The following is a 72,089-nucleotide window of genomic DNA, read 5'->3' on the forward strand; positions in this document are numbered from 1 at the left end:
GTCATTCATGACTTACTACATTTTTCTTCAGCTTAACTAACAGGTTTTGTAAATTGATGTACTACAAATACTAGTGTTTTCAGCTCTGGAGTGAATCCCAGAATAAGAACCAGAATTTTTCCATAAAAAAAGCACAAGTAAACCCCAACTTTCAAAGATGAACAAAGATTTAGAAAACATAGTAATCTACTAGAATAAAATGCTAATTTTTGTTTCATGTTTTATGGCATGTTTTCGTTGTTTCAGTTCTATGGTCAATGATCAAAAATAGGTCAGTTCCCAAACCACATAGGACTGAAATGTATAAGATCAAGAAAGAGAAAAACAAAAGGAAAAAAGAGGGGAAGGAAGTTCTCATTTTTTGTCTTTCTTTGTAAGTCTGATTTGGCTAAACTCGGACTAAAAGTTTCGATCTTTCCTAATGTCCAATAAGTAGTAAAAAACCATAAAAAATAAGACAGGTTGAGCTTTCATGCAGTTACCAGATTGTGGAATCAGAAGAAAAGGATTTTATCCTTTGGCTGATCTGCAGGGAGGAAAACAACGTTACCCCATTTTATAGACGAGAAACAGAAAATAAAAGCCTAAACTCTTCCTGTCCCTCTTTTGACCTTCTAACCGGGCAAGCTGCATTAGGAACAGCAGTGTTCCCTTTGTCATTGATGGAGAGAAATAGACACCTCCAGAAAACAGTTTCCTAATGCAGCAATCATGCTACCTATGTGAATATGCTCGATACTGACAACTCAGAATTTTCAGAGTCACATATAAGAATCCCAAAGCACAATCTGGCTAGAATCAGAAGATTTAGGAAAACGCATTTCAGTGTTGTTGCATTTTCTGCGGCTGTTGTGTAAACGTGGGTCACAACTCTTTCCTTAACCATATGACTCCAAAAGACTTGAGTAATTCCACATCTATTGATACTAAGGTTTTAGGGAAAAATGGTGCAGTTCTCACAAGGTTCAGATTGAAGATGGGACGCTGGCAACCTTCTATCTCTCGTCTCCAAATGATACATTTAAAATGTCATTTTTTCAGCAGGGCTTCCCTTGACTGACTGAAAACTATTCTGCTGTTGTTTCATGTAGCCAACCTGACCAACGAAGTGGTAATTCACGGCTGGCTGGCTGGTATCAGATGTTCATCCTGCTATGTGTCCCTGCCAAGGTTCTGCACACAATTCACCATTGAAAAGCCAGCTCATTTCCACTTGCAGCCAGCTCCATTCATATTCCTCTCAGAGTTAGTGACAATAAATATTATAAAATCACACAAATCCAGATGGTATGGGTCGGAGTTGCCAGCTGTTCTACCACTTCTGAATTGCTTCTCTTGTCCTGCAGCTTGGCTTCCACGGAAAGCATCTCATCAGTTTCCTATGGTCTCATTGCATTTCTTCACAAGCCACCCATCACCCACACATCCCGAGGTATTTTCAACTTCCACTGTAGATATATAAGAAAGATAGAGGCAAAGCAAATTGCAGGCAGAAAATCAAAGAAAAATCCTCAGTTTTCTTCACCTCAGAAACTAAGGATTATTTTTCAAGTAGTGACCTTAACTTCTCAACAGTGACCCACAAAAGGAGACAACTTTGGGGGTTCAGCTGACTTTTACTAATTCTCTTTCATAGTAGACTTACAGCTAAAAGAGAAGCAAAGGCTTTCTAATTTTCCTGATAGTTATCATTGCAAAATCAGGAGGAAAACAGTGCCAAATTAACACAGAAAATGAAATACTTTCATGACCTGTGCAAATAGCATTGTGCAAATCATCGGCATTCTGACAATTACGTGGTTTTAGCTTTGAGTGTTTGCTCTTAGTTTTGACTCTGCGCTTGGAGTGTTATCTGCAGGCTGAAGGCAGTCTCCAGTCCAGTGAAGTTACAAATTGCCACCAGGATTAGGAGAAAGGCTGCAACACATCTATGGTTAGCAGTGTTGTCATTAACACAGACTTGAACACTGATATGATTAACAAATGTGTGACTGCCATTAGTTTTGTCCTCATATTGGCCGCCTTCAGAGTCTTTTGTTGAAAACAGATGCAGAAAAGAGTGAGTGGGAGGCAGAGGAGGTGGGAGCAGCCAGGGCAGCAAGAGTGGAAAAAGAGAAAGCCTGAACCCTGAAGAACAAACAAAAGGCTCCAGGGCTATGATGCTGGAAGGGAGCAGGTCCCTGCAGCAGTGATGCTCTCACTGGTGCCACCATTTGAGACTGTGGTGGTGGCATGAGTGTGTTTAAGGAAGAATAAGACCCTCAGGGGCGCCCCAGGCAGGTGTTTGTGGAATTAAATTGTCTTAGCAGCAGTCTGTCTCATTACATTTGCAGCAAAGAATATTCAATTACATTTTTTAATCTACTCTTTCCGTTGTCTAGCTACAACATTGAAAAATAACATTAATGATAAGGCAGGTCCAGCCAAGCCATGAGTTGAGTCACCCGTCCGGGTTCAGTGAGGGGCATGGCTGGGTGCAGGCGAAGCCCAGGGATCAGGGGCTGGGCTTAATCCCAGCTTCCTGGCAAAACAGATGCCCCAAAAATGCATCTTAGCTTTTTTCTCCCACCACTCTTTTCACAGCAGCCTGTTCCCACTTTACAGGGCTGCACTGGATCAGCAAGCCCAGGGAGCCAAACCTCTCCTGGGGTATTGCAGAGCCTGTTCGTGCACTCAAGACTAAAAAAAATTGCCAGCTCGTCTCCAGCTTTTCAGCCACCAGCAGCCCCAAATCCTTCTCAGCAGGGCTGTTCTCAGTCACTTCGTCCCTCAGCCTATATTGATACTGGGGGTTGCCCTGAACCAGCTGCCTTTTCTCACAACATCCCTCCATGCAGATCTGCGTAATATTTCATTAATTCCCATTAAGTCCTGAAAGTGGAATTTTGCCATTGGAGCCTGCACAGAAACCAGACTTCAGGCATCTAGGAAACATATGACTCAATAGGTAAGAACTGAGAGTTAGACAGTCACAGCACTGGAGTTATCTGGATCACAAATTTTGTATTTGTTCTGTTATTTTTTAATTTGATATTTTTATTTCATACTAAGGGATTCAATCACCAAAGTCCTACCTTCCCCTTTCCTTTTAGACCACTCACGCCAGGGATTTATATAATTTCCCAACCTATTTCTGACAAAGTGGATGATGCTTGCTGGGATTTCATTAGGTGCAAATGGAAGAAGTCTCTGGCACGGCTTTTCCCACCACTTCTAATCTCAACAAACAGGTCCCAGAGGAGTCAAATTCTCTCCAGCAGAGATCCTTGAACTACAATGTGACTCTTTATTATGTAAGTTTATCATCATTCTGAGTCTGCATGAAAACATCTTTAAAAAGTCCTGGCAAAACTCTGCCTTGAATTCACCTGGTAGGACTCCTGTTATCTCAGCAGCAGTGCAGCAAATGAGTCAGCAGAGAATGAGCCACTGGATATGTTACTTAATCATTCACATCTGCTGCATTTGGGGACACATCTGAAATGGGTCCTCTGTTCCCAGCAGTGCCCCAAGGAGGCACTTACCCTATGCGAGTGTGACTCAGCAACATTTCTTAATTATCTGATGATTGCAGGAGATTTCAAGACAGAAGTTTTGTTAGCAGCATTTTATCCAAAGTGGTGAAAAGCTCCTAAAAAGCACAATTGGGACACATTCTTGCTAGCTTTATGACATTGGGCCTTCATTACCATAAACAAACTCTGATATCTGAGTGCAGCCTTTTGGGAAACTTCATTTAAAGCTACAGGAAGGCTCACTGCAATCACCTATGCGTGTGTCCTTAAAAGCGATGGTACTCCTGCTGTAAGCTGGACTGAGTCAGGCTCTGTTTCCCGAGGGTTGGGGGCCTTTTGTCACTGCTTCTCACTGTCAGAGAGGCTGTGCTGCCTTAGCACAGGGGTCACGGATTGGCTGTCACCTCTCTGGGAGAAGGGAGCTTGGCACCAGGTGTCTGCACTGTTTAAGGGTAGGATAACAGCAAAGGCCTTGAAAATACGGGCAATGGTTGAGGAAAGAGTCCCCAGAAGAAGTAACGAGGCACCAACGGGCATTACCTATCACTGAAAAAGTGCAGCCTGGGAAGCTGGGAAAAGCCTGCTTCCCCTTTAGGAAAGGGAGTAGCAGCTCAGTGAGGGAAGAATCATCCGTGCAGCAGGGTGAAGCACCTGTTGCAGCCTGGAAAGTAGTGTCCCCACCAAAATCAGGCAGCGCACAGCCTGGGGTGGAGGCCAAGGGCTGGGAATTGCCTCAAAATTCATCTGCCTTTCAAAAGGACAAATTCAGAGAGGGGAAGGAGAAAGCAGGTGCCCACTTCAGATCCAGCTTTACTGACCAAATGGCTGAACGTGTTCATCTCCACCACAGTGACTGAGGCCACAAAGGACCATGGCCACCAGTGCAAGTTAAAGAAGTCAGTTCTGCGGTATTTGGCACTCACAGCTCACGTCAGGCACAATTGCTGGGCAGTGATGGCTTTGAGTATGCGATAGCGGTGACTGGAGGTGATTAAGAAACAACCACCAGCACTGGAGGAGGTGTGTTGATGCATGTCAGCATAAGAAAGGTTTGGTTTACAATTTAAACTGTAAAAAAAAAAAAAAGGTGCCATTGTCACTTTGTCCATACCATAAAAGAAAAAAAAAAAGGAGGGGAAAAAAAAAAACCAGAAAAGGAAAGAAGTCTTATTTTTAAGTGGAGAGTTAAAATGTGGGGTTTCTTATAACCCTTTCAAAACTGACTGAAGAACCAGACTGCTCCTGAGCTTCCTCTAGGTGCAGAGAAATCCTTCATAGACTTCCTGAGAGCAGTCGTTAATTGAGGATTAGCATTAAGTGCTTTGCAGTTTTGAAAAATTCTACTATATTTCTGGATTTTCAGTTAACTAAATACTGCAGATTTGCCTCCAAGCCACTGAGGGTTCCATGCAGGGCTGAAGGTCCCAAGTCCTAGTTCTCAGAAGTTAATTTAGAGGTTCTAATTTCAGCTGCCAGTTTGGAAGCAGAAAATTTGAAGCTTCCTTGTTTAAGCTTTCAAATGGAATTGGAGAAGTGAAAATGTGATGTTTCTTTTTTTTTTTTCCTGTTTCTATTCTGAAATTTGAAACAGCTGCCACCAAATGTTTATAGCCATACATAGTGCTCAATAAATGTCTAAACCTGGAAGGAACTATGCATGAATTATGTCTGATTTATACATTAAATAAAAATAGAAAGAGCCAGTTGAATTTTAAATGTTCTTCTTGCATTCAGTAAGCCTCAAAATTACGATGCCTATAGAATACTGCCTGCAAAAATATCTAATACATTGCACATACTATACCAAAACATTTTAAAGGTGTTCCAATAGTTTATCAGATAAGGCAAATACTTGGGCATAATTAAACCTTCATAAATCGGCTTTTCATTGGGAGAATTCTTGGAAAATAATTTTATTTTTAAGCTCACTCTATATTGCGCAGGCTGTAGGGAAAGGTCTGAGCTGGAAGTAATTGCTGTAATTGCACTCAGGCAGGTCAATAAACTTACCGGGCACATAAATTAGTCTGCAGGTATCGGACCTCAGCAGCGGGGCAGAACAAGCTGCTGCCCAGCCCTGGACCCCAGCCTGGACCGAATTTGAACGGCAAATCCCAGGATAGCTCTGAGAAGGCCAAATCTTCAGCTATTCTTCTCATGGAGAAACAAAGTGTGAATGATGACAGCATCTTTGGAGAGGTGGGAGCAGAGCCATGTTATTATATAACCCAGACTTGGCTTGAAGGGTGATTGCTCCCAGCCAGGACTGATGGCCTCCCAACACAGGGACAAAACTGGGGACTAGAGTATTTCTAAACACCCACTATTCCTGCCACTTTAAAGAACAGGCTTCTTGGAACTAAAGGGCAATTTCCATGTTGGATACCAGTACGTCAACAAAGTCATGCTACAGTTTTGCCTACGATGTGATCCAGCTCAGAAAATACAAAAAGCAACATCATTATATAGCTTTATTTAGTCACAAAATACTTTTGCAGATACTTCTGCTGCTTCTTTGGAGCCTTAATTTTAAACTGCAGATACTCTCCAGTCACACTTGCTGATTTAACTTTGCAGTGGTAATGCTTGGCCTGTTTGACCCCAGGGAGTGAAGATATTTTATAATTTGTCTTCCAGTTTATTACTGAGCCCAGACAAACAAAGCAAAATAAATCCATTAAAATGTAATTTAAGAAGAGTATTCCCAGGTTTTGTTAGATAAATCACATTTTTGCAATTAATGTGATTGTTGTAAACATTTCATACCTTGCTCAAGATCATCCACATATATCAAAATAAAATATTCTCATCCCAATTTTAAGGCACAGCTCTGTTAGAAAAATATTTCAGCGAAACAACAAAATCAAAACAAAACCTTGCAGTTTAAGTCCCTGAACAACAGAGGTAGTTTAGATTTATTTCAGCCGTCTCCACCGCCATTCTATGCATAATAAAAGTGCTTTCCAACTCTCCGTGCACAAATGCAAGTGCTCTCATTTTGGTCCTTCCTTGCTGTGTGCAGGAGTGTGGTTTGCTTGCCCATCACCCTGGCAGCTGAAAATCTCCTAAATTTCAGCCCCACAAAACACAGCAAAGTAAGAGTATGCATGCCCCGAGAGCACGCATGTATTTCCAGCCGTTGATGTATTTTCATGGATGTGGGAACAGAGTGGTGAGCTCCAAAGGCACAGACGCTGTGCTGTCACAATCCCAAGTGGGTGCCTGCCCCTTTGGCTGGGGGAGGCAGCAGGCAAGGTGTAGTAGGCAAGGTGGTGGTTCCCACCACCCTCTTGGTCAATCTCCTCCAGAAGCCGACTTGCCTCCATTTAACTAGGGTCACCTGGCTTTGGGATATCAGTTTACATTCTTAGCCTCGTAGTGAGCTTTAACAAAACTTTTCAAAGAGGCTCTGGTGGCCACAAGGGTCAGTGCTCACACAGGAAGGATCTTTTGATTGCAGTCATGCTTAAAGCCCGGAGTTGCTGGTGCAAGAGCTAGCAACATATCTAAGTGTCTGCATCTAGGACATGGTCCTTTAGTTGTGAAGTTTATGCTCCATGGGTAGCAGAGTGTTTAACAACGAGAACAAACATTGGAACAAGCTGCCCAGAGTGGTAATGGAGTCTCCATCCCTGGAGGTGTTCAAAAAACTTGTAGGCACGGCACTTCGGAACATGGTTTAATAGGCTTGGTGGTGTTGGGCTGATGGTTGGACTTTATGTTAGAGAACGTTTCCAACCTTAATGATTCTATAAGAAGATGAACCATCCCAATCATCACAGGGAGCTGTAACTGAATTTTCTGGGAAAACCAATGCAGTGACACATCCTGTTATTGCCTACCCTTTTGCTCCTGTCCCTGAGTGGTGACCTGACAACATGAAAGTAATGTAATATAAGCTTCATTTGAGACACGGACAACACACGAAGCTCTCCTCCAGCATAAGGAATAACCTGGTTCTCCTCTCTTAGAAAATAAACGTGTGAGAACAGTAAATCCTCTCCAGATCTGTTGGACCCTTCATAGAGCTCCACAAATCTGCAGCCCACTATGTGAATAACAGCTTACTACAAAACTGGGGGAAAACAAGCTGAAGGTGTCCAATTCTAAAGCTTCAGCAGAGGTTAAATACAAAGAGCAGGTTAAATGTTTCCCTCTTAAGTTTAAGTAGCAGTAGTCACTTGCTGGCACTGCTCCAGAGGGGTTCTGCCTGCACTATCACAACAGATATTTTACCCTTTAATGCTAATAGTGTTTTCATAGTATATATTTTTCTTAAACAAAAAATGAAAAAAACTCAAACTTTTAGTGAAGTTCACTCTGGACATCCCCTTATTCCTTTGCCATCCACGTGGGTATTGTCATTGACAACAAAAAAGGAGGACCAGAGCCTTTAATGCCCTACTTTTAAGTGTTAATACATTTACAGAAGACTATACAAACAAGTGCCAAACAGCAATTACACATTTTTAGAGCTACACAATATTTGTACTGTTGCTAAAACAATGCTGCTAAATGAAGAAGCTTTATTAGTTTAGAGTTTTTGTCCGCTGTTATTAAAAATATATTTACCTGAAAGAAAATCCAAGTATTTCATTTTACAAACGATTCAAAATATAGCAGTAAGCAACATAAACTATTGCTTTTTATGTTTATACAATTTTTTTTGGCATAACACTGCCATACAGTTACAGAATTATAAAATATATCTTTATAGTGCATTACAAATCCAGAAACTGGTTACCACTCCTACCACATACATATGGTATTGGTACTACCAAACATGCACAGCATTCTGTAATTAAACACTGCAAAAGAATACAGAGAAGAGAGCAGGACCATTCATAAAAACTGACATGTAGTTGTTTCAGTATGCAAGTGAAAATTGTTCGGGTTTGGGGTTTTTTTTCATTTTTTTACTGCACTTTTTTCTTGGATACATTAAACAATGAAGTCTATGATATTTCCAGATTTTATCAGTGCAAAACTATACCTAATCATCTGCTGCTTAACTCAAATGGCATAAAGGGCAAACAACCATGGAATAGGTTAAAACACAGAAAAAAAAGAGCAACCGATGATCAGCAAACATGCTTCAGCAGATCCCGAAAACATAAGTGCCATAATATTTTTTACTGCAAAACAATAATTTTCACAGTTAGCCACAGCAGTAATTACATTCAGTACATGTCACAATAAACTTTAACTGATGAATACACCACTAGACTTATAAGCACGGCAGAATTTAAAAGTGCTGAGTTTTTGAGAAGTAAGAGACTTCTTTCAGAAAAATCTGCCAGTCCTCACATTTGTTATTTTATAGCAAACAGGTTAATGCTTTTGAAAAAAGGGGGATGAGAATTGTAAAGCTGCAGGAGGTCTCTATTTAAATGATCTCAAGAGCTTTTGAACTATATTTTAGTACGGCATGTATTAAATATATTCCTGCCTTTCTCAATGGACTTTAGTCAGCACACTTAAGGACGTGGGCTGCAAAAGGAACACAGCTTACAGGAAAAGAAATAGTTCATAGGCAATACAGAGCACACAATTAGAGACACAATTTACTTTCCATTCGCAGGACTGCATTTAAATGCCTGTTCATAGTGAATCTACAGAGTGCCCAAGCGCAGATCTTCTTGATCCATCTTTCATTTTCAGGCTCTGATGGCCATCAAAACCACATTTTGAGCAGTTACTCCAATAGCAGTAGGAAATGGGGACATGTATCAAAATACGTTATTAAAATGTGGAATGGGGAGTATGGTTCTCAGCAAACCTCAGATACTATTTCTGTCTTCTACACGCTCACATTTCACCCATTGATGCCAGTGCCTCCAAATCCAGAGGCACCTCACTCAGAAGTGGGCTAGAAATAGATTTTGTCTTTGACTGATCTTGCTTTTACACCAACAGGAAAAAACCCACATCTGTTCTGCTGTTGGAATCTGACTTTTAATATTTTATACAAAAGGATTTATGTGTAAAAAATTATTCAGAAGAGACAAGTAAGATAATATTGTCATCAACATCGGAAAAGTTTTCTGCCTAAGGGCTGTCTTCTGCCCAAGGACAGAAACACAGGACATCTTCTGCCTAATCAGAAGTTTTTTATCATCAATATCTCCCATGTCTTTCAAAAACTGACTTGAAGTGGTTTTACAGTTTGTCTTATAGAACTTCTAGTAACTGTTCAAATGCACTGGCAATTCTTGAATAAACTGATCTGAGACAAACAAGAGATCACTTTTTTCCCCACAAAACATAATTAAGCCACGGAACGAAGTCACAGCCCCAATGAATTATGGAGGCTGAAAGAAACCATGAGTTCGAAAACAGAAAAAAAACCTGGAGAAAAATGGGGTCATCTTATCTGCTCTTTGTTTCACATCATCTGTTGGCAGCCACTGCTGGAGGCAGGATACAAGGTTAGAAACAACTTTGGTTCTGATGCACACTGGTAGTTTTTAGACAATGTACATCATTAGCATGATCTTGTCACAATTTTATTAATGACAAAACTTACTTCACATACTTGTACCTTATTCATAAATACAGCTTTTGCCAAGCAAATTCAATATGATACGTCACCTATAGAAATATGGTGTAACAAGAGTTATATTTTCACTTAAACATATATATCTTACTATAATTTGTGATCGGTACCACCACAAATGTCAGGAAAAGAAAAATGCAAAAATATAATTCAGTTAAACAGATACACATAAATTTAATTAAAAAAAAACAAACAAGAGCGGTTTTCCATTTAAATCTAGTGAATCTCCCTTGACTTATCTTATTGAATTATCCATCAAAATATACAAAGCTTCTAAGATCTGTAAACTTTCTGATTATAGAATAGGTATATGCAACTGCAGATCATTAGAATTACCCTGGAATAGTTCAAGGCTTACACTAAGTTACATAAAATATCAACCATAGTTATACAAATATCTAATATATCACTGCTGCAATCTTGGAGCAGGAAACTGACAAACTCACCAAACCAGGGAACTGCTCTCAAAGGCTTATTGCAAAGATTTTTAGCATCCTTCAGGATTATGCCTTAAAATACGAACCATACGGACAAAAAGAGCTCAGTTCTGCTCCGAGATATGTGCACATGCAAAACTGTTCTTCTTATCTGAATGGTCTATGGTGCACACCCTGTGTACCCAAGAGTTCAGTCTCTAAGCCAACACAGTATCCGGTACCGAGGCATGTTTACGTCCTGGATAGGAGGGCACAGAGCTGTAACCAATCTTAAAGTGCTGCATGTTTGCATGACTTCTACGATCACCTTCACTTGCGTGTCTGTACTTAGTAACATTTTGTCAAGTTGTGCATTCATATCCCCTCACCATAGGAAACTTGTGCATATACACGCTACTCCCACTTAGCAGTACCAGAGGCTACTGGGATGTACTTATTAGGAAAGAACCCCTGTACAGGAAGTTCTGTTCAACTGATGTATGAATAGCTCGAGTAAAACTGTGCCAAAAATACATTTTTGTAGTAACTACACAGAAATCCCTGAATACATATGCATATAAGGAGACAAAACCAAGTTTAACAGGGAGCAAGCATTCTGACTTTGTTTGCACAACCATTACTTCCAAAACAGAGGTTAAATAAGTAAGCATTGGAATTTATGAGGATACAATCATTTCAATATATATCGTACTGTAAACCTGAAAGCCAATACTTAGAAACTTCAAATATGGAGTGCTTCTGGTTGCTAAGGCCATGATTCTATAATGAAATGCATAGAGCATCCACTTGATCCTCACAAATCTCAATGGGATGCCACACTGTGTGATTGCCCTGCAATGAATTCTTCTTCAAAGCACTTGTGAAATCAGAAGAAACAACTCCTCCATGAAAAGAATGAGAAATCATCAAATTTTACATAGAACAGAATTTGTTAGTTAAAGCTGAAGTGTCCCATTAGACTAATTCTGTTGATAAAACTATAAGACAAAGATTAGAGAGTGCAGGAGCCCACCTGATGCAAAAAACTTCAATTCTCTAGTCCCCATAGCTCTTTGTAGGCAATTGGTATGCCACTAGTCTTCCCACTTCTATGAAAACTGATAAAAATATACAGAGTTGTGGATTTTTTAAATAATTTTTAAAATAATTGCAGAGTTAACAGTGATATGGGTCCCAAAGTTCTTGACTGTATTTTCAGATATGCTGGGCTCTTAACGCAGAAAGCCCTGCCAGATTAAAAGTACATTAAGCACTTTATTAATGAGAGGACAACCAGCAAGCGTGTATAGATGAAAGCTGCGTCACAATAACAGAATATTGTACCGCAGAGAAATCTTTAGGATGCACGTCCCGAGAACTTTCTGGTTTAAAATTAAAGCAAGATTTCTGTTTGTTTTTCTGTTGGCTTTTTTTGTTGTTGTTCAGTAGACAAAAGAGAAAAGATCTCCTGAGGTCATCAACGTTCAGGCAAATTACAGTATAAATATAATAACAGCCCCAGCATCCCTCATTTCACTTGAACACTATGCATTTTTTAAAGTGTTTAATCTTAATACCAAAGTCTATAAATTGAAGGCTCTGTATAACTACCTATAGTTATATTCCTCATATACAGGGTATGCATTTTCCCTATGCTATTCAAGAAATACCTGTGTAAAAACAACGCTATTAAGTTGGCATGGTTAGGCACTCAAGATTTAAAAAGTCAGAGGCAGAACATAGAATTGTCCTCCCTGTGCATACGCATGGGGTCAGAGTCCTTATCTACATGGACCAATTTTATCTCAGCTTTTCCTGTCCCCTTCTGCTCTGAAGAACAGAGGCAAACATGAACACGGAGAGACTAGTTCAAGTCCAGGGTATAGTGAAAGGCTTCTCAGCACCTTTCCAACTTTAAAGAGGCAGTGGCTATGGGAGGAATTCTGTGGGGGGCATTTCTGTTCAGACAGACTTAATAACTCCTTGAGCAATCTGGGTTACCCTAAAAAAATTCACATACATATATTCTGTTCTTTCCTTACAAGTTAGCATAGGAGAAAGAGGGATAGGTCTTCCTTCTTCTCTGCTTCTTTAGGATGGAAAGAGCCTAATCTTCGTCCATGGGTACCAAAATTTATAAGTGCCACACTATTTGATCCCAAGAAACTACATAGGGAAAACAATGAATGATGCATTGCCATGATGGGAATTAGTGAAAACAGAAAAATACTAGACATTTGTCTATGCTTTGGAACCCCTGAAGACTCTGTAATTTTGAGTTAAAAGACTTGAATAAAGTCTAACAGCACTCTGACATTCAAACAGTAGTCAGTTACTTGCCTCATAAGATTTCATCAAAAATACATTAAAGGCAGTGGATAATATATACACTTATAAATAGAAAATAAATACAGAAGTTTTAGACTATTTTAGGACTGTAGAAAGTGTGAGTTCTACCTGCTTTTTTTTTTTTAATTCATATTCTACAGAATTAACTCGCTGAGTACTATCTTGTTTGACCGGATAGCATGAAGTCAGAAGAGGCTGCTCAGGGAAAGCAGACAGTCCTTCAGCAAAGAAAGCTGGGAAAGATCTTAATTGGGAAATTCTGACCTGCTGGGCTCCAGCCAGGCCAGCAGACCAGCCTGCCTCAAGTTTCAGCCTATGATCAAAGTAACATTAAACTGTGAAAGACCTGTGATAGACAGCAAAGGAAGGAAACAGACAGCTGGAAGAAAGTATCAGGACTGCCTTGTTCTCCCAGACCAGCAACACGGGGTTCAGCATTGTGCAAACTCTACCCAAAACTGGCCAAGAAACATCACAGTTCAGGTAAGATCCAGCTGCACAGGCCTGGTGACAATTTCTCGGAGGCTTTGATAATCAAGCAGTGCCTTGTGGTGAAGACTGTGCTTTTCAGCTATCCAGAGGCTTTCCAGGTGCTGAACCCAGCTGGGGGAGTTATTTTACTATAGTTGATCAACAGAGAGCTTTCCCACTGAGATCAAATCTGAGTGATCAAAGAAAGCCGATGATTCTATGATCCCTCCTCACAAATTAGTAGTAGTGACAAATGAGTCAAGAGAAAAGAGAACTTAAACAGAGACTAGAAGAAGTCTAAAGTGCAACTTCCCCTGTACCCAAAATCTGTGGATACAGTTCCATTGTAAGTTAAACTTTTATTCAATCTACAACGATACCCAGCTGCATAGGACATTTTGATATCCGTTACTAAGTGTCTCCAACAAGGATGCTAATCTAAGGTAAAAGAGGCTGTGCAAATACTGCGGTTAAACATGAACATAGTTCCTAAAAAAGCATCCAGTAGGGAAAAAACTGTGCTCTTGAAATAATTTCTAGTCATTTCATAAAAGGAAATCAACACTGAAAGCATATTAAAAGAAACTTTAAAATTCTGATATTTCAAGGCTTTCTAGCAAGTTATGCTTCTTTTGTAAAAAAAAATAAAATATTCAATTAATTTAATGGCAAAAAATAATTAGCTTTTCTATTCAATCTGTCTGGAAAAGATAATTAAATTTTTAGCTTTGAATATACATGATTGTTTTAAAGAGTCATACCTGGCTGACTCCTGATAAACTGAGGTTGAAAAAAGTGAAATTCATTAACCTCTCAGAAGCATAATCTGATGCATTAACAACAACCATAGTCTCATGAACATTGTATACTACGCTTGAAAGAAATTTCACCCCAAATGAAGGAGCAATGAATAATTTGCTTCATTCAATACAAAACATAATCATTTTTAACCTCAGGCTCACGATGTGAGCTCATCCTTGGGTTTTGTGGTGGTCCCTCCTGAAAGAGTATCCTTGTCAAGATCATCTTGTAGATCTACTGACGTGTTATTTGAAGAATTCTCAGTGTCACATAAATCCTTCTCTATAGTGCCTGGGTGATTTCCACAGTCACTGCTCAGATTTTCATCATCTTTTTTTGAATGAGAAGCGTCCTCCTTTCTGTCTGAAGTATCACTAATTTCTTCTGATTTTGAAAGCTGACCAGTATCAGCATCACTGTTCTTTTCGCTGTTGTTCTGCCTAGCAGCATCACAGTTCATTTTTTGTTCATCCTGTTCATTGTCTTCCACATTTTTTGTGGGTTCTACCTTTCTTTCTTCCACTGTTTTACCAGCTGTGCTTCCACTTGCTGATGCATTCTTAGGCTCTTTTGGTTTCTTATGCTTGGAAGTATAACTATTGTGAATAGAAGTTGGAGATGCTGGCTTTTTATTTGTTTTGCTTCCCTCGGACTTCTGTTTTCTTGGGGGTCCCCAGATGAAATGTTCTGAGGGCGTATAATGTTGCTGAGCAAATCTCAGGAGTTTCCTCCTTTCTCTTCGGTCTCTAATAGTATACACAAAATATTCTAGAGCACTTTGCTTAATGTTGGGAATGGTATCTTCCACGAGGGCTTCATGGAGAATAAATTTCACTAGGGGAGATTTGAAACTCTCATATCCAAGCTCACCAAGACTTTTCAGAATTCGAGTGATTCTCAGGTAGTTGTGCTGAGACCTTTGGAAGAAAAGGGTGAAAAAAATCCGTTGAATCAGAAAAAAGAAATATCTCAGAGATACAGAAGTGGAACTGCAAATTCTCACTCATTTTTATCACTATAGGTGTGTACTTCAGGCTTCCTGTACTTTCATTTCTCACAGCTGCTGAAGCTTCCTAACACCTCTTTTGCTAGGATGTTGTGAATGAAAATTAATGTCTGTAAAATGCATTGAGGCAATAGGTGGGAAAATATCAAACTGTGTACTAATGTTGATTCCTTTTGTTGTATATTTTCTTTCTGAGGAGAACACCCAGTCATTTTCTAAAATACGGGGTTTGCGGTGCATTGCAGTAATGCAGCTACAGAACAGGATTCATTGCACTTCACTTAAGCTATTTAAAAGCTGGGTCTCCAACAACCTATGCTTCTGATACAGTCAGCACTGGGAGAAAAAGAGGCACCTCTGGAGAGCAAGTCCCACAGTCACAGGAAGTATCTAAGTCAAATGGGACAAACTATCTTCCTCCGAAGAGCTCTTTCTCTCATGAAGTAGGACAAACTATTTGCTTCTGAAGAGCTCTTTCTCTCATAAAGTACACGTAAGTGAACAGTAAAACTTAAATGGCTAAATTTTACATGGCTAAAATTAGGTAAAGAGAGTTCCAATTCCTCATTTAAAACTGTGTAGCTACTCACTAGTGAGAATGTAGGAATTACAACGTGATTATAGGCAGTGAGTAATCTTGGGCTTCCTGTTCTATCTGTGGCCTGAGTCCAAATCCATGAATCGGTTCATATAATATTTGAATAAATAATAACTTCTTCCATTATTCACTCAAAATTATCCACCAGCAATCCTACCTGCAAGCTTTTGTTTGGATGGGAGTACAAAATAGTGGAAGAAAACTTTCTTCAGCTCTAAGGTAAGAGGTATTACAAAAGCGACCAAATGATTTTAAAAGAGATTTTGACAAAATTAATCCCCACGGGACAAAATTATGCAAACATGCTCCTCCCAATGCCAATGAGAGGTGACAGCTGTAGTTTGCTGGAAGCTGGTCTAAAGTTTGACTGAATGCATATCTAAACCCCTCCATTTAAACCCTGCAATTAAAAAAGGTATTAAATATGAACTATTTAATGTTTTGAGGAGAGAGGGAGATCTTGTTATTTAGCTTCCATGTTACAGGTGTGGAGAATTTGATTTTTCTGAAAAAGAAAAGTGAACCCAAGGATAAGCCATTTGCTCTTTCCAGCTAGAAGCAGCACCTGGAATCAGGTGAAAATGAGTTCAGTAACATGACAAACTCATTAATTTGAAACTGTGACCTTCTTCAGCATCACCTGAAGTTGTGTTTTCAGGGAATTCACTGATGTTGGTTAGACCAGTAATGGGTGAGAAACACAATCAGAAAGAAGGGGAAGGAGAAACGTACACATACAGACACAAACCAGGCAGTGACCATTTCGTTTTCACTTTTTCCTGGCAATCTTTGGAAAATAAATCTTCCCTTTCTCTAGAAAACAAAAGACTAAAGATATTCTATGGCAATTCTGGAGAGTGGAGTGCATGTCATTACTCACTCATTCAAATGCTGAAATCTTTCCTGCCAGTTAGCAGCTCGTGCTACGTTTCCAGTTTTATCAATTAGTTTTATTCCAAAAAACTCCAACATCATTTTGTAAGCCAAAAGGAATCTTCTAATTGCTTCTTTTGTTTTCTTGAATTCCTAATAAACAAAGAATACATCAAAAATTCTAAATGGCACCAAAGCAAGTACTTCTGCATTGTATAAAACAACTCTACATAACAAAAAGCAGTTATGTATCAAAATTGATGTGATGGTTTCTATTGAGTTCAATTTGTATTACCTCAATTTCATATGTAGTTAATTCTTTAGCATAGAAGTTCAGACCTTGTTCCCTCAGTGGGAAAAGCCTGTTAAAAGAAAAAGCGCATTACAGCTTACAGCATATGAACACTTAATCAAATTAACGCTTCAAAATAGAAATAGGTAATAAGTGACCAACCACTGTATGTAAGTGTGATTATGTTCCAGTTTTTCATAGTCTCCTTTCCATTTATTTAGGACTTCTTCAATATAAACCCCTGCATAAAAATAATTTGAAAATTGTTAGGTGACCATGAAAACCAGCATTCAGCTACATAAAGTACGTGCCAGGTTTACATAATGATGGAATACATAATTCTCTTTCACATACTATGTGAAATAAGGTATATAACAGCCATAAAAAAAATTGAAATGTAAAATAAATTCACTTACTAAAAATTAATTAAAAATGAGAGATTTATCAAATTTTAATATAAACAAAACCAACTGACAGTGTTATTTATAGGCAGAGGGTATGTGACAGTAACCTCTATAAAATATATTTCCTGAGAAGTTCTCATGTCCTAGATCTCTTCATCCCACTAACTGGCAATTAACAAACCACTTACATGTAACATTGCATCACAAATCACCTGCCATTGCTTCACCCTGACAAAATTCTGCATATATGTGTGTGTGTGTGTGCACAATCTTAGTCGAACAAAGCCTCAACTCTGTAAGAAATCTCCCATTCCAGGAATCTCTCCAGCCACACATCAACATTTCTCAGTCTTTCTCATTTAGCTGTGGCCAAGAGTCTTGACGCCATCACCATGAGTTTGACCTTGGGGCCTCAGGTCATGCTCAATAAATGAGAATTTCAGCTTTTAGTGTTCTCAAAACAGTTGTGGAGCTCAGCCAGCTCCTCTTGGAAAGACACAGTGACGGAAAAGGGGGACGTATAAAAGGAAATTAATCACACTTTGTAGTGAGACCAAGCCCATGAAGTTCAGTCATGGGCCAAGGCACCTCTTTTCCATGCACTGCACAAATACACAAAGTACATAAAAGGATGCTCCTGCTCCAAAACCAGCACAGGCCCTTTCCATGAATTAGGAAAGGGCTCATTGTTAGCTTATTTCTACTCTGAAACCAACAGCAGTTTTCCACTGCAGCATGGCTTCTCCCAAAGTCAAACAGCACAGGAGTGGCCTAAAAAGGCCAAAGTTCCATGTAAAGTCTCCTACTATATATCTATGAATCTATATATCTATATATCACTATATACATCTACATATCACTATATACATCTACATATCACTATATACATCTACATATCACTATATACATCTATATATCTATATATACATCTATAGATATATGAGATCTCTCTCCCTTCTCAGTGAAAATTTCCACTTGGGTTCCCATTACAAGGGAGAGTTATTTGGCATTTTTCTGCAAGAAACAGAGAAGGGAGGCAGTCAAAGGGGCTGCTAAGAAGATAGGGTTTCCAGCGCAGGCATGGCCAGAAAAGGACCTCACCAAGAGGACCTTCTGCCATCACCAACCTGAATCCAGCTTTCAAAATAACTGCATTTCAGGTACTGGAAAACTTGCTTTTCAATTCCAGGGCAGAGAGACAGGCCAGCTCTGAGTCAGAACCACAAGCTAAATCTGCAGTCATGGAATTAAACTTCAGATCTAGTATTGCACTAGAAATGTCTCCTTTCTTTTTTTTTTTTTTAGTAACATTCCTCAGTACTTCAGTTCTGAACATGGTAGCTTAGGCTCCCTCTAAACACTCTCACAGACCCACAGACTTAGGTCAAGGTGGTGGCTGCTCTTTCCTATTCTCAATAAAGCCTTTAGCACAACCACAGCTTACAGACATCAACAATTCAGCCTCCATGGCCCATCAGCTATTTTTGACACCACCAACTGTAGTTTTGGCCTAAAATTTTTCATTTGTTTTCTTTACTAATTGTAGGAAGGATACATCCTCCTCTAGCTGCTTCTTTTCTCATGGCTAATCCTCTTGAATTACTCCTTCATTTTGCCCTTTAAAGGATCACTCCTCCAGCCTTTTCTGGCTTTCAGTTTCCGATTCTCTGTGTAATGTCTCTTGAATTTGCTACTTCTGTACCGGAATTCATAGATCTAACTCTTCTTGCACTCAAGCTAAGAAGTCTCCAGCATCTGCCTGTGGATATCTAGATACAGCTCAAGGTTATTAAAACAAAGGCCGTATCTTTCTTTCACATAACCCGGTTTTCTTACTTGCTGAGGATATTATCACAATCTTGCCTATAAACAGCCTATAATCTTGCCTATAATCTTGCCTTCAACCTTCCTATATGTCCAACTTTGCATCTTTCTATATAACATTCCTTCCCATCCAGCTCCTAACAGAACTTTGACATTTTGCATCTCAATATCCCTTCTCCTAACCTTGAAGACTGCCTTCTTGTCACGCTAACATCTGCTGCTGCTAAGATCATGTTTCTAGACCGCGGCTTTTTCAGATTGCCTCTTTTTTTTTTTTTTTGCTTTGCATTCTTCCATTGTGAAGCCCTTTTCTGTAACATCAGACAAAAACCATACACCTTCACTTCCAAAGCATTTTGTGACCTGTCCCTTCACCTTCACACCTCATCAGAATCCATTTGTTGCTTTGAGACTGATTCTGCCTCTGACAGGATCCTGCCTCAATGGAAGCCTCCACATCTCAGTTCTTCCATAATGCAATGTGCACTTCAGTGTTTCCTCCCAACCTGCTCTGATGCTGAGAGCAAACACCTTCAAAGTAGCCTCCTCATTGTTCTTTTAAAACTCTCAAAAGCTTATTTTTGGCTTGCAAAATTTTTTTGGCCAATGGCTAAGCTTTCATGGGCCGAGACTCCTGTCTACTATTCTAACCAAGACTGGTTTATTGCCTCTTTCTGCTTCCCCATCTGTCTCCTTCCTCCTACCTCTCATAAACTCATAGAGACTGTAAACTCTCTAAAGCAGAGTTTACCATCTTTCAGCCCATCCTGTGTTTGTGCAGAACTTCGCATATGAGGTTCCACTACCAGAACCACTAGGGACTCTGAGAAATGATTTTATTATTGTTATCATAGTAACCACACATGAGGCAGTTACAACACATTCTATTTTTCTTATGCAACACCCATATCCCTGCCACTCCTTTCCAAGCATCAGGGAGCAACTTTATCTTTGTTTAATAAAAGGTAGGGCCACTACTGTAAACTGTACTACGTCATGCTGAAAACACATAAGAAAAACACCACCTCCCTAGAGCGAAAGCTAACTCTGGTTTAAGCACAACCTGCCTCCTTGTTATCAACATGCCACTCTAGCACAAGAGGTTCATTTCATGCAATAAATCGTTATACACCTCCAATTTGTTAGCACCACAATTATCACTACAATTTCACTTTGTTACTATTATTAGTGAGCACTCTTTTGTTATCACCATTAATGCCACGGATTACTCACCATCAGGTTTAAAAGGGATTTTATTTTTGTAAAAGCGAAGATTGCACAAGTCATTTTGATACCGAAGATCTTTAAAGTTCTGCTGAAAGAGAGGAAATAAGATATTATCAGCCTACAATAACCTCTCAAAGAGTACTCAGGAAGTGATATTGTGAGCTTTGAATAATTTGAGGACTAAAAAATTCCAGAGTTTTAGGAACCGGAGTTTCACTCATGCACTTAAAGACTCAGTTTATGCAAGTTCCTTCTGGCTGGTACCTTCTCTTACCAAGGCAGAGGTGCAGCACCAAGCACAGCAGCACCTTGGCTTTTGTCTCAAGGAGTTTGAGAGACAAATGATAAGAAGTCTCAACTCTATCATTTACCCTTTGGCATGTCCAAGGCACAAGCCTTTTTCTGGGCTCCTAGCAGTGTTCCCAGGTTTGCCCATCTCACATATTTGCATGTTCACCTGGGATGAAAAGACACTGCACTAAAATTTCAGTCCTCTCTCACGGCTTTTGTAACATCTTTTTGATTCTTCTCTTATCTATTAGGCACCACAAAGATTTAGGAATGTTTGGGTTGTGTGCTGTCATCTATTAAAAAGGGAATTTTAAACCATAAAATATTCTTACTGGATACTGGTGTCGGTACTTGTATAAATCTCTTGCTGCGTAGAAGCTTCTCTTTGGCTTGGCTGTCAGCTCAGTTCCATCACCACTCTGAAACAGTTAGAAAGTAGATAATAACCATGCACAAACTCAGTAGATACTGAATTTGTGTAATACTAACGTAATTATTTTTCATTATGGATTTCAACAAAGTAAATATACCTCAGTGCGTGTAGTTGCCCACTGTTTGACCAAACACTGAAAATGTCCCTGCTGAATACTTAACACCTCACACTTTAAACCTAAATTAATAAATAAAATCAATCACAAAAGCAGGACTCTGAAATGTCCTTCCAATGAGACTGGATTTGATTAAAATCAAGAGGCTGGCTGTTACTTCCAAATGCAAGACTTTGAAGTAGCCCAGGAAGTTCTAACACAAGGTGAAATAAGAAACTGAACATGAAAATGCAGAGGGACTACTAATTTCAAACAGGAAATCATATTGTTTGCAAAAGCTATTTGTCATATGTACATTGACTTAATCGCTACTATCGCACCCTGTGGAAGAAAATGAATAGTTATGGACAAGCCAATTTGCAGTTCTAACATCTTCTTGAATCACCTTTTTATTATTTGTTTCTCAGAACTTAAATTTAAGCCTAGTGAGAAGAACCACTAAACCTCAAGACAAAAACATGCCTCAAGAAAATACACCCATATAAGAGCTTGTACTGGATGCCAGCTGTTTGGTAGCTGTGACCTGAAACAACCAGAGTCCATCAAGGTCAATGGAAATAATCCCAGGGACTTCAGAGAATACTCAAAAAAGCTGCACGTGCTGAAGAAAACAAGAAAATTAAGAGCATACAGAGACTTCAACTTGCTACCAACAACTTTATTTGCTTCATAATTTCTTTGTAACCACACTGACACTGAGAGTTTTGTATTTCTTACTCTCGTAAAATGAGACTTTACACTAAAATCAAAGGCCAAACAAGGGAAAAAAATTAATTCCACTCCTTGCAATACACATGTAAGTTCCCTGGAACTGCACGAGACATTTGCTTTTATTATTACCCATCCTATTGCTTTTCAATAGCACATTAATGACAAACAAGCACCTTTTTTCATTACCCCTTTTGCAAGGCCGTCTTTGACCATACTTACAGGCAAAACATGCTCATTCCAACCAGCAACAACTCCTGACACTTGGTTATCTGGCATTGGTGACAGGCTGTCACCACAGATCACATAGAAAATGGAAAAATGCTTATACTTACTTATTTTTGCATAATGGCAGTTTCATAGAATCATAGAATCATTAGGTTGGAAAAGATATTTGGGATCATCAAGCCCAACTGTACCTGTCCACTACTAAATCATATCCCTAGGCACTTCATCCACCTGTCTTTTAAATACCTCCAGGGATGGTGACTCAACCAGCTCCCTGGGCAGTCTCTGCCAGTGCCTGAGAACCCTTTCCGTGAAGAAATTTTTCCTAATGTCCAATCTAAACTTCCCCTGGCACAGCTTGAGGCCATTCCTTCTTGTCCTATCACCTATCACTTGGGAGGAGAGACCAACACCCACCTCTTCCCAACCTCCTTTCAGGCAGTTGTATACAATTCCCTCCACTGAAAGCCCTGGAGGCAAGAGCTGACCACCACACCGAGCACCAAGGAAGTGCCAAGCAGGACTATTTTATTTTATTTCTGAACTAAATAGAAACATAATACCTCCAACGGGGTATAAAAGGACCCAAGTGGTCCACCCTGCACTCAGTTCTAACTCCAATAAAATAATTGGCAAAGCAACGCTTTATTTCTTTAGGTTCAGAATTGTTATAAGGTTATATGTTACATTGTTATAAGACAGTAACTTGCTCTTAATATTCCTCATCTCTTCTCCCTGGTGACCAAAGATAGGAACTGAGGGAATAGCAGGAGGATGTGCCAGGGGAGGGTTGGGTTGGATACTAGGAAAAGGTTCTTCACCCAGAGGGTGTTGGAGCACTGGAACAGCTCTCCGGGGAAGCAGTCACATCACCAAGCCTGAGAATACTGAAGAACCCTGTGGACCGTGTGCTCAGACACACGGTGTGAATGTTGGGGTGTCCTGTGCAGGGACAGGATTTGGACTTGACGATCCCAGCGGGTCCCTTCCAGCTCAGGACACTCTGTGATTCTGCAGTCTGGGATCTACCAAGGACTCACGAATCTGTCGCCACTGTATGACCCACTATTCAAGATTTTTAACCCATTTGCTTAAGAGGCCAAGTTCAAGCTCGTATCGAATTCGAAGCAGAGCCTTGCTAGGCAGGGCAGCGGCGGGACACAACGGCGACTCCCAGGCCTCTGTTTCTCGGTGAGCACAGCCAGGAGGGTCCCCTGAAGCTCTCCCCGATGCCCGGTGAAGCTCCCCGGGCTCCGACAGTGCCGCAGCGCGGGGCAGCCCCGGTCCCCATCCCCGTCCCCGCCTCCCGGTACCTGCTCAGCATCCTCCTCCAAGCGCTCCCCGTGCTCCGGCGGGGATGGTCCCCATCCCCGTCCCCATCCTCATCCCCATTCTCATCCCCATCCTCATCATCTCCATCCCCATCCCCATCTTCATCCTCATCCCCATCCCCATCCTCATCCCCATCCTCATCCCCATCCCCGTCCCCGCCTCCCGGTACTTGCTCAGTATCCTCCTCCAAGCGCTCCCCGTGCTCCGGCGGGGAAGGACTGCGGGGCAGCCCCGGTCCCCATCCCCATCCTCATCTTCATCCACATCCCCATCCCGATCCTCATCCCCTCCATCCCCATCCCCGTACCCATCCCCATCCACACCCCCATCCCCATCCCCGCCTCCCAGTACCTGCTCAGCATCCTCCTCCCTTGCTCCAGGGGCGGCGGGGGCTCCCCGCTCCCCATCCCCACCCCCCGGTACCTGCTCAGCATCCTCCTCGGGCTCCCCTGGCTCCGGCGGGTCTGGGAGCGGCGGGGCAGCCCCGGTCCCCATCTCCGTTCCCACCCCCACCCCCGTCCCCGCCCCGGTACCTGCTCCGCATCCTCCCGCTCGGGCTCCCCCGGCTCCGGCGGGGGCTCCCCGGGCTCCTCCCCGCCTCCCGCGGCGGCGCACGCCCCTTCCCGCAGCCCGCCGGGCTCCGAGTCGGTCTCCCAGGTGGAATCGCAGTCCTCCACCGTGGTGGGCTCCTTGAAGCTGACCCCGCTCAGCAGGCTGCCCATCGGGAGGCCGCGGGCTGGGGCTGCCGGCGCTGCGGCGGGCGGGGCGGCTCCCGTGTGCGCGGGGCGGGGCTGCGGGGCTGGGGGGGCACACGCACCGCCCCCGCCGCCGGGGCACGGCACCGCCGGGGCGACCGGCAGGGCACAGCGCCCAGCGCCGCACACAGCCCCGCACACAGCTCCTGACCCAACCCACACCCAGCCCCGCACTCAGTCCTGCACCCATCCCAGCACCCATCCCGCACCCATCCCGCACCCAGTCCTGCACCCATCCCAGCACCCATCCCGCACCCAGTCCTGCACCCATCCCAGCACCCATCCCAGCACCCATCCCGCACCCAGTCCTGCACCCATCCCAGCACCCATCCCAGCACCCAGCCCCACAACCAGCCCTGCACCCATCCCAGCACCCATCCCGCACCCAGTCCTGCACCCATCCCAGCACCCATCCCAGCACCCATCCCGCACCCAGTCCTGCACCCATCCCAGCACCCATCCCAGCACCCAGCCCCACACCCAGCCCTGCACCCAGCTCATCATGCAGCCTCACATCCAATCTCCAGCCCAGCACCCAACCCGTACCCAACGCCACACCCAGCCCCACATCCAGTCCCGTACCACCTGGGGCACCCAGCCCCGCACCCAGCCCCACATCCAGCCCAACACCCATGCCACACCCAGCGCCGGGCCCATCACAACACCCAACCCGCACCCAGCCCAGCATTTCACCTGTACTCAACCCCACAACCAGCCCCGCAGCCAATCCTGCACTACCTGGGACATCCAGCTCCGCACCCAGCACAGCACCCACCCAGCATCCAGCCCACACCCAGCCCTGCACCCATCACAGCACTCAGTCTGCACCCAGCCCAACACCCTGCACCCAGACTAGCATCCAGCCCTGAACCCACCACAGCACCCAGTCCTGCGCCCAGCCCTGTGCCCAGCACAGCACCCAGCCCTGCGACACCCGGCACTGCCTGGCTTCAGGGTCCCCACAGGACACAAACACCACATCCAGCCCCGCAGCACACTGCCTTGGAGCACCCAGCCCTGCAGCACTCCATGCAACCTGGGTACCCACGGGAAACGCACCAAGGGAAGTTGTGGCTGCCCCACCTGCCCCTGGAGGTGTTCAAGGCCAGGTTGGATGGGGCCTTGGGCAGCCTGCGCTGGTGGGAGGTGTCCCTGCCCATGGCAGGGGGGGTGGAACTGGATGATCTTTAAGGTCTCTTCCAACCCAAACCATTCTATGATTCTATGTTCCTTGTGGGTCCCTTCCAACTCAGGTCATTCTGTGATTCTGCGATGTGATGGTGGGAGAAGGCAGAGGCACGTGCACCATGAGACAGACTGAGCCATAGGACAGGCTCATAGCCCAGCCGTGCAGCAGTGGTGGCATCGAGGTGAGCTGGAACAGCAAATAATCTTGCTTGAAACAAGGCCAACCAGGGTATACAACATATATGCAATGTCGTATAATACAACCAGAGTATTCTCAGTAATTTCCTGTCCTTGGGCTCAGCGCATGCAGCTCATACACTCCAAATGAACCTGAAGGAGTCTTGTGCGTGAGAGGGATACGAATGCTCCAGGACTGTCCAGGGGCAGAGCCGCGGGGTTGGGGTGGCCCTGGGGAAACCTGTGCTCCACAGGAGATGGTGTACATCTCCCCTCCAAGGAATTGCATCCTCAGGGGATTTATCCTCTTGGAGGAGACCTCGGTGTCCCTTAAAGGGTTATGAGTGGGTGCTGATGTATATTGAGAAGAGGGAATGGCAGCTGCCCTGGAGCAGTCGTCTGAGAAGGACGTTATTCTGTGACAGAAGCAGCTGTGTTACCAGCAATATGCAAGCACAGGTTGTCCTCTAGACATGCAAAAAGATGCAGAGAGGTGGACCTCAGGGAATATACAGGTGCCAGAGGAGATGGGAGCAGAGGGGGCAGTAGTGTGGCAACCAGCAAGATTCAGCTCCTCCTAAAATCCCTTAGAGGTTGGGGATAAAACTGACATGACAGTCAAGGATGGATTTGGCAGGGGCAGTGTATTTTGTATTTGGCAGAGCATGCCTTTTGGACAGAAACGCTGCCTGGAGCAAAGACCTGATGGGCTGAAGGCTTAGCATGGGTTTCCAGTGGCTGCTTTCACCCTCATGATTAAAAATGTGTTCCTCCTTTCTAAGCAGAGTTGACAGGCTTCAGTGCACGCTTACAGATTTCTGATTTTTCCTTAAAGACAGTTCCGTGGTGTCTGGTGTATCGATTGCTCCTACAGATGTCCACTATCATCAAGTCATCTCAATCCTCTTCTTGCTAAACCAAGGTCGAGCTGCTTCAGCTTCTCACCATAAATTGTCTTCCCCATTCCCTCGCTCATTTTCATGCCTTTTTTTCTCCTGCTGCTTCAACAGTTTAGCATCTTCTTCATGGGCAGGTACCAAAATTTTAAATGGATGTCAGGATCATCATTGCAGAGGTGATGCCATCTGTATATTCTTGTTTCGTAACCCACTCTCTCTAAACCAAAAGATCATTTTAACTCAAGTTGCCACGGCATCATGCTTAGGTGCATTGGTATCCCTCAAAGACACAAGCCTCCTTCAGGTTCATTTGAAGTGTGGGAACTGCATGCACTGAGCACAAGGACAGGAAATTACTGGGAATACCCTGGTTGTCAGGCCTTGTTTCAGGCAAGTTTATTTGCCATTCCAGCTCACCTAGATGCCGCCACTGCTGTACAGCTGAGCTATGAGCTTGTCCTATGGCTCAGTCTGTCTTAGGTGCCCATGCTTCTGCCTTCCCCTACCACCACATGCCTTGGCCAAGGCAGTTCTCCTCCTCATCTACTCTTCACAGAATGAATGAAGCGCATCCAACATTTCCAACACCCCTTAGTCATCATCATGGCAAGTGCTGCCCTCCTCAGGACCTGGCTACTCTCACTCAGCCCAAGATCAAACCTGGTGGTCCCAGCCAAGACCCCCACCGTACCACTCAGTCCATCCCTCCACCTCTAATTTAGCTCCAGTACTGAAGGTAGTCCCTGTTCCACAATAATTGTTGGGACGATGATCATACACGAATGGGTCAATCTTGCCCACTCTTCCAGTGTTGGAAATGGCGATTTAGGGATACCCACTGAAGGATTTAAGAAATGGGATGTTTACTTAAGAGTCTTTACCCTGACATGTCTTCTCAGCTTATGAAATAACAAAGTTTTAGAAACCTGCAGTGCAAAATGTCTTCATTTTTAATAGCCACCAACAGACCTGTTCCAATACCATTTACATATACTTTTGACCTCTGTTACACAGTGAAACAATGTTACATAGTTTAAAGACATGCTATCCAGTATATATATTAGAATATAAAATACTGTAATTCCATTTGATGCTGGGTAGTTCTTGTTAGTTCTTTTTTAATGAGAAACATATCATGATTGTTCCCTATCTTCCCCCCATGGCAGGGGAGTTGGAACCAGATGATCTTTAAGGTACCTTCCAACACAAACTATTCTATGATTCTATGATTCTATTTGCCTCCATGCTTTTTACAATTTTATACACTTCTGTCACTTCAGTATGAATTGTTTTTCTTCCAGTACGCAAGGTCCTACCCTAATATGTCTTACCTAGTATTAAAATCATTATATTTCTCTCACCATGCTTGCAATGACCTTTTCCTGTGGGTTTTCAAGCTCTACTTCTATCTTTAAAAACAATGTGATATCCAGGAACTCATGTAGGTTCAGCCTCGTTCTTGCCAGTGGACAGTGTTTTAATAGGGAATAAAAAATTCCCCCCCAAGAAGGCACAAGAGGGCAAGCAGACTCGTGCTTATGCCTCACATTTTGGAAAGTTTCCTCTTATTTGGGCTCATTTAGAGGAGAGGCAGAGTTGCTTCTTGCTTCAACAATATCTCCTCCCACACTGTGGGCATAGGTTGAAGGAAATGACTTCAGAAATTCTGATGTCCGGAAGCTGTTTGTCACGGCTGCCTGCTGACTAGCTGCTTCCAGTGACCAACATCAGCTACCCTGGGTACACACCAGCTCTGCTTCCCCTTCCCTGCTACAGCTTTTGTCGTTACTCCTTCACATCAATGGTGTTTATACTTGGGGCAGTGATGCCTCATAAACATCCCACTGAGAACCAGGTGAAGGTTTTGATGATATCCAGTTTGCATGGCAATCAATCCCACAAACTAAAGATCTTCCTGCAAGACAGCTCCATCACTTGTGTGAGTAACTGCACCTTATTCTAGAGAGCTCAGTTCTATGTGAAGAGCAAAGCTGTCAGCCAAACCTCCTCACGGAGCTTTAGGAGAGTTTTTAAAGGATCTGGATCTCAGATCACTGATAAGAACGGAGAGTCAAATTAATTTGACTTTGTATTGCTGCGGGAAGCCACTGCCAGGAGCAGAAGACTGCTTTGACTTGCTTACAGTGGTCCATGCTTCTGAGGTGATGTGATGGAGTTTCCTGAAGAACCGGGATGCATTTTTGGAGTGCCTTAAGGGTTGGTAATTAGGTATACCACATTGCTCACAGTCTCCAGAAGCAGTGACAGCAATGAGGGTGGCTGAAGCCTGATCCTCTAGTGGTGGATTGCCAGGGCGATGCAGGTTTTCCTAGCCAAGAAGAGGTTGTTTGGGGGCATCCGCTTTGTGCCTACTGAGACCTGGCTGCACTGTTGTGCAGCTGAATGAGGAACAAAGGGTTCTTTCCCTGAAGAAGTCATTTGCTATTTTTGTCATCAGTTACTTGCAGCTATCTCTCAGCTGCCCAGAAGGACGTGTTGAACCTTTTGAGATAAAAATACTCCAAACTCTGGTTGTTGGGGATCAGATCTGCACTTTGACAGGTGTGTGCATTTTGTCTGTGAACAATGTCATCTTTCACAGTTACAGGTTATTGCTTGTTCTTGTTGTGAATTGGAGGCATTCAGGATTTATGAAGAGGCTCCAGCACATTGCATTGCTTCGTAAAGTGGTATTTGATGGCTTGAACAGATCCCCATAAAACATATTTTAATTTAAAAAAAAAATAAATAATTTCAGTTATCTCACAGTTAGAACTGGTAGTAATTTTTGAGAAGGTGGTGAATTTTTTGCACCAAAATATTCCAGTACATCAAAATATTGTTCACCAAAATATTCCAGTACAACAGAGGACGACAAACTGCCAACGCCAGGAGGAACTGTCTTGATCAAATAGTCTGACTTCTGCACAACGTGGGCCAGGGTAGTTCTTACTCTGCCCACTTCTGAGGAATGCTAGAAGACCTAAGGAAATGCAGACTACTATCACACCAAATGCCCAGGGAAGTTGGATGGGCCCTTGGGCAGCCTGATTTAGTGGGACATGTCCCTGTCCATCAAAGGGGGGTTGGAACCTGATGAGGTCCCTTCCATCCCAAACCATTCTATGATTCTATGAAATACTGACTTCCATAAAACTGATGAAAAAACATAACCATTTGAATTCCGGTTATAGACTTTAAACAGCACAGATTAGGTGAAAAAACCCCCACTTTTTTCTTTTGCGAGGACGTGGTTTTATAAGGACTTCAAAACAAATACCACATCACTTTCTGGAAACTAATGCTACATGTATATCAGTGTGATAACTATAAAATTTTATTAAAGATTAAATATGAGGTAATTGTAGTACTTCATCATTATCTTGGGAGGATGTTTTGAATAGGCTGCCAGAGAGGTCAATTAACAACCATGGAGAGTCTTACCAACCCAATATTAACGTGATATAAAGCTGGGAGGATTATGCATCCTTAGAGGATATGAATAGACTACAAGAACCACTTTGATAAATGGCAGAAGAGGCAAAAATAAATAACAGTAAAATGAAATTTAGTGGAGATAATGTAAAATGATTCAGAATGGATACTTAAACATACAAAAGTTGACTTTAGAAATACAGAAAGGCAGCAATACAGCAGAAATATCTGGGATTTACAGTATTTATTATTAACATATATTTGGGCAAGGGTCTGAATATATTTGGACACCAACAAATAATGTGGTAAGTGCACAAAATTTGACAATGGTTTGTATGCCAAAGCTGTAGCTGACTGGTATTTTAATCGGGTTTGTTACCTTCTTGGCTTAAAGGAACTTATTATTCACAACGAATATCTGACTATGGTGAATTTTAATTCTCTTGTTTAATTCAGTAATGCCTCAGATTGCTAAATGTCAAGCCCCATGTAGTATCTATAGAAGGTGAATCTAATTTAGAAAGTTCTCCATAATTTTCCTCTAGTGGATGTCATTGGAAATGATTAACTAGCTGAAAATGCAGAAGTCAGGCTGTAAATTTGTGTAAATTTGTTTCCATTTAATCTTGAAATTATTTTTCACAGAAGAAAAGGCTTTGCATAGATCATGCTCGACATTACAGATCAGTGTATTAAGCTCACAAAAGCCAATGGAAGTTCTTCACTTTTATGCTGGGTTATGATTACAACCCTGAGGACCTTAACTAAAGTTCTGTTTATTGGAGTGTATTGTAGTAGGCCTCTGTAAAGGTCACAGCCAAGGTAAGCCCAGAACAAATCCATTAAAGAGTGTGCTACCTTAAGACGGTCTCTCTAGGTGGTCAGAGATGTAGCCTCAGTCTAGTCCTTAAGTTGGTAAGATTCTGCTCAGTTTCTTCCCTGACCAGCCTTTCAAACACAGCACAAGACTGCAACCAGTTTCCAGAAAGGAAACTAATCCTGTTGTAGGATTCAACATGCTCTAAATGAGCTGCTCTGCAGCAACCCCTGATTTATAGCTAGGGTCCTACATCACCCTTGTGATGGACTGAAACCAGCAGCCTGGGTTAGCATGCTCAGTTTTCCTGCAGCGGGGCTTGACCATGGGGCATCAGCAGGTCAGGCACCTGCCACCAGTGATAAGAAATTACATTTACTAGCTAGAAGTTCACACTGAGTTAGGTGATGCCATTAAGTTTCAGAATCGTGGAATCATAAAATCATAGAATTGTAGAATGGCTTGGGTTGGAAGGGACCTTAAAGCTCATCCAGTTCCAGCCCCCCTGCCATGGACACCTTCCACCAGCCCAGGCTGCTCAAAGCCCCATCCACCCTAGCCTTGAACACTTCTAGGGCAGGAGCACCCACAACTTCCCTGGACAACCTGTGCCAGTGTCTTACCACTCTCAGTGTGAAGAAATTCTTCCTTTTGTCTAGTCTAAATCTTCCCCTCTCCAATTTATAGCCATTTCTCTTCATCCTATTACTACATGCCCTGGTAAAATGTCCCTCTCCAGCTTTCCTGTAGCCCTCTCAGGTACTGGAAGGCCATTATAAGGTTTCCGTGGAGCCTTCTCTTCTCCAGGCTGAACAACCCCAACTCTCTCAGCCCGTTCTGACAGCAGAGGGGCTCCAGCCCTCTGATCATCTTTGTGGTCTCCTCTCGGTCCATTCCAGTACAGCAGTTCCATATCCTTCTTATACTGAAGATTCCAGAACTGGACACAATACTGCTAGTTTTGCATTTCTGAACACTTCTTAGGACATTTCTGACCTAAGAGCACACAGTATCTCCTGTCTTGAACTTCCAGAATTCCTAAACCGGGCACTTTCAACCTGTGCTGGATGTAGGATCTGACTTAACCAGTGTGTTCAGAGTAGGACCAACCCCCTCAAAACTGTGTGATTGCTCCGGGACATTAACCAGACACAGACCAACATCCTTCCTGATCCTGACCAGGATTCTCATTTGGTGGATCTGTATGCCCTGAGGCATCTAACATGCAGATGGCCAGGCATGAGCTAATCGCACAGCACTCCTCGCATTGGTGGAGAAAAGCAGGTACCTCCAGAGGATGATCCATATCAGCCTAAGAGAGGCACTTTACATCAGCTAAATCACCGAAAATTTGTTTGTCCCTACTGATAATAAAGGAAGCAAAGATCTAGCCAAACTCGAGTTTAAACATCAGACATTCAAATTTCAAAAATTACATGACATGACCCAGTCCCACACTCTTGAGATTTTCTGAAACTATTGAACTTTTAATAGAATACCCAACTTCTCATGTGAACAGGAGAGGGAACCCAGCTGAAATAGTGGGAGACAAAGAGGACCCTTGTTTCAGAGTACCTGTTGCTAGCTATTCAGAACTCAGACTTCGAATCTCTTTAGGAAGAGAGACAGCTTTAACCTTCCTGACACTTCTTACTGAATTTCTTATGCATAAGATCATAAAGGAGACTGACTAGAAAATTGTCTGCTCCTTGGTTTTTGAATGAACAGCCTGTTTTTGGCTTTAAGACCAACAGAGAAGCATGAAAAGTTGTAAAGAGATTACAGCATCATAAAACCCTGATACGTCCTTATACTGAGCTTTATTCCTCACCTAAACGCAGCAGAAGTTGTGCAGAGCCACTTTTCCATCCATAACAAGGAGGCAATACTGAATTCTAGTCTTCTCTGCTTGGGTTAAATGGCCTGACTTTAAGGTGACATGAAGCTGGGGCATCCCCTGGGAGGGCAGCCTAGCAGTACCGGTGCACAGCCACTGCAAATTTGGTCTCCCTCTGCCAGCTGAAAGAGAAGCACGCACAAGCAGTAATGCTTTGACTGTACCAGGTGCTTATACTGTCCCTGTAAAAGATATTGACAGGAAACCATTATTTCAAGACCACAGACTCCGCTTGTTCTTTCTTAATGGAGTTTTTGTCTGTGATTGTGTGAATTTATGTATAGGATCGCATAGCATAGCTGTTTCAAAGATCTAATTCACTTCAAGTTGATGTGACCCACGGGTGTCATAGGATCCACGTTTAAAAAGGTCCGCATTAAATAATATGCATTGGTGCAAGTCTGTAGTTTGCTTTTGGGTGGACAATTGTGGATTTCATACAGTTCATCAAGCATAGTTTGAAAATGCCTAAAATCATTGATCTTTGACAAATTCCTCAATAGTTCCAGTCAGAGGCTGGCACAAGGCCAGATAACACAACTGTGACAACTCTGCCACCACCTGATTTTCATCCTTTTCCATATCATGCTTTGTATGTCATCTGTAGAAAACCTATCTAAATACCTAGACTAGGGAAGAAGTTCATCTGGAAAGCTGCTTTTAATTAGATCACTGATGCTCTGTAGGGCTTGTGATTCAGGAAAACATGCATAGAATGAGATGCAAAAGCAAGCAAATAAACCCAACCAGGTACAGAAACCACCAGCAATAATGGCTTTAATTTACTTATCACAGGCCCAGTGATTTTTAGCCCTTTGGGCTAGTTCACTTAGTTAAACCATTCAGCACAGTATTGAAACACAGCTCCAGCTCCCCAGCTGCACTGGGGAGAGCTGTCTTCTGCATCAGCCCTGCCCATTACTCTTGGATGTCACCTTAGAGTGACCTTTCCTCATGCCTGCAAGTCTCCCGGTGACATCACGGTGGGCAGGCTGGAGGGACAAGACTGCACAGTTGAAGAATTCAACTATTTTGGAGTGATTAGGAGCAAGAAATGGCCAGCAGTTCCTGAGACAAACCTGTTTTGAGATGGGACTGAAGAACGTTGTACTTCACATAACGTGAGCATCAGACAAAACTGTAAGCAGCTGGTGCACACAGATTCTGAATTGAAAGGAGTGATTTCTTTTATCTTACTTTTTGCCCCTGTAATACTCCCTATCACAGGCTTCCTTCAATCACCACAGGACAGCCTCATCATAGTGCTGTTGTATCCTATTCCAAAGAAAACACATTAGAAGACCCTGTAAAAGCCTCTCCCCCTTTATCTCCATGATGCCAGCAATGCATTGTGTACTTGCCATCTCAACCGAGCATGCATGATGGTAAGTTTAAAGAGATGAAATTCTGCTTCTAGTGACTTTGGAGAGCTAGCAAGTTATGAGGAAGGTCTTTTCCTGATACTGCAAATCTGACTTATGTGTTAACAAATAATGGTAACAAATGTTCACTTTAGAAATCAGATACAGTGAGCAAAATTATTTGAACATAGTGAGCACGTGCAGTATTCCAGAATTAGCCTGTTATATGTTGTAACATACCACATTACAGCATGAAGCCACCTGGCAGAGTACAGGCAGCCTTTGATGTGCTCTGGAAAGACACAGCTATTCTTTCACATTGCTGTTTGACCAGGCTGAATGAAGCAGTGGTATCCAAATGGGCTCACTTCTGTCTTGAATAAAGAGATGAGTGAATAAAGAGGTGAGTGAATAAACACATTATTGTCCTTTTGCATGTGGCAGAGTGGGCCAGCAAAATATTGGTGGTGATGTGCCAAAACACAAGTGCTTTGTCCTCCTGCATAACCATCAGTTTGCTTGTAGCTGGATTCGGGAGCAGTCAATTTGTTAAAAAAAAACCTCCTGGGTGAGTCAGAAAATTCCAGGATTTGGGAAGGGGAGTGCAAATCACATGTGTTAACCAATGCTATTGTTAAAAAAAAAAAAAAAACACTAGAAGGAAAACTAAAAAAAAAAAAAAACAACCCATGTTGTCACCGTAATTATAGTTAAAATCAGAATTAAAGTGGACAGAACTGTTAAAATACATTTTCAGACAAAGGTCATTACAAAGCAAAACATAAACCAGGACACAGGCAAAAGAGCACAGCCAAATCCAGACTCAGCAGGGAGAACTGAGGACAGCCAAAAAAGAAAAAGACTGATCCAGGTCAGGGATGGGAAGCAAGGAGCAGCTTCCTCGCTGGGTAAGTGCAGCTTATTCAGAGGACTGGAGGATCCTAACCAAGAGCATAAAAGCAACTAAACAATATACTTGCTTCATCACTGCCATAATGTAAAAAAAAATCTCCATATTCATCCTGTAACAGGAATACATGGCTAACAAAACAGAGGCAATTTTTATTCTTGAAACTGACCTTCAAAAAGTCAAAAACCAGTTGTTTTTTTTTTTCTTAAGAACATGAAAGTGATGGCATTTCCTGGCTTGCAGTGCTTTGTGTTGGTGTCTCTTTGTAGTGGGAGCCAACACGTTCAGATTAGGAGATAACATTAACATTGGAAGAAATGCAGGAGAAAAAAACTCATGATGCATATTTGTGCTCGTTAAATGAATTCTTCAAAGGAATTAGGATGAAAACAAAATAATGATTGCAAGCCATGCACGAGTAACAACATTGAAGTGTTCTGGATGCTTTTTAAGGGAAAACTGTCTGAAACTCTGACACAAGCAGTTCACCCTCATGCACGTTTGTAGTTTCTATAATGCAATGATCATAAAATGGTTTGCATTGGAAGGGACCTTAAAGATCATCTAGTTCCAACCCCTCCTTGGACTATTAGACCAAATTACTCAAATTCCCATCCAACACAGCCTTAAATGCTTCCAGGGGTACGACATCTACAACATCTCTGGGGAACCTTTTCCAGTGCCTCAACACTCTCATAGTAAAGAATTTCTTCCTAAGTTCTAAGCTAAATCTCCCCTATTTCAGTTTAAAACCATTGCCCCTCATCCTATCACTGCACTCCCTGATAAAGAGCCTCTCCCTGTCTTTCCTACAGGCCCCCTTTAAGTACTGGAGGGCTGCTATAAATCTCTCTTGAGCCTTCTCTTCTCCAGGCTGAACATCATTAGACTCCACTTGGATACTGAGTCATTGATGGCAACTCTTGGAGTGCAACCATCCAGCCAATTCCTTATCCACCAAAACCATGTCTCTCCAAATTAGAGAGAAGGGTGTCACACGGAACACTGTCAAATGCTTTGCACAGGTCTAGGTCATTTGCTTTTCCCTTGTCCATCAATGCTGTAATCCCATCGCAGAGGGCCACAATTCGCCCTTAAAGTTGGCTTGTCAACAATCACCTCCTTATTTTCCATGTGCCTTAGCTTAGTTCCCAAGAGGATCTGCTCCATGATTGTGCCATGCATAGAGGTGAGACTGACTGGCCTATAGTTCCCTAGGTCTTCCTTTTTTCCCTTTTTAAAAATCGGGGTTATGTTCCCCCTTTTCCAGTCAGTGGGAACTTCACTGGACTGCCTTGACCTCTCAAATATGATGGACACTGGCTTAGCAACTTCATCTACCGGTTCCCTCAGGACCAGTGGATGCATCTCTTCATGTCCCATGAACTTGTGTACCTTCAGGTTCCTTAGATGGTCTCAAGCCTGATGTTCTCCTACAGCAGGCAGTTCTTCATTCTCCCAGGCCCTGCCTCTGTTGCCCTCTGTGACTTGGGCTGCGTATCTGTATCAGCTCCCATTCTGCTCCAGATGAAACAATGATTAATTTTTGCATTACATTTCTGCAAAATTTGTCATCTTCTAACACGGCTCACAGCAGTCCTTAAGCAGGGAAATACTTGACAGGTGTGAGGGTATGCCAGTGTGAAAAACAAAGCATTTGTGGTAGTGTAAGCATCATGTCAGGGCTAAAAAGATAGAATAAGAACAGCCCTTTTCAGCGCTGTCGGTTTGAGTAGATACATGCCCCACTGCTGTGTCTAACTGCTTTGGTGTGTTCTTTCATTTACATTACAAAGGAATGTTTTTGGCAGAAAGTCAGTGTAAGCAGCATTCATTATTCCTTTAAAGGGCTTGATAATTCAGTATGTTAATACGCCACAGGCTATCAACGCAGTAAACCATCCACCAAGATATAAATTAAACCTTGTTCCAGCATCAATGTTTCTGTATGCAGTCCTGAGATTTAATGGGATTGGAGCTCAAATGTCGGGTGAAAACTAGTGACTGTCGATATATTCATGAGACATTTTGGGCCAGGCAGAAAACACCAGGAACTGAAGAAAACTTGTGAAAGAAGTCATTGTTAGCACACTTGGTGTAAAAATGACAGAAAATGAGACAAATGATTCAATCTGACAAAGAAAATCCCCAATACTCAAGTAGAATGCTCAAATGCATGTCTGAAGTCTGGCTCAGATACGGAAAAGTGGGTTTCTCATACAGCTTTGGATGTCTACAGCACAGGTGTAAGAAAGAGGGAGACTGACACAGCAAGAGATTCCGAACTGTAATCTGACTTTAGTGCATTGAGGCTGCATCTATATTAGTTTTTTAGTCTGGATCAGAATAGAGCTTTTAAAGCTAAGTTCCCAGTCTTTCCACCTAAGTGGGCTTTGGCTCACGTAATTCATTCATGCAGTCTTAGAGAACAACTCCAGATGCAATGGGCATTTAGGACTAATCTGGTCCCTTGGACGGTTCTGAAGAAAAAAAAGAAAAGAACATCCCTAACATTTTTTGTAGTGCAGTCGTCAGGTCCTCAGCACTAATTGCTTTGTTCTTCAGGTCTGCCATTGGTTTGCACTACCTGCTAACATAATGCAAAGTGAATAGTGCCCTGGAAGGATCCCTTGCTCCGTTAACCATGGGAGGAGTTTAGGAAGATGAGATAGCTAAGGTAGCATACTCAAAAATGAATGAAAAAAATAACCACCAAATGAACTGCAGGCTGTTTTTCCAAAATCCACTAATTAAACAAAGGAAACATCCATGAACCAAAGGCAGAAACAAGTCCTGCATTAGACATGAAGCAATGAATTAAGTGAGGATGCAAAATACCTGCCGATTACTGATAACTCTTCTGGGCCTACAGAGTTAGTATATCTGTCTGACATGGCTAGTAAATGCAAAATACAGCTACCCAGGGCATTTTATTTATAGCAGTACAGTTTCAGGACTTCTTCCAAGCATAAATTGTGGTAAACTAACCGTGACATTATTACCTAACAGTTAACGTGGTTGCAAAAGAACAAGACAAACTGTAAAACAGAGGTTGAAGACCATTTCCAGCACTACCAACCTAGATGAGTGCATCAGTTACCTCAGTGAGAAGTAATATTACACACCTGATAATAAGGTATTATTATTTCTACTAGAGTCCCAATACAACAGAAAATACTTCAGGTTAAATCTTTTGATTGTGAGATGGTACAAGAAGCTGATGAGAAATACAACTAACCAGCTCTACTAAGATGGCCTGAAGCATACTAAAATCAGTTTAAAGACAGTCCTGAATTTATTATTATATTGATTTTGGATCAACCTTTGAAGAGGGAGGTGCCATTCTTCATTCTTCCAACAAAACAGCTCCTAGAGGAGAGGAGGAAGGTATAACTGCTGCTGTCTTCATAAAGTAGTTCTCCAGAGACTGGGAAGGCAGTGATGTAAGGGCCAAATACCAGAATGGGCTTAAGGCCAATGTTTTTATCATAGGTTTCCCAGGCAAGGCAAAACAAAGTGATAAATAACGGAGAAAACAGCAAAAGCTGAAAGGAACCATTAACAAGCCCTGGAATTCAACGTACAGCAAGAAGGGGAGCAAGTAACTGAGCAGGCAATGGAGCAGACGTACCATCATTGGGACCAGCAACAGCAAGTACCCCACTGCTAAGAAACAGCTAAATAGCTGTAACAGTTGTAGACTCAGTCTATCACATTCCAATCAAATCTCATTATTTTGAACCCCACGTCGAGTGCCAAACCCAACTGTTGTGGGTTAACCTTGGCCAGCAGCCAAGCATACACACAGACACTTGCTCACTTTCTACCTCCAATGGGACAGAGGGAGAAAATGGGAAGAACAAAACTGAGACAAGTCATGGGCTGAAATAAAGACAGTTTAATAGGTAAAGGAAAAAACAAGTGAACCAAAGGAATTCTCTCACCTTCTGTCCTAGGCAGACTGATGCCCAGCCAGTCTCTGAACACTGGCCACCTAAGGGGCCACCCTTTGTCTCTTCTTCTTCTGCCTCAGTTTCATTGCTGAGCATGATGCTATGTGGTGTGGAACATCCCTTTAGCCAATTTTTTTCAGCTGTCCCAGATGTGTCCCCTCCCGACTGCTTGTGCACCCCCAGCTTACTCACAGACGGACAGAGTAGGAAAAAAGAACAATCCTTGATGCTGTGCCAGCACTGCTCATCAATGGCCCATCGGCGTCTTACCAACACGGCTTTAGCCACAAATCTAAAACAAAGCACCATGTGGGCTGCAATGAATTAAGTTAATTCCATTGCAGCCAGACCTCTACACCTTGCAGCTACAAGAATTACTTCATATGATATTATCTATAAGCACCTTCATTGCTTTGCAAGCTTTAAGGTCTTCCTCATGCAATGTATTTGCATACTTTCAGAGGAGTTACAAAACCCTTTATCCTTCCTGTAAATAAACGGACACTTTGATTCTCAGGAAGAAAAAAATGACATACTTTGTTCTTTAGTCATTCTGACCAAAACAAAGTAGTTTCCATAGTTCCTTTTTTTAAGACCAGTAAATTGTTTCAACCCTTAATAGTTCAACCTGAGTACGTGGTTAAAATAAAGTTTTCCTGAGAAGGCTACTCCAAGTAAAATGTTAATAAACCAAATTATCAATATAACTTCTACTTAAAATAAAATCAACAAAACAACCTATTTGCAGTATATCGGAACAACGTTATCTCATTAGTTATTTGCTCTGTAAAATAGGTGTATTAAGGAATAAAAATATCTTTAGAATGTCTTTAACTCTACACCCATAAAATTCAAACTTTGTTGCACCGTTTTTCTGAGATAGCATAAAACTACCAGAAATGCTAAATGTAATGTTCTACAAGGAACCACAACATTTTCATTTTTGCACACTACCTACCAAACTAGAGGGGCACAATTCAATACATCTCTTAATAGCTAATGTTCTTTAGAAACAGCATTTTAAAACCAACCCTTGTGATCTTTTTTCAAAAGTATTCCTTTCACTCAAATAAAATCAGGCATTAATACAACTGCAGCTTCTCTGCACGGCATCAAAACAACACAGACAGTTCTGGTCCTCTGTGGGTGTCTCTGCCTATACCACGGTTTCACACACTGATGTAATGCTGTTTCCTCATTCTCTAACCCTTCCCATTCATTTGCAAAGCAGATGTACATTAAAATAACCAAGAATTCTTCTGTTGAAACCATTTACTTCCTCCAGGAATGGAGATGGCTAGCAAAGCTAAGTGGTATAACAATTTAGACACAACCGTACAGCTTCAGCAGTGAACAAAATGTTATATCCTTCTTCATGCCAACCTTTCATACCAGGAGTAACACTCCCATTCTCCTTACACATTAACCTCTTATTGCTTGTATTAAACTAACATCAACTAGTCCCAATCAAAGACTTATCATGCTGTGCCCCTGCACAAAGCCATAGTAAGCTACTTCCCTGACTACGAATAACTCACTTGGGATCTCAGCTCATGTAAGCACTGCTGTGAAAGTCATATAGCGCATGGTAGTACAGCAGCACTGTTTACCCGCAAAATTAGATCTAAATTAAGACAAAATCCAAAGTGATGTGAAAATTGAACACAGAGTGTAGGAGGGTGGATTAGATGGGTAACACAGAGAAAGTGGCGTGTCTTCACTTTGGTGGGCTGTAAGCAAAAGGTGCAGGACTCAGGGCTCGATCGCTTGGTTTCTTGCCCCCAGGGTGTACCTCAGGCTCCTGTCAGGCATCAGCAAAGGTCTGTGAGATTTCATTGCCCAGCTTTTGCAATGCTATTCCTCTACAACACACCAAATACATATCAGCACCAAATCCTTGCCCTGAGGGCACAGACCACAGAGCCTTGAAGTAGATATGACCCCTGCTTCTCCAGCTGCAGGTGAGTTTTCTTGCTGCCGAGGTAGAAGCTTTGCACCCAGGCTGACACCAGCACAGGCTACAGAAATGCCCACACAAATGTCCCTTGATGGGTAGCTCCTGCTGTAGCTATTCCCTGCAGAGCTGAGTCACTGAGTACAAAGTGCAACAACAGTGTTCAGTTGATGTGAAATGCATGACAAGGCTTTCAAAATAAGCATACAGTACTGACAAGATATTGTGGTAGATGCCATGCTAACCTAAAGAATTTAACTGAGAAAATGCTGTGTAGGATCTCTGCCTACTTACCCAGCTAGTGAAAAACAGCTTTCTTCTACATCCATATTGAATTCTTTGTCCCTAACGTGATGTTAACTTCAGGTATATCTAGGCCAAACATTCCTCCAACAACAGGCAAGAACTAGTTATGAAGCCATTCTTTCAGCTGCTGCTCTTACACCAACAGTTCAGGTTATCCAAATGAAGACGCAAACTATGCTCATGGGCTCTGAACAGGCTTTTCAATGTTAGGCAGCAGGGAGAGTGTGATTCAGTTGCCCAAGCTCGGGTGTCCACTAACACCTGAGATGTCTAGGGGAATCAGAGACGTACAGAATAGCAAGATATAACACATGGCTGGATCTACACCCTAAAAGCAGCATCTGTTGGCCAAGTAGAAGACCTGAGGACATCTCAGCTGCCATACACTTTTGCATGGACAATTTAAGAGACAACACAGAATGGGACTCTGGTTGGAACTTTAGACTTTAAGTGTTAATGTTCATTTTCGTGCTCTGTCTCCAAGTTCCACAACAGTCAGTAGGAAGTATTACCAACAAGGTTTATTGTAGTCAATGACAACCTAACCAACGCAGTTCAGGAAACCTCAAAATGATTTCATAGAATAGATTTCATAGAATCAGAAGACTGCAGGTTGGTTGAGTCACCATCCCTGGAGGTATTAAAAACATGAGGTGCTCAGGGACATGGGTTAGTGGTGTTAGGTTAAGGACTGTACTCTATGATCTCAAAGTTTTTTTCCAACCAAATGATTCTATGTTCTATGATTTACATTGGAAAAGACCTTTAAGATCATTGAGTACAACCCTTAACCTAACACCCCTAAACCATGTCCTTAAGTGCCACATCTACATGTCTTTTAAATCCTCCAGGGATGGTGACTCAACTGCTTCCCTACGCAATAATGCTTGACAACCATTGCAGTGAAGAAATTTTTGCCAATCTAAACCTGCCCTGGCGCAGCTTGAGGCCATTTCTTCTAGTCTTATCACTCATTACCTGGGAGAAGAGAACACGCACCTCACTACATCCTCATTTCAGGTAGTTGTAAAGAGCGATAAGGTCTCCCCTTAGTCTCCTTTTGTCCAGACTAAACAACCCAAATTCCTTCAGCTGCTCCTCATAAGGCTTGAGCTGCAGACCCTTCACTGGCTTCACTGCTCTTCTCTGGACATGCTCCAGGATCTCAATGTCATTCTTGCAGTGAGGTGCCCAAAACTGAACACAGTATTTGAGGTGTGACCCCACCAGTGCCTCACTGCAGAGTAGATACGTGATAGCTAGTTAGCTGAGGCTCTCTACTCTCACTAGAATGAGAGTATACATCAGTAGTAAGGCTGTAGATACCTACACTAAGGCATCAGTCTCAAGTAGGATCCTTCTCATCTAGCCAGAACATTTTTGATGTCTATGTTCTATAAGACCAAAAAAACCCCAAAAAGCATCATTGCCTGGTTTTTACTTTTATGGTAATGCATTGGTTTGGTGGTGGGTTGCGGTAACTGCAGCAGTGAGTTACTCACACAAAAGCCACATAGCAAATAGGTTCTCCTCCGTCAAAGGAAAGTAAAACAAAAAGCCTTTCATTACTTATTGGAAGCATTACAAAATGTTCCTGTTTTTCTTTTATAACAGCACAATGACAGTCATGTTTATATTGCATATCTCTACTGAAATGATCCAAAGTCATAAAGCTTCAAAAATTCAACTGAAGTTAGACAGTTGCTAAGCTAGGACTGGCATCATCCTGACCCAGGCTGACTGTATTCCCCAGTGCATCTATACCCATCTGCTATTTTCCTTCTGTTGTGCCAAAATTATCCATCACTTGGGGCAAAGGAATAACTTATCTTGTGGCTGTTCAGGACTAAGGAATAGGTGCTACAAGAATACAAATCATCAGTACTCCAGTGCCTGTTATGATTTATTCGCCCCTGCTAGTCTGCCTCTGTTGCTAGAAACCTGAAATCCTTGCATGCTTTCTGTGAAGTATGTACTTTTCCTAACACTTGCACCTCCAATAACTAGTGAAAACAATCTAGGATAATCAATCTTTTAAGTTTTACTATTGAGCGTCAACATATTCAGCAAGAACCAGGACCACTTGTTATTTTCTTCAGATTCGCAGCGGGTGGTGTTGGGTGCTGCTGTCAACCAAAAAGAGTAAAGGGGTGACTGGCATGCAAAGGGAGAGGTGAGCATGGAGCAAACCAGGGGCGGGTTTTATTAATGGGCAGAGGCCAGGAAACAAGCTAAAGCCCGTAGAAGAGACTGGACTGCCACTGCAGAAACTTTCTACTGGTATTTGTAATTACATCAGTAGTTCTACAAGAAGGAACCTCTGAGAAACCTGCTCCCAATAAGGAAAGTGCAGTAACCATGGTTACCGAGCAAACAGGGAGAGGAGGCAAAGCTGAACCACAACTCTGGGCACTGTACACTATTTTAAACACCAAAAGCTTAGTTTCAGCTTTCCAAAATACAACTATGAGAACAGCCACCTACGTTCCCCATTACAGTATGCGTGTCAGTGTATATATGTCTGTGTGTATATATATATACATATTTTTATATATATATATAGACACACACATGCAGACAGATATGTAGTAGGAGGGGATGACAAAGAGAAAAATGTAGTCAGCTTCTAAACCATCATGCAACAACAGAGTTTGTCATGTACTCATAGACAACAATCTAGTACGCTTGGTTAGACAGCCCTGGGCCAGCACTATGGGACTTTCCCCAAGGAACTTCTGTTGCCGCAAAGAGGAAGCAGGTGTTTTCATTTGCCCCCAAAGATTTCTCAAGAGGTACAAGCAGTTCCCTGTAAGAGAACTATGTCTCTTGCAGGCTTAGTGCAACGCTTCTAGAAAAGTTCCAATTAACCTTAAGGCTTATGAGTGTAAATACTACTGTAGTGTAGCAGCAGCAATGTGGAACTTGGCAAGTGCCATAAACCCCCTTGAGAAACTGGGTAAATACTTAAGCAATTAATCCACATTCAATTTCACATAGTCATCGAGCTTATTAACTGGCACTTTCAAAATGGAGTGGGGATAGTTTAGCATGCTGTAGCACTGCCTGCATGGTGGGTGTTGTAAGGGAGAATTTACTTACTGCACATTTTCCTAAGCCCTTCACACCTCTAGTTGCCAACAGCCTGGCCACATTCACTCCCAGCATTGATTTGGACCTGGGTATGGCCACAGAGCTGCCTTCATGTCTTTGACAGTAATGTCTTAAAGCCATACCTGTGCTGCCCAGAAAGAGTCCTCTCCTAACTGGCCATGAACATGGTCCATTCTACCTCCTTCCCACAGCACTCTCACATAAAGTTCCCAGATGCTTGAAGCAGGACAGTGCCTTACACACCATCACACAAAGCACTCTGGATATTGAGTTCCTGGGCTGTCCGCCTGACTGTGTCTTAGTGCACACCTGCAGTCTAATCATGGTTTCTTTAGCACACCACACAGGCACACACGCTGAAGCTTGCCGTTCAAATTAGTCATCTATCTTTCCTCTTCAGTCACAAGAAAGAAGCAGGCATCATCATTTCTCTCATCTCAAGCACTTCCTTCAAAACCCTTTCAAGGTGTTTATATCATTAAGCTATTTTTCTAGATTCCCTCTGTAGACTAGCTAAGAGTTTGATCTCTAAAGATAGGTGAACCGAATCCCATATCTTAATAAATAGTTTCCTGAAGATGGACTGGACTGCTACCAGTTTGTCCCTATAAATCTCTTCTCCAAAAAGACAATAGGACAGCAGTGGCTGTTTGGTAACGGATAGAGTAGGAGCCTCTGCTTCAACACCAACTTCTAGAGGAAACAGTGTCTAATACCACCGAGACAGTCTAGAACATCTGAGATGTCAAGGCAGGTCTGGCAGATAGGGCACAAGACTTTTGTGAGACTGGTGTCCTTTCGGAGCAGTAGCTGAAAACCAGGAAGGCATCTTGGCTGGCACTGGACACCTAACCACGTCTACCTGACAGCTGTGTGACCTACCTGTAAAGCCAAAGCAGGCATAGTCAAAAAACTGGAGACTGATTCAGCTCAACCCACAACAGAAACCACTGCAACCAGAACACCCACACAAGGTTAGTAGATAGGACATGGGATTTAACATAAACCCAGAACCTTTTGCAGCAGCAGCTGGAGGCCTGGTAGGACATCTAGCAGATAACTGGACACTTGTGCTTGGGGATCTGAACTAAGCTCATAGATTCTTGTTGCTTCTGTGGGTTGTTACTGGAAAGTCAATGCATTTTACAAGAAATTAAAACCTGTATCAGCTTTCATCTGCCTGTTTCCAAGAACTGGCAAAACTGTCTTCTGTTCTATTTTTTCTTCTATAAAGTCTTTTGAGACATTAGAGGTGGTCTTCAGTGTAGTTACATCTACAAAGGGCTGTCTAGTGTGACACTAGAGTTATGATACACCAATACTCTTTTAGACCAGAAGCAAGAATCCAGACTGGGCTAGGGCAGCAGGAGCCTACGCAGGAAAATCAAACCACATTCACCTCATGGACAAGATGCACATAGCTTTAATATTTATTTTAAAGACACAAGGCTTAATTCGCTTTCATCTTGAAAGATAAAACAATATACACTTAATTTTAGGGCAACAGGTTGTCACAGAGAGCTTCAGTTTCTAGCTTCTTTCAGCATGACCACAGGCTGAAATCAGTTGTAATGAAATCAAAATTATGGGAATTCAAACCTCATTTATTTCCAACAATGAAAAAAATAAGGTTTCCTTTATTCAAAACAGTACACCAACCTCCTGCAGTCATACAGAAAAGAAACTTTTTTCTATGCTATAAGTAATAGTAAATCAAACTGAAGATTTAAGAAAATAATTCAGAGTAAAAAACAATACCACAGACACTGATAAGAACTTTCTCCTTAACCAACACAGCCCAGGAAAAATGAATCACAGAAACTCTCTCGTCTTGAGAAATTTATGCATCCTATAATCCCCAAAGGGAACAATCACATCTAAAAAATCTTTAGACCAAAATTAGAAAGTAACAATAAAGCTGACAGAATTGCCTGAAATACATATTTTAGCAGAGACTTATTAGAAAGTCTGCATAAAGTGCCTCTTAATCATACTCATCATGTATCTATTGGCAGTAAATCTAAGCAACCCTAGTTTTATATACCTCTGTAGACTATTTTATTTCTTACTTGCTTAGTAAATTTAAACTAGGTATATTGGCAATGTGTCTAGGCTGTCACCTGCAAAAGGTAACTTCCTATCACTCATTATAAGCTTGATTTCAAATATCCAGTGCTTGGAGCCAAAGGCATGAGTTTGCAAAGCTCGAATTATTGGTCAAACTATTAAAAAGATACATCTTCAGAGTATTTTCTAGTCTTGGTGCAGTCATCTCAGTAACTGCCTTGAAGTGCATGCAGAATTTTTAACCAATGGTAGACAAGATCTCAGAGAGGGAGCAGTGATAAACCTCCAGTTCTCAGCATTTCCACTTTTCATTGCATCAGAGTATCTGCGAACCTAAGCTAATCAGAAGATTTATATATACGACAAGGTAATGACTTAGCAATACCATGTGTAAAAATTATAGTGAATGAATCAAATAGGCAGTGATGTATCATTGAGCTAATGGATAATTTCTGTCAAATTCTAGTCATTACATCTTTGTTAACTTCTACCTGACTTTTCCAGAAGAGAGTGCCCACTAAAAAGCTTACTGCGGGATACTATTTGGTATACAAATTTCAAGTAAGAGGCTTTGCAAATATATTCAGCATATTAAATTTTTCAGTTACTAGCAATTCAAATAAATGCTTTAGAAGCTGAGAATCTCTAAATCCCATAATCTCCTGGATCTTCTACTTCCCCCAGGAAAAGACAGATAAACTTGGACTTCTTCCCAGTCCCACTTGCTAAAGAATGAATGGCACTAAGATTGCCAGAGCAGGATGTGAAGAAACATGCAACACTTTCCATCATGCACCATGAGGTCCCACGTCAGATATTGCAAGAGTTTCCAAGCTATTTCACAGTGTTTTAACATGGTAAAAGGAAAAATTAATTCAGCATTTAGAAATAAAACATTCACGTTCTCATTGTAATTACAATTAAAACAGGATGAAGAATTTATGGAAAGTCTAACAATAGGCTTTCATGTGTCAGTAACACAGAGTAAATTATTTTTAAAAGTCAGTTATTATTTCAAATGTTCAAAAACTTATGACGAGGTACTAATTTGTAATATTGCATTATTGGTCTTAGTAAAATGGTCACTATTGTTTCCATAAGCCTAAATTATAGTAAAATCTCAGATGCATTATGTTGGCTGCTTTCAACTATATTTAAAGCTGCTTTATAATTTAAAAATACAGCTTTGAAAGTAAGATGACAAGAACTACATTTATTTGGCCTAAAGGGAGAAGAATTAAAGGAAACAGCTACATAACTATATAAATATTCACAGGAAAAAAAATAACGAGAGGAAGATAAATTTTTGCACTGATGTTAGTTGTAGTAGTATAAAGGGCTAAAGTTATAAAACCCATCAGTTTAAGCTCTGGATCAAGAAAAAGTATTTTTGAAGACACTAAGGTCAGCTGAGAGGAAACCGCGCCTGCTTTTCTAGTGTATCAACTGATCCCTTTCGTTTCCTAGACAGAAATTAGAGGTATTCTTCAACCCTTTCAGGCCTAATCTGCTAGGTTTTGCCATTTGATTCTCAAAGTCAAAGAGAAATAGTTGTCACTTGTTATCTTTTAATGACTCACTAAAAATATTTGAATTGTTGTAAGATTATATGTCTACAAACTCAAGAGCTTCTCTCCTCTGGTTTCACCACTTCATGGGTAACATTAACCAATGGAGTGGAGATCTTGGCTTCTAGTAACTTGCAGGAAGGTATGCAGACAGACAAGGAAGACAATGAAAACACTGTTATACTTACCAACTTATTTGGGCAGTGGAAGACACTGAACCTACCTGAGGGAAGGTGTACGGTATCCCACACATCAGAGGTATTAAGGTACTACTGTAGAGAGGGTTTGAGAAAACAGATGAACACTGGATGTGACTATCAACTCAGCCCCTACATGGCGAGGAAGTATTCAAGATGGTGTGATATCCTGAAGAATTAAGCTTTAGCTTATACAGAAACATCTGCAGTGAGTCCTCAGGGCATTTGTTTTTATTATGCGAGTGAGATAAACAGGAATGTGTCTGCATATGTGGCTAAAAATTAATAAATGGGTCATTCTCTCATAAAAAGAACACAGCAAAATCTGTTGCTCTGTTATTACCCTCAGAAAAAGCCATGTCATTCCTGTCCCAAAAACAACCACCACCCTCCCCTATACCATCCCAAAAGGCTGGCATTTATGGATAAGTAAATGCTGCAAAAGATGTCCTAAAATGAACTGCAAGCACAAAGGCTTGGCTTCTCTGGTTGGTTAGAAAAAGCTATAACATCCAGACACCTCCCTCCCAAGATACACGAAGAGATCAATGCAGTACAAGACAGGGTGAGAAGCTCTGCACACTTCCCATTGAAATGAACAGACAAATTCTCAGGCTCACGAAAGGAAAAAAACAAAAACAAAACCAAAAAGAGTTCATGTTTGCTGGAAATAAATAAAACTTATATACACAAAAAAAAAAAAGGTGAAAAAAACCTCTTAAACTAGCAGTCAGCAGGCTTTAAAGTATGTTTAACTTTAAACATGTTTCTAACATGGACTGTTTCTAACATGGATAAAATTCATGCATTTGTTTTGCCTTAATACTATATTACTAGAAGGTCCATGGAAAAAAGAAAACAGAAAGTACTGTATAAATAATTGTTTCATTCCTCACCTCCCTTTCCTTTCTGATTTCAGGTTGAGAAGTTTAAATAAGTATGGAATGGAAAAGAGAAAGGAGGAAAAGAGAAAGGAGGAAAAGAGAAAGGAGGAAAAGAGAAAGGAGGAAAAGAGAAAGGAGGAAAAAAGAGAAAGGAGGAAAAAAAGAGAAAGGAGGAAAAAAAGAGAAAGGAGGAAAAAAAGAGAAAGGAGGAAAAGAGACTACAACTTCACAAAAACATTTTTCTGGTTTGCACCCTTTGTCATTGTTTTCTTAAATCACTGTTGGCTCTTAGGTAGACACTGTGTCTTCCTTTAAGTTTGACTTCAGCTGTGGTCAGATTCCTGCAGAGCAGCTGGCACAGAATGTTATTGTTGGCAGTGGGGTCTGTTTCGGTTTGTTTGTTAGTTGCTTGGTTTTGGTTTTAAAAAAAAAAAAAGTTGTTAGGACGATGCCACCCCATCCCACCCCCCTCTGCTGCTGGAGGCTAGCACCTGGCACCAGCCGCCTGGCAGCACATTTACAGACATGCCTTATCCTTGCATTCCCTTCACTGCCTTGCTCAGGCATCCAGATCCATCATAAATACCACTGAAGGCTGCTTAAACGACGAGGCTTTATGAAGTCTGCTATGCCGGCAGAGTGGCTGGCAGTGGTAACCTCCAGTAGCAGACTGGTGACAACCAACAAGCAGGCAAAGTGGATCTCGGCATCACAGCAATTTCTCTGCTGACTTGCATCACTGGGCCCCATGTCCAAGCAAAAGTCTGTATTAGTTTCAGAAATTAGACTTGGAACCTCATGCAATTAATTAGTCAAGCTTCTGTACGTGGACAGAGATCAAATCTACAACGAGCATCTGGGGATTTTATGCTCCTCTCCTCCCACTTCCTGAACTTCCCCAGCGTGAATTTTTGCTGGGGTTTTTTGTTTGTTTCTTAAAGAATTTGTGCTTGCCAGTGAGCACAGATGAGAACTGTGCAGCAAACTGATGCCTATTCACAAGACAGAAAAGCAGGGCTTACTCAATAAAAAACTGTTCTGTTTCTCTACCTATGTTATTTAATAAAATATTTGTTCTGAACAAGGAGAAAAAAAAACCCAAATATCTTTCTTAATGGAGATAGTCAAAATACAGTTAAATGGTAGTTAAGATAGATCAATAAATTTACACTAAGCAGTAAATGAGTTTGTATTCAAAATTCATCCCAAGTCTCTGTTGTGCCTTTTATGACGGCTAGACCACAACTGCACACCGTAACAACAAACAAAGCTTAAGTCCTACATATTCTCTGAAGAGTTTGGAGGTCAAAAATTTAAGCATCACCCAGCTTCCTTCATAGTGAACATGCCTTTTCAGGGGCCTGCTTGGAAGCTTGTTAGAATTTCCAGGAATTCACTAATTTCCATGGACTTCGGGTTAGGCTAAGACTACCCTGGCCAGGATGTAACACCAAATGACTCTGCTTCCATTGCAATCTTACAGTAAGTACCAGAAACAACGATTTGCATCTGAAGCCACACATATTTCTGTAGCATGTGACATGAATCGCTCCCACAGGAAGATGCTACTTCCAAGTTGTGTTATCAAGAAATACTCCCTGCCTTTGGCATAATTGTTCAGTAATATGCATTTTGTATATGGAATAAAACAGAAATGCTGACAGGCCAGCTTTTATGCCTGCTGACACAAATTTTCTGAGCATAGTTGTGTAAGATCTGCTGACACAAACCTTCTCCTTGAGAACAGCTGCGATTGCCTACTGCATTGGGGAGGGGTTGAGGAGGAGGGTCTTTTCTTTCTTATTCTGCCTCCTCCAGACAACTCCAAAGTGCTGGCTGTGCTGATAGGGCTGAAGTATCTACTAATGCCTGGTTATGCTACAGATGCAAACATGGAAAAGACAAAGTCAGTTCCCCTCCCAGCTTCATCCTCCATTTGTCTTTCGGATTATTTAATAATCCCACGTTCAGCAGTATTTGGATAAGATGGACAGCTATCAAAAGTGCTCCAGCTGAAGCTTAAGACAGAATTATGCCTACTCTTCTAAACCAATAAGCACTTGTGAGAGGCAAAATTCCCACAAAGAATCAGATGCAAGACACCATTTGCTTGGAGGTTAATTAGCACGTTCACAGGAGACAAGTACAGCTAGAGGGTAAGGCAGCAGCTTCTCAGGCTCTACATTTCAGGGCACAGCTAGTGTACAAGTCTTTTAGAAGATACTCAAAGAGTCTCCCAGCCCCCTTTTCAGCGCAGATAATTAAGAGCTTATGTCTCCTCTGCATCACCTAAGTGCTTAAGGGTATGCTTAAAAGTGTTTTGCTGATTTAGGGACTCAGTAACTTGTCTTCAAGGACCTGAATGTCCACAACTTCCCCCTTGAAAGAAAAAGTGCATTTGAGTCCCAGAGGAATTGATGTGCCTTGCAAAGTCTTTCCTAACAGTTGCCACAACAGAAACCTCATTGCTTAATGTAGATAACCTACAGCAATTACTGTCAAGTCATGCTTGGGTTGATACAGTAGGCATTTTGAAATTGCAGATTTTCTTGAGTTGTGAATGCACATTTATTGGTCCTACAGTTCCTTTAACATAGAAAGTCAGAAGATTAACCTTGCACTAGCTACTCTGTAACTTAGAAGAATTTCAAGCCCACAGATTTTGGAGCTGGTCATTTCTTCAGTATGACTATACACAGGTGCGAAGGCTTTCAGTGCAGCACCAACCAGAGCAGTTTCATTGTTTATCCTGAGCAAAAGCTTGGAGCTCTTGAAGAGCAATTAAAAAAAAAAAAAAAGAGTCAAACTAAGACCTTTGCACAATCACAGGTTACAATTAAAAAACCCAAAACAACAGTACTTGTGCTGTAAGATGCAGTAGGACCAAGGTGCTAAGCCTGAGTGAACTCTGCTTTCCCAGTGGTTGGAACAGAAGTTGTGTGTCAGCAGACATCAGGCACACACTCAGAATTGCTTTTTTTTCCCCTGCTCATGTCATAAAGATCATTAGATCTTGAATGACGTAGTATCTGTCCAACGAAACACCCTCTGCTGCAACAGAAATCAATGCAGCCACGTTGCTCAATTTGGTCGGATGCAGGGAGAAAGCCAGGCAGACAGATGAATTACTGCAGTGACAGACAAGCCAGTACACTGGGCTTTGTTGTAATGTGAGTTAAGAAACCTTGCCCGTACATGATCTTTTCTTGTAAGAACTATAGAAAGTGAAGCCATCTGCAGCTCCCCAGCACACTGACTTTATTGCCCAATTACATACAGAAATGTTGATCAAAAAACACATCTTAAATTTCAGCAAAATGAAAATGTGAAATAACCTATCCCAGATTTTAGAGACGTCTGCAACCTTTCTTCAAATAAAAGATTTCCTTTTCCTGCACCTAAGGAATGATTTGGCTTCTCATACCATCCTTAAAAAGCCATCTCAGATGGTAAAATATTACCATCTTTTCCTTTGCTGTCATTCCTCAAAGATTTCCTCTAGAATATAGCAGGATAGGGAAGGTGGCACTCGTGGAGTGATAATAATAAATTGAAGAGCTATCAAGATGCAAACATAGCTGCCCTCTGTCAACTGTGCAGCTCGGAGCTAGAGCTCTGAAAAATACTAACACCAGTATTGTGCTTCCGCTACATTTGAAGGCCATACCTCTCCCACCTCCAGAAACAGGGGCCATGACAGTTGAAAACAAAAAAAACAGAAAGAAAGTTTCTGAATCCTGCATACTGATCAGCAGCGAGACTGAGGTACCCAGATGCTGGAACATTAAGGAGAACTTTACAAAAGCAAGTCCCATCCTTTCTGCAAGCTGTTGTAAACATCTCTGTCTCTAACCCCTTCAAAAATAGGCCAAATCTGCTATAATTCATGGACTAACTAGCTGCAAAAATATTTCTGACTGCCTTAACTATTGCCTAAATCCCAAATGAGCAGAGAGACAGAGTGCAGCATTCACCTTGATTTAAAGCAGGAAAAGCACTTTTCCTGTCCCAAACCAGAAAATAACAGTCAGAAAACAGGAGTTATTGAGCTATTATTAAGTTATTATGTCCTCAGTCATTAAGACCCAACCTTTATTACTACATCATTACCTCAAATGATTCCCAGTTTCTCTCCAAGGCAGCGTAAGACAGCCAGTCATCTCCTGTACTTGAGCTAGAGGCCGCGTCCCTTGGCAAAGCAAGGCTGCATGGTGGGTGATGGCAGGGCAGGCTGCCCCAGCAGCCTTGGATCGGCGTCCATCCAGCCGATGGACCTCACAGGAGACTGAGGAAACCATTTTATTTCTTTTAATTCTGCAGGTAAGGATTTTAGATTGGTTTTAGCTGGATGGAGAACAGAGTGCCGAGGGTAAATAGCAAATTTGCATTGTACCAAACCAGCAGCAGTGCTGAAGACTTCATTATCACTATCTTTTAATGTTTCAGAGGCAGCAGGGGGAGCCCCCTCCACCCCCGCCTCTGTCAGCCCTGCAGCCTCCAATCACAAAAAATCCCCAAACATAAACCCATGTGATCAGTCTAGTCCGTTCTCACAGCCCTGCCTTTGATCCTCTTGCATCAGCCACCACAGGGACCAGTACAAGCACAGAGAGCTTCCATTTTGTATCGCAGCACTCAACGAACCTACAGACACTGCAGAGTTACCTCCAAAATTCTGGACTGATGGGGAGGACCAGTCCTTCCCTCACCACAGGAGAAGTCCATGCAATAGTACTTAGAATAGGTAAAGAGCATCTTTTCTAGATAATTAAATGTTCTGTTTCTGACAGCTGGACACAAGACTGTTTCAAGCTAAAGGTCTATCAAGTCCCACCTACAAAAAAGGTTCACTGTGCTTCCCTTGTACAGTTCTTCCAATTTCTCTCTCGAGCTCACACTCACAGAGCAGTCTCACATTTTGCTGCCTTTTAATTATACACAAACACATCACCCATCTTTTGTATTTTATGCTCTCATGCACGACTTCATCCCATCTCCTCTCCTGTGAAAGCAGTTGCTGGGCCTCTACATTAAGTAGAAAGCTCTGTGCTTACCCAGGTTTGCTCTTCTGTTTCCCAAGACTCTCTACTCAAGCCATCTTGAGTTGCTTCTGCTAAGTCTTTCTGCAGCCCTGTTTTTGGGTCTCCCTATGCTAGTAACCATAGAATTATAGAATCATTAAGATTGGAAAAGACCTCCAAGATAATGAAGTCCAACCATCAACACAGTACTAACATGCCCAGTAAAACTTGTCCCAAAGTGCCACATCTACACATTTTTTTGAATACCTCCAGGGATGATGACTCCACTACTTCCCTGAGGAGCCTGTTCCAGTGCTACACCACACTTTCAGTAACTAAACTTTTCCTAATATCCAACCTAATCCCCACCTTCCTGGCATAACCATAGCGACTTTAGTCTCCCCTTGAACCTCCCAGAGCAGCTCCCACCTCCTCAGTCAACTTTCTCTCAATTTCCTAGCTACAAAATGTGAGATTTGGGAAGAAAGATCAGCTGAGCGTTCAATTCCCTTCAGTGGGATTAAACAAGCTCATCAGAGGAGACTGGCAAGCAAGAGAGACAAGGAGCAGTAGCTGCTGGTGAAAGGCAAAGCACAATGTTAGAAGGCTATACCCCTGTCTGCTGAATATTGATCTCCACAGGATTGTCAGCATCAGCAGGGATTAAGTTGAGCCTTTTGAAAAATTCTCCTCAATTTTCTTGTCTGTGCATGACCATCTCTTGTTTGACTCTTTTTTTTCTCTACCTCCCTTCTCCACAAGAAAATTGTATCCCAAACATAACTGGATGTTTCTATATTTAAGAAATGAGAGATAATTAATTTGAAAAATACACTCTCAAACAGGCTGTATGTCAAAGTCTTCAACGTCTAAAACAACTGTCTTTTCCATGAGCCAGCAGTGGAGTAAAGCTGGCCAAAATATGAGAACACATGAAACTGGGAGGTACACATGCAGGTTGGTACACAGTTTTGGGTTTGTTAAAGCTGTCAAGATTTCAACACTTGCTTTCATTTTTCAGTTGGGTAGAAGAGAGACTGCATCCCTCTTGAGTTCCAGTGTCTATGCTGCAGGTTTGCCCTCGCTGTTCATGCACAAGTCAGAGTTTGGATCAAAGCCCCTCCCTCAAATGTTCATTCAAAGAAAAGAGTATTTCCACTAAAAAGTTTCATTTTCAACAAATTGTCAAGAACTTGTCTATGCCTAAAACCTTCTTGCTACTATTAAAACAGGGTGTACATTTCAAATGCTACAGATGATTTAAAAAGCAAATTATTTCTTGAAGTTCCTCTTCTATTCACAGGAGCATTGGAGAGAGCTGTCCAGAACAAGTCCATGTATAGGCAAATCCCAGGAGCTAGGTAACAAAAACAGCCAATGTTCCTGCTTGAAAAAGTCAAGCTTTCTTCTCCTGTCCATATCTTTTGGTCTCTCAGTTCAAATTCTCTTCAGAAGAGCAGACATTGAAAACCACCTTACACTGCCAGGTCATGTGAACCTGCCCTACTGGTGACAGCCATATGCATTCATCCTTCTTTCAGGTTCATCTGAAATGAAACAAAACTCACCAGGGAAGTTGGAGGGGAAGAGTACAAGGGCCCAGCAGTCCAGCTTGCTGCCCCTTCTAGGATCCTGCTCTCCACAAGCCTCAGAGCATAAAGTCCTCATTCTCATGTCCTCGCAGAACTAGAGGATGGTACTAAACCAACCTGTGTAGGCCTGACGAGAACTCTTTGCATAGCAGAGGAAAATCTTTACTCAAATGGACTTAAGCAAAATCCTTACTTCTTCATCTTCACTAGACACAAACACAGACTACAGAGAAAATGATAGGATTAAAACCATCCTAACATCCTAATCATTCCAGGAAGATAAAATAGATCAAAAGAACATCATGATCTACTAAAAAAAAAACCCTAAACAAATAGACAAGACTCTCAGCCCCAAACAAACAAAAAAAAAAAAAACAAAACAAAACCACAAACCAAACCACCCACAGCAATTAAGAAATCATTGTGAATTTTTATGCCTCTAAAATCCACATATATTTTCAAAGTGCTCAAACTGGGACACGATGAAAGCATTAACTCCCTTTCCTCTCATTTCATATTAAAATGCAAAATAAAAGTTGCATTTTTGTTAAAATACTTAAACTTGCTTTTCAAATTAAGTGACAGACCACTGTCTGGAGGTGGAACTCCTATATTCCTTTATGTGCAATTACCTTACTTGCTGTCAATAACACGTTTGGCGTAGGTTCAAACATCAGTCCAGCCTCCAAAAATACTCGAAGAAACCAAATATAAATATACATATTTTCAAGCCCTAACCAACACTCCTCATCTCTCACCTCTACATTTTCCCAAATTTGTTCTACTGTACATATCCAAAAATCTTAGATTTGCCCCTAGAAGACATTAAATCAACTCTGTTCAATTCTTTGAGTCAGTCTACTTTCTTTTTCTGCCAAGAATCTGGAGTTTATTTTTTGGCTGCCAGTAATTATTCTGCTCCTGTATACAAAGACGTAAATCCGTGCCGTTCTCCATTCAGATTTGTCTTTAAAAATTCCACAGGGACTTCAGGGGAAACCTTTCCATTCAGCCTGTCTCTGGAGTTTCCTGAACTGATAGTTCAGACATCAATTTTAATATGTCTTTAATGTTCTTCATTTTTGATGCTTTTCCTCCCCCACTCGGAAGAGCTCAGCAGTTCACAGAAAAATCTTACCAGATATTTTCCATTCAAGTCTCTTTGTCCTCCAAGTTTCAGTCCTGGTTCTCTCCTATCCTAACCAAGCCATACTACGTGGTGAGTTCACATAACTCTAATCAAACTGCCAAGTTTAAGAGCAACAAAGCTTTACTGAAGGGTGTTTAGGCTAAGACACACACACCTCTGCAGGAAAGAAAAACATTAGGTATAGGTGAAAGCACAATGTCAGTATAAAGTTTGCCACTGGAATTATCAGCAATTAGACCTTTGTTAGCAGCAGAGCTTGTCTCCCAAGGTGTAGTATCAGCAAAGATCCCTCAGTTGAGATAGTTTGCTCAGACTTTTAAAGCATGCAAACCTCAGAAAGGTTGATCACTAAAAGCAGCTGATACTTTACACTTTCAACAGGAAAGCAGGTGATAAATATCCTCAGAGAAGTCCTTTCCTGGGGACAGAGGGGAGGCACTGCCATGGTCATCAGAAGGGCTAGGGTCCCAAGAAGTCAACATGACAGACTTCTAGCCACGAACACATGTGGCTGTGGGAGTTTTCATGAGTGTCAGGACTTTCCAGCGAAGAGCAGACAAGTTTGGTCACTCCTGTTTTTGCAAACCTATATGCTCACACCTACACTGAGTGGCAACAGAGACAACTGGTTTTGCCACTTCTAATTTCAAAGGCTGTATGCTACACACAATTACCCTAAGGCAATAAAACATGATCAATTTCAATTTAGATTTGATCTGTTCTTCCATGCAGGCAGCACAAAGCATATGGTAGCATTTCACCAACTGCACATAGTCAAGCTGCAAAATGTTAATTAGCAGCACCACTAATATCAATGAAGTGAGTGTGGTCACTGATAAGAAAAAAAATTTATCTATCACTGTGCATATTTCACCTGTACTTTGTGAACCAAGCGTAATCTACTGGTATGCCAACATCATTACCAAAACTGTTTGCAATCTACTCAAGTTGCACAAAGTTCAATGTTTAGGAAGCTCACAGCTATACAGAGCCATCTGTTTCTGTCCAAGGAACAGAACATGAATTTCACAGATCCTGGAATTATTTCATTTGTCGACATCAACCTACCCCTTGCTCATCAGAGCCGAGTTATTTTAGCAGTACTTTTTCAGAACACCTGAGACAGGAGGTGCTTTAGGCTATACAGAAACAACTGTAGAAAGGCAGCCTTTCAGTGACAGAAAGCCCAGAGGTCCTTAGTTGGTGGGGATACTCAATGTATTTCTGCTGATGTGAGTGATGAAACAGGGTCAGCTGGACCCTCCCACAGGCTAACAACATACCCAGGGTCCCAGAAAGTGGGTTAAGGCTGGCTTGGAGCAGACTCCTGTGCTGCCATAGCTGGGCAGCTCTCAATACCTCAGATGCCTGGGTATGACTGTACAAACTCTGGGCTGCCCATAAAAACACTTTAAAAGACCTCCAGAAGGAGTGCTGTGTGCCCACTTGGCACCCATGGGAGTAGGGCATCACAACAGAAGCACAAGGAGGAGCTTTTATAGCAGCCTTGATGATAACTCTGCATTAGGACTTGTAATAAGCACATCCTTTCTGCTTCCCCAGCAGTACAACTGAGCAGGGCAATCTATCTAAATCACAGCGAAAGGCCAGAATACGAGACAAACTAGTTTGAGATGGTATGATTTTGGGAAACGTGCTTGACCGCAAAAAAGACTCCTAAAACACACTGGGTTCTGCATTTACAGAGGAAGCGTAATCTTCTTTCACAAAGGAGAAAATGAAACAGAGTGTCTGTCCAAAGCCTGGATTAGAGCCCACCTTCCTGCAGTATTATTTTAACAGTTTAAGAATAGGAGCAACGCAGCAACAAAAATACCCTATTAACTGTAGCAGGAAGAAGACTGGATCCTCTTGTGGAGCAGAGTCAGTGTTGCAAATGTAAGGCTTAAACAGCACAGCCTCATTCTACTCTCCCTTTTGGACAGTTATCTAAATTACACCTTATTTACGGCCAAAGCTTCTCTTCTGAGGTACTTTTAGTTATAAACTGCAATGCTTAGTTGAAGTTTGCTTACTATATAAAGTGGTTGCTACAAAAGCATCTTTCTACTTTATTCATGCTCACATCCTTAAAACCAAAGGTCAATAATAAGGAAACAAAAGCCTAACTGTAGCTAAGTAGGTCTTGGATGGAGCTCAGAGCTGAAAGAACTAGAAGTTTCACACAAGAATAAAATAAGATTCAGCTTTTGCATTCTACTTAATTAAAAGGGCTTTTTAAGAGAATCAGTTTACAAAAAAAGGTTTTTAAAAAACAGAACCTAATTTTGGAGAAGGCTAAAATCAAAGAAAAAGTGTTTGTTCAGATATTAAGTGAATATGTTTTTAAGCTTTGAAATGTTTGTTTGCATATGAATGCATAATATTTCTATACAGATGTTCCACACCTGTTTGTTTTTTGCAGGCCAGTGGCTTTTACCTGTTTTCATCTCCATCATAGGACAGAGAAAGTTCAAGTTTAGAATCCACTCCCTCATTTCAGGGGCAGCTATAACTGAAGTCCACATAATATGTTTTTCTTCCTTTCATTTAAATAGAACACACTTTTTTCCTTCTTCAATTTAGATATAAGTCTTCAAAGGACAATAGCTTGTCACAGACCTTTAAATTCTCCTGCACTGAATGAGAAACAATGACATTGATATTTACGTGCATAAAAAAGAACTCGCCTTTTCTATAAACACCAAGGACAACTGCTGCTTTCTTTCACTGCACCATCAAGGAAGTGTTTACGCTAACAATCAACAGTATATTATTTTTCTCCCCTTTGGATGACAAGTCAGTCACCTCTCTTCCCCCCTTCACCTCTCCTTTACCTCACCAGCAGCAATTTGAAACTTTTAATACAATATTTTCCTACTATTTCACTCCTAAATCTCAAGGTCAGGCTGCAGTCTCCAAACAAGCAACAGCTTTGCCCAAGGACTCCCACACATTTCTTCTTACAGTCGCTCTCTATATTACCAAAATTCCATGTCAGGCAGTTACAGAGGGACTATGTAATTAACAATGCAGCTTAAAACAAAAAAAAAAAAGCAAAAGGAAAAAAAATTGCTTTACAACTGTGTTCAGAGTTTAGAGGGAGAAAACTACAATACCTAAACTTAAGTTTAGAAATAAGGAAACAAGAGGATAAGAACTATGCTCACCTTCCTCAAAAAAAAAAAGTAATAAAACCACAATCAAAGCAGTATGTTGTTTAACATGCAAGAATGATACTGTCTTGGGTGGTGCCAAGAATCACTTGGACCAAGTCACTTTTGCATCTTGGCAGAACCACCCTTCAATAAAGCCCATGCCTACAATCAGCAATTTCCCACAGCTGACTTGCTGTGGGAGCTATCCAGATTACCTCGTGGTGGACCCAATTCAAAGCTCATTTCTGGCAACAGGCTTTTGAAACAGCCTTGTATTTTATTATTTTTTTTTAAATAGGAAAGCTCCATATTTAAATGATAGACCGTAAAGAACCTTAAACTCTTTGAAGTCTGAGATTAACAAGAGAAAAGGACGTTAACGTTTGCCTTTGGCTTGGCAAATGATACCTGGGGGGAAAAAAACCTCTGTGATCTAGAAATAATGCAATTTTTACAGTGCTCAGTGTGAGTACATCAGAGGATATCTTTACAATTAAAGTTCTGGAGTTGGCAAAATTACCGGTTGCTCCCTATCACCAACACAATTTACTTATTAGTCTTTACAAACCACTCCTTCAAAGAGAAGCGTGAATGGTGTTCACAAACTGAAAGTTTTCTATTAAAACTATTTTATCTGATTATTTTTTAGCACAATGTTTGCAACTGCATTCAAACAGCAGCAGAACTCAATATCAAGTAAAATACAGAAATACAAAAAATCCTGCAATTTCATCATTTTACTGTCTTAGGATTTCATAATTATTTAGAATAAATTATTCTAGCTCTTCTGAAAAGTGGTCATATTTGGAGGAACTGGCATTTTCGGTAGCATTTTAGGCCACAGCACAGTGATGGAGTAAGCCATTATTCAGATCATCCACATAAAAGCTGTTTTGCTTACTTAGTTTTCAGCGGGGTCAAGCCACTAAATTAGTTCAATTTAAACAAACATTAATGTCAGCACAAGTAACAGGGCAAGAAAGTGTAGCCAAGGAAGACCATATGAGAAAGACTCCAACATTCCTAACTTACACCATGAAAATGAAGATGGAATTTCACCATTAAATGCATAAATAAGTATTGCTAAATACAGAGAAGTTTTTTCCAATCGATACAAAATAGTGATTCCAAACCTACAGCAAATCTAAATAAGAATATAAAAAAGAATAATTTAAAAAGACAAACCCCACAAACTGAGGATGTTACCTCCTTTCAGGAGGGTGTCTTTCCTCAACAGCATAGTGAACAATCAGTATTGTCACGCAATGGAGGATGTGACTGTGTGCTCCCATCAATCTCAGAAATATCTCTCTGCCAAGGGAACCATGTGTATTAGGAAATGCTACCATCTACCGTTTGACTGGTTTGAACAGCTATTTTCTCCTTAAAATAATCATTTTAGGAAGCTAGCTCTGCTTTTCTTGGAAATTACTACACAAATCTTGAGTTAACCCCTCTCCCCCCAAGCCAGAAGCACTGCTGTTTGTTTCTGCACAGCCAGCCCTCAATTTTCTTTTCATCCAGCGACTTACTCCTTGGCTACTGCATTCCAAAAGACCCTGACCCTGACTTCCCCTCCAACACCTTTGGAAGGAAGGCAAGCCAAAGCCTGAAAAATAATTATTGCTTCAAATAATTTACTTTTTTTAAGCTCTGCCTAACAGTTTGAATTCTTTTTTGTTCATTTTGTAGTACTACTGACATGATCTTTTACCATTCTCCTGTCCTCTTCCCACTCCCATCACTTTCCAAACCCTGATATTTATACTCATAGAACAGCCCTTATTTCAAAGATTATCTATTTTAATGCCTTTGCTAAAAAGCTGAAGCAGCAGGATCCAAAGATTTAAGAATGCTACTGCAAAGGTGGAAGGTGATCTTGAATTAAACTACATTACAAAAAATTTCTTAGAGAGCACAAAAGGTGTCCCCTCCCATAACTAAGAAAGAGGGGAACAATATTTTTTCTGCCGAAGTCACTGCTTGAGAAGAGCTGCAAAACTGCACTTCATAAGGATTTAGATCATGCCAGCAGGATATTAGATTTAAAAGGAAAACTATTTTTTTCAGTTTACTCTTTGTTAACAATGAGAAGTTCTACTTGGCTAACAGCAAATAGACTGAAAGAAACACAAGGAGGAACAGAAAGATTGCCTGGACAAAGCACTAAGAATAACACAGGCTGGAGGGCAAGTGGCAGGGAAAAGCAACTGGAAACATATGGTAATACCTTTGTATCTCTAATTCAGCTAATTTAGAGGTGGAGTTAATCAGTGTTGACACCTGAATTTATTAGAAAAGAAAACAAAATTTGAAGTCCCCTAGAACCTTTTTGACTTGTGGCTTGTTTCTAGTCTTTTTGGGTAGGAAACAAGAAATTAGTAAATCTTAGAAAACAATACTCGAATACTTAATGATAATTTTGATTAAAAACTGACGGGTCAACCTGAGGAAGTCTACACCGTAACTCTTTATGCACCACCATCCATAAACATACAGCGTGACAGGTCTGCTTTAATCACTGCTTAAGGATGAAAAGTACTGTAATGTATTATTGCTACTATTTAAGTTTCTCTCAAGCCATCAGCAGAGCTAAAGCCTGTTTTAAGGCCCTTCTGACCTCCATCAGTACACAAGGCACTGACGACATGATATAATGCTATTCTTTGCTTACTGACACCATAATGTAAAATACGGAATGCAGATTGTCAGAAATACATTCAACACAGAGCTCACAATCTTCCATTCTTGTCCTCCGGACGATTTCCAAGGCAGGGAGAGTAAACAGCCTTCTCCCAGCTTTCTTAGTTTCCACAGCTGAGAGTGTAGGATGTTTACAGTACCTGTCACTCAGAGCTCTTGAAAACAGACCAAATGTCAGCAGACCAAATATGGACTTCATCACCGACTGCCAGAAACATGCAGACGTCAAGTAAAGGGAGGAAACCCACCCATACCTGTGACTATTTTATACCATATGAATCCAAATCAACATTAAGTCCTTTGGGCATGAGTTAGAAGGTGCAAGAAAGAAGTTCACAATAAAATTGAGCTTCAGCATCTCCAGAGGACAGCCACTGCTGTTGCCACCATGGTATTGCAAGGCTTCCTGCCAGTTCACTCCAAAGAAGTCTTCAATCTCTTGAAGCTGTACCTGCAGAAAAGAGAATTAACCATTTTAATGAGTGAACATAAATACACTAACAAATAATTAAGCAGAAAATTATATTTCCATTCCTCTAGCATTATACAAGCCATTACGCATTTGTTTCCAAAGGACTGGAAGCTTTCAGCACAATTAAAAAGTAAAATCCTACAGTGCTGGCTTAGAGGAATGCCTGCATTATCTGGCTTGTTTTTACTTATCAGAGGAATGATGGTTCTGGAACATCTTTGAATACTATGAGGAAAAAATACTTTTAAAGACATGGCTTGGTAAATTTAAGAGTCTAGTTATACAACAAGAGATGACTGTTAAGAGCAGTCTAGATATGTTTGAGATTACATGTTCCTCTCAGAAACAGATTGAGCATTCAGTTTCCTTAAATATATCACCTCTGAGTGGAAGGGAAACATAAATAAAAGACGCGAATCTAACCTTACATAACAAAAAGTTTTGCTCATATACAACAAAAGAAGATAAAAAATTCCACTTACACAGGTTTTAGTACAACACAAGAAACACTTTGGGACAAGATTACCAATAATTTCTACTTGAAAAAAACAAAGCATGTGCAGGAAAACATGTTCCGGTGACTGGAGATCTTTATCATCTTATCAAGTCACAGCACCCTATATTAAGAAAAGTTAATTTTCTACTGAAAAAGCAGAAGAGCTTTATCTGAGAGCTTTAACCCATAGAAGGGTCACCCCAATACCGGTACATTTCTCACCATTATATGAACACAATTTATAGCACAGTATATTGGCTAGCTTTCTGAAGAAGCAGCTTTCTTTTGGGCATAAAGCATGATGCAGTTCGACCGAAGTTACTGTGCATTTTTCTCCTGTGCTGTTAACTGGCACCTTATTCCAGTGCTCCTGGAAATCACACCACATATGGAAAAGCCCAGTTCTTGCAGTCACAAAAAATGCCTGCTGGGGATCCTTTTGGTCAAGGCAAAGAACTACAGCAGCTGGAGAGGGACAGAGGGGGACTGTGTGATTGCCTGCTCCACTTCACCATTCATAGAATCAGAGTGGTTTGGGTTGGAAGGGACTCTAAAATCTATCCAGTTCCACCCCTCCCACCATATCAGGCTGCTCAATCTGGCTTTGAATGCTTCCAGGAATGGGGCATCCACAACTTCCCTGGGCAACCTGTGCCAGTGCCTCACCACCCTCTTCAGGAAGGATTTCTTCCCAATGTCTAATCTAAATCTCCCCCCTTCCAATTTAAAGCCATTCCCCCTCATCCTATCACTCCATGCCTTTGTAAAAACTCCCTCTCCAGCTTTCTTGTACCCCCTTCAGGTACCAGAAGGCTGCTCTAAGGTCTCCCTGGAGCCTCCTCTACTCCAGGCTGAAGAAAGCTTAGAGATTTTCAGGAGCCTGAAAAGTAGAAGTAAATCTGAAGGTACAGATCACCTTAACTTTCCACTTGCTACCAAATAACATGAACTGCAAGGGCAAAGGAAGCAAAAGTGGCAAGATTTAAAAGTTTCCCTTTTAATCTCTGTCATGAATAAATCAGCTCTCTAGTCAGCAGCAAAACACCCTACGCTAGTTCTGTGTAGGTAAGAGGTGCTTATCCTAAAAAACTCCACCGATGTTATATGTTGATTAGTGCATGCGTTGGATGTCTAAGACACTGAGTGGAAAAGGGAAATCCCTGCCCTTTAATCAAGCAGCCAAGCTAGTCAGAGTGCCAGGGAACCCTGCAAGAAACAGAATAGCCCACTGTTGCCTCAACTATGAATCCAGCAGTAGAAAAAAAAACATGAACTGCAGAAAGTAAGTCATGGCACTACGCTTGCAGAGCAAGAAAAAGGAGTAAATCATAGAATAATCCAGGTGTGAACACATCTCAGAAGATTATCTAGTCCCAGCCCCTGCTGGAGGCAGTGCCAGCTTCCAGTTCCCACACGAACAGCTGCTAGAGACCTTGTATTTCTCAGTTAAGGTTTTCCAGATTAAGTACAAGTTGCAGAAGGCACTTTAACCTTTAACAAGAGAGAGGAGGAAAAGAATACTGTGGTAGTCTTTGAATTTACCTCAGTACTCTCAAACTTTGGCAGACAGGCATCTGATATTTCTATTGTTATAGATCCTATTTTCATTTTCTAAGGGCTATAATGAATTTTTACTATTCAAGGGATCAATTGGGATATCATCTTGATATACATCTTTTATTACTGTTGGTTAGAACTTCTGTTTACTGTTATTTTTCTCTGTACAATTCTAACTTCAGGGCTTAAAACCAGGCAGTTGACCTTGAAAATGTTAACCTACCTTAGAACTTCTAACATTGAAACAATTTTCCCAAGTTTAATACATGGAAAATAAATGGAAACAAAAGAATTACACCACCCTCCCTCAATAATCCATTATGCCTCTAATAAAAAAAAAAAAACCCAAACTAAGTAAATTCAGAGAGCATGGAGATTGTACTTGCTAAAAAGTAAGTAGCAGGAAAAAAAACAAATGTCTGCTTGGCTTTTTTTCTAGAGCAACAAAGAATTCTGCTTTCAAAATAAGCCTATGAACTATTGGAGCTATTGGCCTCATATCTAAGAAAATTATGAGAGCCAGTGCAATAACAGGCAACATATTGTCAGCACACAAAGCAAGAAAACTTGTCAAGGCAAATGATGCAGTGAGAAGGAAATAAACAGATGAAGGAAAAACAATCCAGAAATTCAAAACAATAAAAATCAGGCAAAAAACCTAAGCAATGTATTACTGACTTACACTATTATGGAATCCTAAATACTTTCGAGACTTACTATATTTTCTTCAGCTTCAGTATTTAAATGAATGATACAAGTGACTTAGGACTTTGAAAGTCAGTTTTGGATGTATACTGCTGATACGCTTCCCAACAGACAGTCATAAATTCAAATAATTTAAGGAAATCTGCTAAGAACTGCATTGATACTCAACACAGTAACTCCTGTTCCGAAGGATCTACATTCAAAACCAGCAACAGAACATGACAGCAATAAAACTATTACATAAAACATGAGTCCAGAATATATCTACTGCTTCTCTATTAACTGACATTGACTTCCAAATCATTTCAGATGACTATTTTATTTTATCCAGTATTTATGAAGTCTGAGTGATGCTTATAAGGTGAGACCTTTAGTGAGTGGTAGGAAGTTACATATATTATATCCCTTCGACAAAATAAATGCCTACCACTTGCTAGGCACAGTTCCTCATCTATGCACTTCGATAGCAGTGGAAAAAAATCCCAATCTACCAGCTTTCATAGCAAGGTATATCCTTCTATTGGCATCTGAGAAAAAATAAAGGTGGTGATTTGCCAGAAAGTTGTACACAAAGCTAGGCTAAAATTCTACAGCTAAGAGAGTTAATGGAACGCTACCTGCACAGATAGCCACATGGTGATTATGCTCTCAAAGCTACCACAACAATAAGGATAAACTATAATACAGAGTTATGAAAGAAGCTGCCCTACATTCTTCTAGCAGCTGCAACAAAACCCAGCAATATCAAAACCCAACTCTTGCCCCACTGTAATCCAGAAAGAAGCGATATTGAATTGCACAATACAAGCCGCACAATAAAGAGACTGCAGTCATTCAAAGCACAAAAGGGAAGGATTGAAAAGGAAATCTATTCTCTTCCCTTTTTAGCAAGGTAGATACCTAATTTCTTGCGATGACATAAGTTGGGTGCCAACATACACAAATTACTTATTGCTTACTTTACAGAATATTTGTTGTAGTCAAGAACTACTCAATTATTATCACCCAACAGCGGATGACTGGAAAATAAAGAAAAGTTAACCTCAATTTGTAAACAGGGAGAAAATTATATATAATGTGAGATGTAATGCCTTTCAGCCTTTTCAGATGAGCTGACATCCTGCTACTTTCCACGTACTTGTGGCCCTGTGAAAAAGCTTATCTTTCTGCTACCTCTGTATCTGACCCATGACCAAAAGTGGGGAAAGTATCGATGAACATTACGGAAAACTAAGGAGGCATCATGCATATGGTAAGCCTTCTCACACTGGCCTTTACAAACGGAAGAAGTACAAAACACTGTCCCCGAAACCTTCCTTGGAATTAATCTATAGTGCTAATCTGCCTCCAAAGAGGCTACCTGACCCACCTGCAGTGAGACCCACTGGAGGGGGAAAATCCTTGTGCTGTATCCCCCTTCTGAACACAGGACAGCTTAAGAAACAGCAGGCCCAGAGAAGACTCTAAGGTACTTAAAACTCTTCCTTCTTTGTCTGGTGTGCTCCTGGAAGACTCTGTGGTCTTCACACTTGGAGGTATACCCCAAATTACCTCTTTCACTGACCAGTCAATCCCTCAAAAATCAACTAGCCACATCCAAGTACACCAGCCAAGTCAATCTGAAGTAAGAATTGAGATCCAGACTTGGGAAGGAGCAGGCAAAGCGGCAGCCAACCTTAGAGCTTAGCTAGAATCTGCTAGATCCCCCTTCATAAGTCTACATCCTTACGTGGTAGCTGTGAAGACCACAAACGCCTCACTTCTGTTGTTTTCCTACTACATGAAGCAGTATTTCCAATAACATTGCCAAGATTTTCTTCTCATCTGTCTGCTTCTCAAAGGGTGCACAGCTTCAGTGAACAAGTTCTGGTCCTGGAAACAACGATTTATCGACTTTCTCAAAAAAAAAAAAAAAAAAGGTATGTTTACAAGATTACTTCAAGCCTGTGTCAATGAATTCTGGTTTTTAGTGTCCTGATCATTCTGTGCTACATTTTGGATACATACCGTTACATATCTGGGTATGTAAAGAGGAACCCCATGGTCTCTGTACGTAAAGAAGACAGAAGACGTAAAAATGGAAGTGGATCTCAGGGCTCTCCTTTAGCAACTATACGTGCTTTCAGCTTTGAAGAAAGAAAACTATGCCATTCATTTCCTTCATGAAACAGCTGCCTTGCAATGCTTTGAAGGGAGGGGAAAAAGCAAAATAACACAAACGTTTCCTTTTCCACAAAAGTGCTATAAGAGGCACGTAGCATAAAAAACTCCCAAATCTGTAGCTAAAAGAAACATTACTTTCAGCAATTGTAAACCCTTTCTCCCCCCGAGAGTCAGAAGCAAGGTAGTGGAAGAAGAACCACCACCATACAGAAGCCACAAAATAGAAGAAAAAGCCTGAAATACAAAAGCAATTGCCCCACCTGAATGAAAAACATTTCAAATACTACATAAATATATAAACTGCCACCAGATGTCAGTACAACCTAAAGAATTGACACTCCAACCCTCCACAATGGGTTGACATGGATTTTTTTTTTTTTTTTTTAACCACCTCCATCCCCCAAATGTCCAGGTACACAAATCCAGCCCATCACTCCCAAACAGAAAGAGTCGCACAAAATATAAAGTCTCACTTTCGTACAGAGAAGCAGCCCTTGTGGCCTGCCGTATGATCTTATCTGCACATTATCCACGTGCAAAAATAATAAATACAAAGGTGTAACAACAGACATCAGTTTCTACTGCCACAGGATATCAAGAAATAGCCTGATATTAAATAATCTCTAATTAAGGTTCAGTGCCCTTCTTCCTCATGCTTGTTGGATTCTAGCTACGGCACACGCCTTTGCTCCTCATACTCACATTCCCTCTGTTCCTAAAGAGCTTTAGTCTCCTTGGATTATGCTACAGAATGTTGGCAAATATTTAGCAACAAGGCCGCTAAGCTAAATAAAGCTCTTCTGCAAAACAACCATTAGCATGATTATCCCTGTGCTACAGCAGAGGGTCCATTCATCTTCTCCCCATCTCTTTGATTTGTGACAAGTGTTATAAAAGAAAGTGTCCCTGGAGCATCTCCGGCTGAGGTGATTTTACTTAGAAAATTCTAACATCAGTGTTCACCTCATTTCTTCACACAAATAAATATCAGAATTAACAATTTCTTAATAGTACAAATTAGTTTCAGAGAGACAGATGTAGCATAAAAATATCTTTGCTGCTCAGTGTCCAAATTCAGTTACACACTTTGCTACTAAAGCTACTAACTAGGAAAGTTTAACAGGTTAAAGGGCAGGGCTTATTTTAGACTAGATTAAAAACAGTCAAAAAAGGAATGAAACTACTCCCCCATTCCTAACATAACCTATATTATTTAGTCTTGGCAAGAATTTTCAGCTTTTCTAGTTCATAGATCGAGCTTTCTATCTTACCACTATTCACAAGTCTTACTCTGAAGCAAAAAGACGTATTAAGAGAATGCCAGAATTTGTAGAAACAAAGAAAAGATGTTACATGATTAAGAACTAACGTCATTTTTGCCTGGCATAGAACCACTGGAGGTTGGAGACATCCCAATTGTTATTTTGTGAGAAATGTGCAGGTAAGCAAGGCAGCAAACATACACTGACTTATGGAAATCTACATTAGGAGAACTTTGGTTTTAATTGATTTCTAAGGTACAAGAGCAATATAAGAAACCAGGCTTATAGTTTTAATACTGGCTTACTGCACAACCTTACAAAAGATGCTTCAGTTTTCTTACCAACAGCAGTTAACTCACTGCACATATATTCTTACAGTCCAATGTAAGTAACTCCAAAAATTAAATAATTATAAGAACTTCATATTAAGTTAAAAACCATGACAAGAAAATAGACTTCTTAGGCTGAATGCTAGGAAGAGCATTTACTGAAACATCTCTGTCATGCCTTATAGGGTGAATTTAACAGAGTTCTAAGGTTTCAACTTAATTTTTTAGCCTACTGCATTCTGAGACTTCCTTTGCATACTTTTGTATCTCACGTTGAGTAAAACTGGAAAAGTAGCAAAAATACAGACACACAGAGCACTTATGCTTTCTTAATATAAATACTGGACAATATGGATATAAACATGAAAGAGAGAAATAAAAAGCAAAGAGGTAGACGGCATCCTAGAACTTTTACCTTATATCATTCTGAAGGGGAGATGGACTACAAACTACCTACTAGTTGAGCAGCAGCAACTGCAAAAAATGAATCTGAAGTACATTTCTTCACAAGGAATCCCCTGAAAACCACTTAACACGGTATCAAAATTATGTCCGAAGAAGAGTGGCTCTAATTCCATACCTAAACTAAGCTCTTGAACCTCCCTCTGATTCAGATGAGTTACGCAGTCTCAGAAGTTTCTCTCTGAGGAGTCTGATCACAGGCTCTGGAGGGAAGGCAAGTTCTGTTGCAAACCTGACTAAGTACTTAATTAAATTTAAAACCCACAAGCATGTTTCACCTTGCTTTTGAGTTTCATCAGGAAACCTTTGCACAATTCCTATTTTGTTCTATACAACTGCAATTCTCTGTCAGGCTAAAACAAGAGATAATTTATGTGTACTGTCTAAACTGGAATTTTTAATTCATGAGTCTTGGCTCTAATTATAACAAAGACCCTTGAGGGTCATGGTTTATCTCCGTTAACTTCTCTCCCTCAGATTTTCTACACGTAAACACTTGTTCCTACAACAGCTCTTCTGCAAGTCATTTTCCCCACATTCAAAACATGCAAAACCCCCCCAAAAAAAAAGTGCCTAAGTTTTACACATGCTGCTTGCTCAGAGTTCAATATGCACAGGTGACATGTACTACTCCAGTAACATTCTCTTCAAGAAATATCAAGAACATTACTAGCATCAAGAGGACATCACTCAACAGCCAACTTGCATATCATGCCAGAATAATGGAATAGCCCCTTCTCCCTAGGAAAAATAACTTGTTCAAAATCAAAGTCCTAAAAACATAAAGACAAATTTCAGCTTCTGCAGGGGGAAAACTGCAAAGCTGCACTTAAAAGTTACTTAAGATTTCACATCAGCATCAAAATTTGAGTAGAAAGAAGCTTACAGTCAGTTACTCTTCAGTGCAACTTCAATTCCTAAAATCTTTAAATTAAAAGTTCGCCCTTGAGCATCAAAGCAGGTTTTGCATCCTTCTCTAAATTACTGAAACCATGCTCAGCTAGCTTCTAACATTTTCTCTACACCCACCAGGCAGCTAGCTCTGCTGCTGAATAAACTGCAGCAAATGGCATTCAAGCTGAGAGACTTTGATAGAGGCTGGCATTTCAATAGTTACGAGGCAGTATTTGCATGGCCTGGCAGATGGAGCATGATGGATGCATCTTTTTTTCCTCTGCTGAAAAAAATTCTAGATAAAGATGCTTCTGAAAATGGGAGATTACCAGCCTGAAATGCTGTCATTTTTAGGTGGACAAGTAGGAATGAGGTTGGCACAATGCTTGACACACTCACATAGTTAATTTTTCTTGCTGCTGATGGTTTAAGAGCATTAATAAATTCACAGAGCAAGAATTAAGCAATGCAGAAAGCATCTCTATTGTTTAATGCTTATGGTTACCATAACCATGTTAAAATGGTTCATTTGTTTTCAATATTATTCCTTTTTTAAGGATTTACAAATCAGTTTTATGGAAGAGTATGCATTATTAGGGAATTTCCACCCTTTAGCTATTTTTCCCCATCTCAGATCCTTCAACTTCCTCTCCTCTTCATCCACTACTCAGATTTTCATTTAATGTCTAAGCACAGAAGTTGCCTCAAGTTTCACTTTTCTATTTCCATCCTAGACCTTCTTCAGGTTAACACAGCTAACAGTGTTCTTGCCAAAGTCCAAAGATATTTGCACTATCCCATCCTCATGCATTTTGAGTTGTCAATCATCTTTTCTGTGACAGTCCAGGCCTGGCTCCCTTATTCAGCTGCTTTTTTTGTTTGGTTGGTTGGTTTTCTTCCCTATCAGAATAACCTAAATTTGTGTTTAAAGAGATCTTGAAAAGCTCTTCTGGAAATCCAGTCTCTGGGTGATCTAATTCACAATTTTTTTTAAAAAATGCCACTTTTGTGAACACATCCCAGAAAACTGCCTATACTCCAAATATGTGTCCATCGGTACATATGAAATCTTTCTTCATCTTCTATTACTTCAAGAGAAATATGCCTGCCAACTCAAACACATCATTAATACTTGCAACTCTGCAGACCCAGCCAAACACCCAGTCTTTCAGATTCTTTTTGCATAAAATCTAAATTGCAGCTCCTT

At 41.1% G+C, this 72,089-nt stretch overlaps 1 protein-coding gene across 4 annotated transcripts; it reads right to left on the reverse strand.

Moving 5' to 3' along the window:
* Positions 1-6,806: 6,806 nt before the first annotated feature.
* Positions 6,807-24,201, reverse strand: OGFRL1 (opioid growth factor receptor like 1). 4 transcript variants are annotated; one of them, XM_054063721.1, is made up of 7 exons: positions 23,973-24,201; positions 20,956-21,042; positions 20,339-20,417; positions 17,040-17,118; positions 16,881-16,947; positions 16,593-16,738; positions 6,807-15,025 (listed from the first exon to the last, which is right to left on the reverse strand). In XM_054063721.1, the coding sequence occupies exons 1-7, from the start codon at positions 24,159-24,161 to the stop codon at positions 14,266-14,268; spliced, it is 1,407 nt and encodes a 468-aa protein (XP_053919696.1). In that variant the 5' UTR covers positions 24,162-24,201; the 3' UTR covers positions 6,807-14,265. The 4 variants fall into 4 exon arrangements, with proteins under 4 accessions (XP_053919696.1, XP_053919695.1, XP_053919698.1 ...); XM_054063720.1 differs by having other exon boundaries at positions 20,339-20,420; XM_054063723.1 differs by lacking the exon at positions 23,973-24,201 and adding an exon at positions 22,102-23,383.
* Positions 24,202-72,089: the final 47,888 nt, after the last annotated feature.

Source organism: Cuculus canorus, chromosome 3 (assembly GCF_017976375.1).
Source record: "Cuculus canorus isolate bCucCan1 chromosome 3, bCucCan1.pri, whole genome shotgun sequence".
NCBI lineage: Eukaryota > Metazoa > Chordata > Aves > Cuculiformes > Cuculidae > Cuculus > Cuculus canorus.

Coding starts and splice junctions, on each gene's coding strand:
- OGFRL1 (XM_054063720.1), bottom strand. CDS start 24,161: ATGGGCAGCCTGCTGAGCGGGGTCAGCTTCAAGGAGCCCACCACGGTG. Junction 21,043..23,972: donor AGCGGGAGGATGCGGAGCAG/GTACCGGGGCGG, acceptor TAACTGTTTCAG/AGTGGTGATGGAACTGAGCT. Junction 17,119..20,338: donor AATCCCTTTTAAACCTGATG/GTGAGTAATCCG, acceptor ATTTTTATGCAG/GGGTTTATATTGAAGAAGTC.